Here is a 68,934-nt window from a genome sequence, read left to right as displayed (position 1 = left end):
TATCTCTTGGGACTTATCGATAAATAATTTTGGACTTATCGACAGACTTCTTGTTAGGTCCCAATTTGTTTGTAGAAGGGGGGTTGAATGCAAACAATACCGTTTAATCGAATAAAATGCGGAATAAAAATGTGAAACAAAATTCAAGTTAAATAAAACTTTTATTAAACTTGAAAGGTGTTACAACTACGGTATCAGTTACAAGGGATTAATCTCAAATCAATTATTACAAATCTAGAATAAATTTGACATGAACTTTTTCAATTTTTGCAATTAAAAGATCAAATGCTAAATGCGATTTGAGATTAAGTTCTAGGGATTTTAATCCGCTAGATTGATACACAAGAACAAGATAAATAATTCTAGTGGATTGGATTTAACTTTTCAATCTAGAATTTTGATCTTGAATAAAGCAGATGAAAAATAAAATGTTGAGCCTTTGTTTTCTGCTGAGTTCTTGACTTGTGTTTTTGTTGAATTATTGCATGATGTCTTCTGCTGTGTTTCTGTTTGTTTAAGTAAACAAAACCATCTAGTTTACTCAGCAAGACTTTCGGCAAGACAATCAAATGAACTGGTATGACAATCCATTTGAACTGGTAGGACTTTCGGTGAGACTATCCTTTTGAACTAGCAAGACAATCCCAATAGCTAGCAAGACAATCAGAATGAACTAGCAAGACTTTCGGTATGACTATCAATTGTCATACCGATTGTCATAGTAGTTCAAATTAAAATTGTCTTACTGAATTATTAATAGATTTTAATCTAATAATAATTCTGAAAATCCTTAAAATTAATTCTGAATTAATTAATCAATTAATTCAATTAATCAATAAATTAATCTTTGCAGATATAATTTATTTTCTTAATTAAATTATATGACTTAATTAATTAATAGAGAATTAATATTAATCTTGAGCAGCAACCATTCTTCTGAAAATCTTCTGAAAATTACTGTCAAGTATGAATCAATTCCACCACTTCAATGTTGACACTCGATGTACTGTCTGGTTCATGGGTGACTAACTTCCGTGACGTTTCTTCAAGTCTTGACCTTGATACTCTTGATTTTCTTCAGACTAAATCCTTGTAATTAATTGATACCCTGACGAGATCTCTGTCACTTGATTAAATCCACAATCCTGATTTATATCACTGAGGCTTGATCAATTTCTTGAGCTTCTTCCAGTGAATTAAGTCTTCGAGTCTGTAGATGAATAATGTTTCTTAACCCTTTGACAGATGTTACTATATGAGATCTCTCTGACGATAGATCCACTATTTACTTATTACATTCTTATTTGAGTTGAGTTAAATCCTCGAATATACAAATAGGCTATGCCATATGCCTTTCAATCTCCCCCTATTTGCTTGTTAGACAATAACAACAAATACCTAGAGGATAACTCAACTAACAAATAAGAAAAAGATATAAACAGTAATGCAAAGTAAATAGCAGAAAAGTTCTGGATTATATTTAACATTTTCCAGATTCCAAATGAATTTACAAGTGAATACAAGATAGATGTTCCTCTAGCCTGAACATATAACTACATTAGACTATCTTGATTCATAAAGCTCTAATCATATTACATTGAGTTTTGAGCTAATTTACTTCAGTTGTCTTCTCTTCTGACTTCACCTTCTTCTAACTCTTGAAGCAACTCTTTGTCAAAGACACGATCCTTTTCTGAAGTGAAGCTTGCTGGTCTGACTGGTTGAACTCCAACTGACTTCAGCTTATTCTTGATCTGATTGTACCTTTTAATATTCTTTTCACAATAAGCTTGAATCAAATCAGCAGCTTGAGTCTTCAACATAGATGAGTATCCAGCAGTTCTTAAATGATGTTCCATCCAGACCAGATGCTTAGCTGAGTAGTCTTTAAGAGATTGTACATCTAGCTGACAGATTTGAAGACAATCAGACTTAAAGAATCTCACTTGATGAGGATTGTTGACCACTTGAGGACTAGTCCTGCTGGCAAACTCTTTAAGCCTTTCTCGAAGAACTTCATTCAACTCTGAGCTTCTTTTTACCTTGTTGAGAAGAACCCAAGTCTCTGACAAAGAACGATTCTCAAACATATGAAGTGACACCTTGAAAGATCCTTCACTCTGACAATATACAAAAATGCTCATCTCATTTAGGGATCTATCAAAAGCAGCTGTGATCCTTGAGACTTCAGTCTTGATAGCATTCATGTACATATCATTGTTAGGATTTGAGATTTCCAGCTTGTCAAGAAGATGTAGAAACTGTCTATCATTGTTAGTGCTCAGCTGAGGCATATCAAGTACTCTCCTAGCTTCATCCCATTTCTCACCAATCTTCAGTCTGACATCTCTTCTCCTTTCTTGAGCCTTAATGTCATGAAGACGTTGCTTTTGTAGAGTTTCTGTTCTTTGTATGTCTTTCCTCATGTCAATAATCTGGGAGACCTTTTTGAGTTCAGCTTCTTTTCTTTTCATCTCTGACTGCTGCTGCTGAAACTCTTTCTCAAAGATAGGATCCACTGTAGCTTCTTCTTCCCAATCTCCAAAATCACTTTCCTCTTCAGCTTCAAATAAACCATCTTTATCTTCCAAGACTGGTTCAGTGGGAATGTCAAAAATGTCAAAGTCATCCTGTTCTCCACTGTAATAGACATCATCAGCCTTTCCTTTGTCCCCAGCAGAGGTATCTTTTTCTTTCCCCTTTCCACTACTCCCTTTCTTCTCCCCCTTAGTTGAGGGATCCTCTACTGATTTTCCCTTAGATCCTCCATGACCTCCATCACCTCCCGAGCCTGAGCCTCCACCAGACGGCCCTTCAAAGTAAGTTCTTTGTTCTTCATTGGGACAGTGAGAATTTTTGATCATGTAGTACAGGTGCTTCATCCCTTCATTCAGATGTTCCATACCTGTCTCTATCTTCAGAAATCTAGAGGAATCCAGTGAATGATTCATTTCAACCAAATCTTCAAGAGAAGTCATCCTTGTATGTAGAGAGCAGAAGTCAGAAATGTCATCAGCTGATAAAGTTGGAGTTTCCTGAATGGAATTGAGCTTTGGTGTGACAGTGTTTTTGAGATCTGAGATATCATTCCTTATGAGTGCCAGCTGATTGTTGACAGAGGTGGAAGAAGAAGACCGTTCAACCACTTGTGCTTTGAATGCTTGAGCTTCAGCTTGGCTTTTAGCAAGTTCTTCTTTTAGAGCAGCAATTTGAGCTAACAGGTTTACAGTATCAGTGTCTGTGTGTGCTCTCACCTGAATTTCACTCGTGTTTGGTTCACTCGCCTCACGTGCTTGTGTTTCTCTCAATATAATTGCTCGTGAGGAGTCTTCCTGTTGCTGTTCTTCTGTACCTGCAGTTAAAATCACCCTAGCCTCTTCAAGAGAGGTCAGTGGTGGTGCAATGGGAATTCGCGAGTCCCGATCCTCAGTCAAACCTATCATTTCATGTGAAATAGATGTCTGAATTGCTTCAGGGATAGATTGACCGAGTTGCCCTCCACTTTCTCCAGATAAATCTGCGAGTGGAGAATCCCGTGAGGGAGCCAGAGGTGTTTGATCTGGGAGGGGAGAAAATGACTCTATTAAGGGTGGCTGAGAGTCAGATTTTCCCTCAGAAGCATGTGACTGCTCTTCTGTCGTAACTATGACAGGCACTTTAACAGACTCTATGTGCGCTCCTCGCTCTGTCACCTGAGTATCATCTGTGGATATGTATGGTTCTATTGTGAGTAATGGAATTGTGCTTGACTCAGTACAAGATGCCATGGCCCTATGGCGAATTTCAATAGATTCATCCTGTTGAGAGAATGTCTCTAGTAACTGTTCATCGGCCATTTCAAAGTCCATGTCCTGTTGGGAGGACAAGGATGGGCTTTCAGATGCCTCAGTATAAGTTCTTCTTTTCTTTGGAGGAGGCAGAGCTGAGGGTTCACTCATATTTAACAATGCACTACTTCCTATTAATCTTCTGGGTAACATTTTAGACAGAGGGGGAGTGGTTGAGATATAATGTGACTCTGTGTTTGGCTCTATGACCTGGGATTGAAGCTGTGGTTCTACAACTTCATGGTCAGCCCTATCAACCACTGGGGGTCTTTCAACAGAAGTAGGAATGGAGTGAGAGTGAGGAATTACTACCTGTAATGGAAGAGCATCTGATGTTGGAGGAGCCTGGGTGGCTTGAACCACTGGAGGTTGAGGTTGCTGTTCATGACCGGGAAGATTGAAAATAGGTAAAGGAATATAAGTGGCCATGAAAGCAGATACAAGTACTGGAACTTGCATGAATTTAAAGGTTGTGTCTTGGCGGGTGTAAATCTTTTTGCTAACTGGAGGGGGTTCGGTTACTGCAGAGTTAGCAAAAAGGGCTTTGTGTTCAGGTGAAAGAAGATGATCTGCTATAAGCATGAGAAAACGAGCATAGTAACATGATACCCTACGATTTGTAGAATGATCACGTAAAGCAGTAGTGAGACGTCTCAAGAGAATGGGAAAAAGTAGTTTGCCAAAATTGATCCTTTGATTGAAAACAACCGCAAGACCAATATACTGCAGAGTGGAAGTGATGTTGTGAAAGTTGGATTTAGTGCAGTTGGCAAACACTTTAGAAAGTGAATCGAATAAAATATCCCATTCAGACACCAAATTGGATTTAGAAAGTTTGGTTAAATTGATCACCCCCTGATAGTGAATAGCATGGAAAAAGTTTGTGATATCATTTTCAGAGGGTAAATTACAGAAATTGTCCAATGGAAAATTTAACGCCTGATTGAAGACTGATTCATCAACTACATACTGTGTGTTTGTCACGGTGAATGAAAAAGATTTTGAATCATCGGCCACAGTAGAGGTTGTGCAAATTAGTCTAAGAAGATAGACATTTAAAATCACATTTGATTTAATAGCAGAGCTAACAATCGAATGGTCATTTAAAAATCTAATCCAAGGCTTAAATTTTTCAACATCACATTTTTCCGGATTAAAATAACCAACCTGATTATGCGCGACAATTTGGAAATTGAGAGTCATTTAAAATAATAATAAGACACACACTTTCAGAATTTTAAGAATAATATTAAGAAAATTCGAATTAATTAAATTAATTTAATAATTCGAATTAAATTAATTATAATCAAAAAATTTAGACAGGAATGTATCTCGTTAAAATTCCTAACTCACAAACACAGTTTTGAAAAACCAAAAGACACAAATCAGAAAATAAAAATAAAATAAAATAAAAAAAATACCCAAAATCAAAATAAACATAAACTGATTTTGATTGGTTTGATTTCTTTAAAAAAAATCCAACAGCACTTCTGTATGTATATACTTGTATGTATATATCACAGAGTGATGAATTGGTATGCTGAGTAAGAACTCGAGCAAGAAACAATGGTGACTTTGGAGTAGCAGTTCGAATAGAGAGGGAAAGAGAAGGAGACTGTTGAAATTTGGAAATAAAATGAACTGATGATAATAAAATAAAACAAACAGACACACAAACCATTAAGTAGTATAATTGGTATGACAATCAGATTGTCATACCGATTGTCATACCGATTGACACACCAGCTTAAAGACAGAAAAAAAAACAACTAAAACAAAACAAATAAAAATAAATAACTGGTATGACAATCTGATAGTCATACCGATTGTCATACCAGTACAAAATAAAACAATATAATTCTGATATTAATTTTATTACTGGCATGACAATCAATAGTCATACCGATTGTCTTGCCAGTTATAAAATTAATCTGATTTTAAAATAAGCAATCATTATTACTAAAATGACTTTCAGCAAGACAATTTCAATTGTCTTGCCGATTGTCATTCTAGAATAAGATAAAATAAGTATTAACAGATTTATATATACATGTGTACTGAAATGATTTTCAGCAAGACAATTTTAATTGTCTTGCCGATTGTCATTCCAGTAGAAAGACTATATATATATTATTAACAGAATATATTAACAAATAGGGAAAACTGAAGTAAAGTGTTACATTAATAGTAAAAATTCAGAAAATATTTACAAAAACAAAGACAATATTTCAGAATTAATTATTTTTATTTCAAAAATAGATTTCTGTTGAATTTTAACAAATAAAATTCATAGAAAAATATTTTTAGAGAAAATAAAATATTCTGAGATATTTGAAGTTAACAAGTCGAGTAAATAAAACAGATAAGATAAAAAAAAATTCCATAGAAATAAGCAAGAAATATGATAGAATGATAAAACAAATTTGCAAATGAATTTTTCATTTATGAAAAATTCATTTGTAAATTCATTCAAGAACAGATCTCAGATATTAATTAAATTAGTCACTAAAACTATTCAACATGCCCAATTTACCAACTAATCTGGTAAATGTGGATTCATCAAGTGGTTTATTGAAAATATCTGCTATTTGTTCTTCTGTTGGAACAAAGAATAGTTCAACAGTACCATTCATGACGTGCTCTCTAATAAAATGATACCTGATGTCAATGTGCTTTGTCCTCGAGTGCTGCACAGGGTTGTTGGTGATGGCTATTGCACTTGTATTGTCATATAAAATAGGAATTTTGTTCAATACAGAGCCATAGTCTCGAAGCTGGTTCCTAATCCACAAGATCTGAGCACAGCAGCTTCCAGCAGCAATATATTCAGCCTCGGCCGTTGAGTTGGAAACTGTTTGCTGTTTCTTGCTGTACCATGAGACTAGCCTGCTTCCTAGGAATTGACAACTCCCTGAGGTGCTTTTCCTATCAACAACACTTCCTGCGTAATCTGAATCTGTATATCCAACAAGGTTAAAACCAGATTCTTTAGGGTACCAAATACCTAGATTTGGTGTTCCCTTAAGATATCTTAAGATTCGTTTAACAGCAACGAGATGAATATCTCGCTTGGAACCTTGCACATAAACATGTAGCATACATAATATCTGGTCTACTTGCAGTAAGATAGAGTAACGAGCCAATCATACCTCTGTAGCTTGTGACATCTACCTTAATGGAGTTTTCACATGGTCCAAGCTTGACAGCTGTAGTTGATGGAGTCCTTGCTGATGCAGAATCCTCTAGATTGTACTTTTTGAGGAGTTCCTTGAGATACTTGGATTGACAAATAAATGTTCCATCTAACCTTTGATTTACTTGTAATCCAAGAAAGAACTTCAGCTCTCCCATCATGCTCATTTCAAACTTGATGTGCATTAACTTAGCAAATCTCTTACATAGATTATCATTAGTAGACCCAAATATTATATCATCCACATAGACTTGGACTAATATAGTATCATTCTTATGTTTTTTAGAAAAGAGAGTTTTGTCTATGACACCTCTAATAAAGCTATTTTCAATAAGAAATTCAGAGAGAGTGTCATACCATTTTCTTGGAGACTGTTTGAGCCCATAGATAGCCTTGAAAAGAAAGAAGACAAAATCCAAATGATCTGGATCTTCAAAACCAGGAGGTTGCTCTACATATACCTCTTCATCCAACTTTCCATTCAGAAAGGCGCTCTTGACATCCATTTGATAAACTTTAAAGTTTGAGAATGCTGTGAATGCCAGAAATATCCTGATGGCCTCAAGTCTAGCCACTGGAGCATAGGTTTCATCATAATCAATGCCTTCAGCTTGAGAATACCCTTTTGCTACCAGTCTTGCCTTGTTTCTTGTAACCACACCATCTTCATCTAGTTTATTCCTGAATACCCACCTAGTACCAACAGCTTTCTTGTGTGTAGGTCTAGGTACTAGTTTCCAGACTTGTTGACTTTCAAACTGATTGAGCTCATCCTGCATAGCAATTACCCAATCTGGATCAGTTAGTGCTTCTTCAATCTTCTTAGGTTCCATCTCAGAAAGAAATCCTGAGAACAGACACTCATTTTGAGTAGCACGTCTAGTTCTGACTCCAACATCTGGATCACCAATAATCAACTCAAAAGGGTGAGCTTTATTCCAGACAGTCTGTCTTGGAAGATTTGATCTTGATGATTCGCCTTGAAATTCATTGTGATGTTGTGTCCTACTAGATGATCCTTCAGCATCTCCCCCTGAGTTGTTGCCATGTTGACTTGAAGATTCTCCATCAGTAGCAGTGGTATCTACATTGTTGCCAAAGTTTCCATCACTATTACCTTGAGTATCATCAAGATTAACAGGTTCTTCACAAGCAACAACCTCAGGTTCTTGACCATATTCTGATTCTGAATCTGACATATCATCAAACTTCAGTTTCTCAGAAGGATCTTCAGATTGGATACTAGGGAGTTTAGTGTCATTAAATGTAACATTGACACTTTCAGTTACTTTGTGTTGATCAATGATATACACTCTGTATGATCTTCTTCCATATCCAACAAAAATACCCTCATATGCCTTTGCCTCGAATTTACCACGACGCTCATCTCCATCCTTGAGCACGAAGCATCTGGCACCAAATACATGAAAGTATTTGATAGAAGGTTTCTGTTCATTCAAAATCTCGTAAGGAGTTTTCATGAAGTCTTTGTTGATTAGAGTTCGATTCTGAGTATAACATGCAGTATTGACAGCTTCAGCCCAAAAGTACATTGGAAGACCTGATTCACTTAACATCGTTCTTGCAGCTTCAATCAATGTACGATTCTTCCTTTCTACCACTCCATTTTGCTGAGGGGTTCTAGGAGCTGAAAATTGTCTGGTAATCCCTTTGTCTGTACTGAATTCATTGAGAAGTGCATTCTTGAATTCTGTCCCATTATCTGACCTTATTGCTCTTACAGGGACGTTAGAATCTAACTCAATCATCTTGATATGATCAATCACAACTTGTGGTGTTTCATCCTTAGAGTGAAGAAATAAAACCCACGTATACTTGGAATAGTCATCAACTATCACAAGACAGTAACACTTCTTTGACATCGAAAGGACATTAACTGGTCCAAATAAATCCATGTGCAATAATTGTAGAACACCAGTTATGGAAGATGTGTCAGTGCCTTTGTGACTTGCTTTCTTTGACTTTCCTTTCTGGCAAGCCTCACATAGTCCTTCTGGAGAGAATTCCAGCTGAGGCAGACCTCTTACCAATTCTCTTTTTACAAGAGAATTCATTGTTTTGAAATTGAGATGAGAAAGTCTCTTGTGCCATAGCCAACTCTCATCTGACGATGCCTTTGCATAGAAGCAATTGACTTCAGGATTGCTTCCAGAGTTCATGTCAGCTACGAACAGATTTCCTTTCCGGATTCCCATTAAGGAGGGTTTTTCACTTTTCTTGTGCAGAATCTGACACTTCAGCTTGTCGAATAAAACATTGTAGCCGTTGTCACAGAACTGACTAATGCTAAGCAGATTGTGTTCAAGTCCTTGCACAACATATACATTTTTAATGATAACATTTCCAGCTAGCAAACAGCCATATCCCTCCGTTAAACCTTTGCTGTTATCTCCAAAGGTAACCACTGGGCCAGCTTTCTCAACCACATTTGATAGCAGGGCTCTATCTCTGGTCATATGTCTTGACGATCCGCTGTCAAGAATCCACACTACCGGTTGTACCTGCTTAATGCCCTGCAATACAAATGGATTAGACCTTCTTCGGAACCCAAGCTTGGCTGGGTCCGGCATACTTGTAAAATTGGCCTTTATCAGGCAAAACAACATTCTTAATTTTAATATTCTCAACGTTCTCAATGACTGAACATTTGACCTTGTGAACAGCCTTGACAAATTTCTGTTTAGGCTTAGGCACAAATGTCTCCTTTCTAGCTTTAGGAGGACTAGCAGTCTTAGACCTATCATGCTTTCTATTATTCACATGCTGACGAGGAGTAGTCTTATCATTAGAAACATGCTTACCATTAAAATAAGCAAACATCATATTAAAAGCACAAGACATACAATCAGGAACACCACATGCTTTATGAGAAGGATTAACAATAGGCAACTTATGCATGGTAGACTTGGCATTTGTGTTATCCAACTTATGTGTGTCTGAGTTAGTCTCAGTTGCTTTCACAACCTTGACTGGAACTTTTGACACACTTGACTTGGAGACAGCTTTCTCATTAGTATTATCTTCAGCACGGATTTCTTCTTGAATAATAAAAGAGGTCTCATCAAATGGTTCAGCAATTGATTCTTTATAGAGGGGTTCATCAACACCCTTAAGCACATGTGGTACTTCCCTGCCTTTAGCACATACATGAGGAGGGGAGTTTATGCCTAATTTTCCAATAGCAGCATTGTAATCATAACCTATACCAGATGTTTGATTAACAGCTTGCTTATTGTAAAACTCTTTGGACTTCGAACAAGAATTAAAGTAAGCTTTAACCTTAGCCTCAAGACCGGTGATCTTGTCTTTGAGAATAGTTTTGAGTTGTCTATAACAGTCAACTCTATTCTCTAGAAAAGATACTTGTTCTTTTAATTTATCTTGATTAATGTGCACAAGTCTTAATTCATTGACCTCTTTCTCAAGGTCTTTGATTTGTTGATTTAACAATTCATTATCACGACGAGCACAATCTAAGGAACCTCCTAGATGATAAACTAATTCAGCATCAGTAAATTTTACCTCTTTTCTTGACGATGAGGTGTTTGCATCACTAGCCATGAGAGCAAGATTCCCAACTTCTTCATCTTTACTGTCAGTATCATCCCAGCTTCTTCCCTTTGCCAGGTAAGCCCTTTCAGATTTACTCTTTTGATTAGAATCGTAAGAGTTCTTCCTTGCTTGTTTTGGCTTCCTGCATTCTGTGGCAAAGTGTCCCAACTCATTACAGTTGAAGCATCGAATGGTGTTTCGATCAACCATCCCTGTTTTATACCCACCACTGCTGGTGTTAGAGGATGAAGATCCACCTTTCTGGAATCTGTTGTAGTTGGACTTGTACTTGAACTTGGGATTCCTTTTGAATCTGACATTTGAGAATCTCTTGACAATCAGGGCCATTGACTCATCCTCCAATTGCTCCAGTTCTTCCAAGGAATAATAATCATCTCCTGATTGATTTGTAGTAGGAGAATCAAATTCTGCTACTATCACATTATCTTCAACCTTGGAAGACTGTACCATTCTTTCTGACTGTTGAGATTGTTGTTGATAATGTGGTTGTTGTTGTTGTTCATCAGCTACTAGAGCAGTAGACGTGCTGACCACTCTTCCTTTCCCGTAAACTTCCTTCTGCTGAATCTGCTCCAACTCATAAGTCTGTAACACACCATAGAGCCTTTCCAAAGAAATCTCACTCAGATCTCTTGCTTCTCTTATGGCAGTGATTCTATGTTCGAGATGAGTTGGCAGTGTTAAAAGGAACTTTTTGTTGACCTCCCTGATGGAGTAGTATTTACCATTAATGTTCAGGTTGTTGATCAATGCATTGTACCTCTCAAACACTTCAGTGATTCCTTCCCCTGGATTGGATTTAAAGTATTCATACTCAGAGGTTAGGATTTCTAGTTTGTTCTCCCTAACTTCCTCTGTGCCTTCATTAATAATCTCAATAGTTTCCCAGATATGTTTGGAATCTTTACAATTCATCACATGTCTATTCATCAAGGGATTAAGGGAATCTACTAAAATTAGTTGAAGGCTAGCATCCAGGGAGGCTTCTTCTATTTCAGCAGGAGAGAAATCCTCAGGATCTTTCACATAAGTTCTCGCTTTGGTGATCACCACATCATTTTCTATTACCTCTGGTTCAATAACCATAGGAATTTTTGGACCCTTCTTTAACACTTGCAAATATTTGGGATTAGCCACTTGTAAAAACAGTAGCATCTTCTTCTTCCACATAACATAATTTTCTTTATCGAAAAGTGGAATTTTAACGGTTCCAACTTTTTGTGAAGTCATTATGAATTTTTTGAATGAATAAAAATTCAAAGAGTTGAAAAATCACAAAAGTCTAGGATCTTGATTGGTTCGTTAATCAGAAGGCTCTGATACCAATTGTTAGGTCCCAATTTGTTTGTAGAAGGGGGGTTGAATGCAAACAATACCGTTTAATCGAATAAAATGCGGAATAAAAATGTGAAACAAAATTCAAGTTAAATAAAACTTTTATTAAACTTGAAAGGTGTTACAACTACGGTATCGGTTACAAGGGATTAATCTCAAATCAATTATTACAAATCTAGAATAAATTCGACATGAACTTTTTCAATTTTTGCAATTAAAAGATCAAATGTTAAATGCGATTTGAGATTAAGTTCTAGGGATTTTAATCCGCTAGATTGATACACAAGAACAAGATAAATAATTCTAGTGGATTGGATTTAACTTTTCAATCTAGAATTTTGATCTTGAATAAAGCAGATGAAAAATAAAATGTTGAGCCTTTGTTTTCTGCTGAGTTCTTGACTTGTGTTTTTGTTGAATTATTGCATGATGTCTTCTGCTGTGTTTCTGTTTGTTTAAGTAAACAAAACCATCTAGTTTACTCAGCAAGACTTTCGGCAAGACAATCAAATGAACTGGTATGACAATCCATTTGAACTGGTAGGACTTTCGGTGAGACTATCCTTTTGAACTAGCAAGACAATCCCAATAGCTAGCAAGACAATCAGAATGAACTAGCAAGACTTTCGGTATGACTATCAATTGTCATACCGATTGTCATAGTAGTTCAAATTAAAATTGTCTTACTGAATTATTAATAGATTTTAATCTAATAATAATTCTGAAAATCCTTAAAATTAATTCTGAATTAATTAATCAATTAATTCAATTAATCAATAAATTAATCTTTGCAGATATAATTTATTTTCTTAATTAAATTATATGACTTAATTAATTAATAGAGAATTAATATTAATCTTGAGCAGCAACCATTCTTCTGAAAATCTTCTGAAAATTACTGTCAAGTATGAATCAATTCCACCACTTCAATGTTGACACTCGATGTACTGTCTGGTTCATGAGTGACTAACTTCCGTAACGTTTCTTCAGGTCTTGACCTTGATACTCTTGATTTTCTTCAGACTAAATCCTTGTAATTAATTGATACCCTGACGAGATCTCTGTCACTTGATTAAATCCACAATCCTGATTTATATCACTGAGGCTTGATCAATTTCTTGAGCTTCTTCCAGTGAATTAAGTCTTCAAGTCTGTAGATGAATAATATTTCTTAACCCTTTGACAGATGTTATTATATGAGATCTCTCTGACGATAGATCCACTATTTACTTATTACATTCTTATTTGAGTTGAGTTAAATCCTCGAATATACAAATAGGCTATGCCATATGCCTTTCACTTCTCGATATCCCTTGATTTGTGATTTTTCGATATCTGACTTAGAGCATTTTTCTTAGAACAGATTTATTCAAATCCAAGCTGCTATACTTCTCTATGAGGCATGATCGAGATTTGATTTTCTTCCATAGTTTATTCTTTAGCTTGAAGGTTGTTCACAGAAAAATCCCCCAGTCTAATCTACTAAACATTTTTACACTCACGGAATACAATTACAGGTTATAAATATAGATTATCATACAACTTAACCTTAGGGTTGTCAATATGACTTAGTCTTGTTATGTACATGCATGTCTTGCACAACAATCTCCCCCAATTTGTGAGAAGATCACTTGTCACAAATTCATGACTGATAATAAGATTAATTCCAAGCTAAAATCAATTACAATGAGACTGATAAATTTATAAAGTACATTTTTTATACAAATTACTATACATCAGTATAAGGTTAGAAAGCTTAAGTAAATTTCTCATAACCAGATTCTTTTCTAATAAGGTCCTTTAGTTTGACTAACACTTCAAGTTCTTCAATAATTGCAGTCCCTCTTAGAGCTTCCACCAGTTTGAGTCATTCAGCCAATAAGTAATAGTTTATCAAATGAATCATGTACCTTGCAAATTTGTTGGTTTATATGTTCAGAAAGTGTCCATCTTTAGATACTCTGCCCAACCCCCTTACCTTTAGCTCATTTGATCTATTCTCAAATATCTCAATTTCTTCAGCACGTTTCTTTTCTCTTTCCTCCCTTTCAGCCTTTTCCCTAGCATTCCTGATATCTTTATCTCTCAACCTTCCAGCCAACACAGCTTTTCACATTCTTGTACTTGAATCCCTTGCATTCATCAGACTAATCACTCTCTCTAATTCTGCAGTTGAAAATGTCTCAATTACTTCTCTATTCAGCAAAATGAAGTTGTCATCCTTGTAGTAGATTCCGACTTATCCTAGAGAGACAACACAAACTTTGAATATCTGCTCAACTAACTATTGGTAATAATCATTATCTGATATGCTCTTAGAAACTGGTGGAAAGTCATTCTGATTGAAACAATTCCAGATAGCACTAGCATCAGCTTGAATTTCTTTTTTTTCTTCGAATTGTCTTGAAGAGAGTTCTAGTTAGAGGTCTGAATAAAATATATTATTTTATCGAATTTATTACTTTATCGATATAATAATATTTTATTACTCTATCGATAAGTAATATTTTATTACTTTATTGATTTTTTTTAAGTATTATAAGAATTTGGTGAAATAAATGAGGGTATCGAAATTTTAAATGAAGTTATCTAATATTTTGTTTTTGATTCCGAATCTTTACAAAAAAAAATCCAGAAAATAGTAAAATCGTAATTTTTTTTAGAAAAGTTACCATTTTTGGTAATTTCTCTAAATAATATAAGCAATCAATAAACTTGCTGAATAAATCAAATATAATTTAATATTTTTAATAGTGTACAATTTTTTATAGATCAAAACTTATAATTTCACTGTTCACTAAATTATTTAGTATTAAATTGAAACACTTTACCTTAACCAAGTTAGTGCACAACTATTTTAATAAATTATGCATCGTACTTTAGATATTTTACTATATATTAATTAATTATTATAATGAAGCATTAAAAAAATTCAACTCTATAAACTTGTACAAAAAAATAAAAAATAATATTTGTATATAAAGGTTCCAAGCACTAGAATACACCAAGTAATTTTAAACAATTTTATTCAAAATCGTACGAAAAATATTATATAGTCAAATCAAAGATTATATGCTTACAAGTAAATGATTTTAAATTTACATATTTACAAGTAATAATAATTTTAACAATAATTTTTATTTTTTATTTATAATCAATAAAAATATTATATCAATACTTTTTTAAAATATAATATAAAATTATGGAAAGAATGCCTAAAATACACTACTTTTAGCGTTCAATCACCCAAAATACAATTGATTGGAGTTTTCGTCCAAAATGCCCACGAAATACGCATTGCAGGAATATGTATTCATCATTTGAAATTTTAACAAAGAATTTGCATGCATAAAATGCGTATTGCGAATACTGAAAAAGATTAAAAGTAATTAAAATTAAAAAAAATTAATTTGTATCTTTCATATGAGTTTTGTGGGTATTTTGGACGGACACTCCCGCCAATCACTAATTTGGGCATTTGATCCCTAAATGATAGTTATTTTGATATTTTGCCCAAACTTATGTCAATAATTTTAATATAACATTTTTAGCATTAGATTTTGAAGTAAAAGTATTATAATTCGATATCAGAATTATTACAAATATATAAAATGTAACCACTAATTGACTAAGTACAAAGTTTTAATTACAAACCCTCGGGCGAAACGGGGGCAAATAATTAAAGTACTCTTGTAAAATACAAACTATATTATAACAATAGTTGTATTAAATAAAAGGGGTGGAGAGGTGATAAAGAAGAATGCAAGCAAAGAAGAGATTGTTGCTGGTGTGTTTTTCATTTACAAGTGCATGGCTTTTATAGGCAATGCAAGGAACAAGAAATTAATTGCATTTATACAATTTCAAATGCTAGTTCATAGCCCTACTATTACAAGCTCACAATATTGATCATGTGTGACAATCATATTATAATATTCCCCTTTGATTGTCATTATGGATCATAGATCACCTCATTAAAACCTTGTCAAAGAAAAACCTAGTGGGATAAAAACTTTGACGAAGGAAAAAAAGTACAATCTCCCCTGGGAAAAACTAATCATTCTATGAAGTTTTGTTGTAACAAATCTTTAAGTCGTCATATTCCAATGTTATGTCGCAATTTCCCAAATGTTGAATTCGGTAATGATTTTGTGAATAAATCTGCAAGATTGTCGCATGATCGAATTTGTTGTATATCAATTTCACCATTCTTTTGAAGCTCATGAGTGTAGAAGAATTTTGGTGAAGTGTGCTTCGTCCTGTCTCCTTTGATATATCATTCCTTGAGTTGATCAATGCATGCAGTGTTGTCCTCAAACATGACCGTAAGACTTCTTGTGATGTCCGGTAATCCACATGATTCTTGAATATTCTTGATGATAGACCGCAACCAAACACATTCTCTACTGGCTTCATGAATTGCAATGAGTTACGAGTGATTTGTTGAGGTTGCCACTTAGTTTGTATCGTGGATTTCCAGGAAATGGATGCACCACAATTTGTAAATACATATCTAGTTTGTGATTTTCCAAAATAAGGATCTGACAAATATCCAGCATCTGCATATCCGATCAGCTGATCTGTTGAGTTTTTCGGGAAGAATAACCATCAATTATTCCACGAAGATAGCGAAATATATGTTTGATCCCATTCCAATGTCTGTCCATCGAAGCAGAGCTAAATCTAGCCAATAAATTCACAACAAATGCATTATCTGGTCTTGTATTATTTGCAAGATACATAAGTGCACCAATTGCTCCAAGATATGGGATTTCAGGACCAAGAACCTCTTCACCATCTTCTCGTGGTCGAAATGGATCTTTATCAGGTTCTAAAGATCTAACCACCATTGGAGTAGTCAATGGATGAGATTTATCCATGTAAAGTCTGTTTAAAACCTTTTTTGTATATGTGGATTGGTGGAGGAAAATTCTTGTTGACAAGTGCTCGACTTGCATCCCAAGACAATATTTTGTCCTTCCAAGATCTTTCATTTAAAACTCTGTCTTTAGGTATATGACAACATCATTAACCTCCGTAGTTGTTCCTACAAGATTTAAATCATCCACATATACAACAATAATCACAAAACCAGATTGTGATTTTTTGATAAAAACACATGAAGAAATTTGGTTACTTATATACCCATTCTTTTGTAAATAACGACTTAGTCTGTTATACCATATACGACCAGATTTTTTCAGTTCATACAATGATCTTTGAAGTTTAATGGAGTATATATAATGAGGTTTCTTGAACTCATCCATTATTAACTCTTCTGGGATTTTCATAAAAATTTCACTATCAAATGAACCATACAGGTATGCAGTAACGACGTCCATAAAACGTGTTTCCAATTTTTCTTTAGATGTCATACCTAATATAAAACGGAAAGTAATTTCATCCATCAATGGCGATTATGTCTCTTGATAATCAATGTCAGGCCTTTGAGAAAACCCATGTGCTACAAGTCGGGCTTTATATCTCATACTTTCATTCTTTTCATTTCATTTTATTATGAATACCCATTTATTTCCAACAGGGTTCACACCAATTGGTGTTTGGACAACATGTCCAAATACTTCTCTTTTATGCAATAAATTTAATTCTGTTTGGATTGCGTCTTTCCATTTTGGCCAGTCTTTTCTTCGACGACATTCATCCACACTTTGTGGTTCAGGATTAGAATTTATGTCTACATCCAATGTTGCAGAATACATAAATATATCATCTATTATGGCTTTACTTTGATCCCATAATTTCATATCATGCACATAATTTATTGAAATTTTATGATTGTTTAATCTCGTATCTTCAAGGACTGGAATCTCTTCAGGAGATAATACCACTTCAGGGGTATTTGCTTCTTCTGGAGCATGTGCCACTTCAGGGGCAATTTTCTTTATTTTTCTTTTTCGTGGTTCAACATCTTTTGCACCGACCGGTCTACCACGCTTCAGGCATGGATTTGATTCTGTTACCAATTCTTTTGTATCTGATTTTTGAATTGGTATATCTATTCTAATTGGAGTATTTACTGCAGTTATATGAGATTTAGTTATATTTCTAGAATCATTAAATACGTCAGGCATTTGGTTTGCGATATTTTGCATATGGATAATTCTTTTAACTTCAAGTTCGCATTGACCGGTACGTGGATCTAGAAAATATAATCCTGATGCATTCCATGTTAGGTCAAGATTAACTTTATTTGAATGTTTATCTCCCCCTAAGGGAGGAAACATAGACTCGTCAAAAGGACAATCTGTATATATTGCCGTAAATAAATTTTCGGTTAGAGGTTCTAGATATCTAATTATAGACGTGGAATCAAAATCGACGTAGATACTTACTCTTCTTTGAGCTCCCATCTTCGATCTTTTTGGTGGAGCAATCGGTACATATATAGCACTTCCGAAAATTTTGAAGTGGGAAATATTAGGAACTTGACCAAGTACTAGTTGTAGAGGAGAATGTTGGTTGTAGGAAGTTGGTCTAATCTTAATAATATTGGAAGCATGAAGTATTACGTGACCCCAAATAGATGTAGGTAATTTTGCTTTCAACAACAACGGTCTTGCAATAAGTTAGGGTATTTTGATAAAGGACTCGGCTAACCCATTTTGTTTATGTACATGAGGAACTGAGTGTTCAACTGAGATTCCTACAGACATGCAATAGTCAATAAAGGTTGCAGATGTGAATTCACCGGCATTATCTAAACGAATTGACTTAATGCAATGATCTGGGAATTGAGCTCGTAATTTAATTATTTGGGAAAGTAATTTTGCAAAAGCATCATTACGAGTTGAGAGAAGAAAAGCATGAGACTATCTAGTTGAGACATCGATTAATACCATGAAGTACCTAAATGGGTCAGATGATGGGTGTATAGGTCCGCATATGTCGCCTTGGATCCATTCTAGAAAAGTTGGACTTTCAAGCCGAACTTTAACAGGAGATAGTCGAGTACTCAATTTTTCTAAAGATAATGCTGAACATGGAAGGTCATTGTTGGAAAGAACTTTAAAATCTTTAAGAGGATGACCATTAGAATTCTCTATAAAATGACGCATCAAAGAGACGTCAGGATGACCTAATCTTTCATGCCAAAGTGTAAAAGATTTTGGATCTATGAGTTTGGAAGCAATGACATTATGTGATTCAATAATTCTAATTTTCATCTTATATAATCCTAAGGAAAGTGAGTGAAACTTTCTAAGATTTTCTTGTTGCTAAGATTAACGAAAGTCATAAGAAGATATTCTCTATCATCCTTAGAGGTAGTTTCGATGTGAAAATTGTTGAGTCGGATATCTTTAAAACTAAGAAGATTTCTAGTAGACTTACTATAATAAAATGTATTTGGAATGTGTATGGGGGTACCATTAGGTAGGACGAAACTAACTTTCCAAAACCTTCGATTATATTAGATATGCCGGAAATCATTCCGACTCGGGCTTCGGTTTTGGTTATTTGGGTAAAATTATTTCCGTTCTATAGAATCGTATGAGTTGTACCACAATCAGCAATGCATATATCATCAGAATCTATTATGTATATAATTTATTTGATAAGAACATAACACACTACATAGTTCAAACAAAATAAAGCACACAATACACACTAATATAGTAATTATATGAAACTAATCTTCAGACTCCCATATGGGAGTTTCGTTAGGTTCATTCAGACCATTAATACTTATTCATTCAGTTGTGATTCTTGAAAAATCATCTATGTTATTGTTGGCGAAATTTGTTTCTACCATTTTCTCTTTTGATTTTTGAGAAGATTGGTCTAGCTTAACAAGATGATTTGGGGCATGACAATTACGTGTTCAGTGCCCATCCATGTCGCACCTATAGCAAACATTTTCAGTTTTTCCTCCTCATAGTGCCTTTCTTTACTCAGTGATTCATATTGCCACTTCTGGTGACCAGAGTTGTTATATGGACGAAAATGCCCGTGGCTCCGACCTCGTCCACGATACCGACCTTGGCCCCGTCCACCTCTATACCCTTTTCCACGTACATTCTGCTGGAATGACATGTTATTTACTTTAGGTAATTGGGCAGATCCTGTTGGACGAGATTGATGATTCTTAATCACCAATTCATAATTCTGTTCAGCAACGAGGAGAGTTGATAGAAGATCCCCGAACTTAATAAATTTGCGCTCCCTGTACATCTCTGCTAAAATGATATTGTTTGGGTGAAAAGTTGATAGTGTTTTATCGATTTTTCTTTTTTTCCGTACCTTTCTCACCGCACATAATAAGCCTAGAACTTATTTTGAACAAAGCAGAGCTATATGCTCGGACACTTTTAAAATCCTGAAGTCTTAGATTAGCCCAATCATTTTCAGCTGCAGGTAGATAAACTAGTTTTTGATGATCGAACCTATCCTTTATATTTTCCCATAAAATAAAGGGATCCTCGACTTCTAAGTACTCAGATTTTTAATCTTCATGCATGTGGTGTCGGAGAAAAATTATAGAGGTACAGTTTTCTTCAGTCGTGGATTTATTTTCTACCTTGTTGTATCTCTTAATTTCTTTGAACCCAAGTGCAACTTTACGTCTTATACCCATGATGAATAATTATCGCCAGAATTGTCCAAGGCAACGAACGACAAACTTGTAATATTTGTCATACTAAATCTGAATTAACACAAAAATTATCAATGTAAATATTACATAAAATCCTAGTTAATCGGGTGCGTTAATAAGTATACAATAATCAATGTATATATCATTATTATCATTGATATTATAAACAGATCTATATGTAAAATGACAAATGGATTTTCACCCGCCATACCGACGTCTGCGTTGTAGGTTATCTCCGACTAATAATAAATTAAAGTGGAGAATCCTGCATAAGTTAGTTAGGGGCAAAAAGTTATTATCAGATAAGTATGCAATTTATAAATTAAGGTTTCCACTATACTTCGGTATTACCCAAAATTAAATGGTACCGTAAAATCTATACTATACTATAATAATCAGAATGGGGTATAATTTGGTTCAGCAGTTATTCCCTAATTTTAGTTATTAAAAAAGTAAATAAATAGTGTTATATATATATGTTAAACTACTAAATTGTTAAACTACTAGACTTAGAGTACTTATACTACTAAACTACGATCACAAATTATCCAGTTATTAAAAAATAAATAAATAGTGGTATATATATCCGCTAAACTACTAAATTCTTAAACTATTGTATATAATCTACTTATCCTACTAAACTATGACCACATGTTATCCTATTATTTTTATTATTAATTTATAATTATTATATATTTATATAAATATTTAAAAGTTATAATATGAAGGGATAAATAAAATTTTTAAATAATAACGAGAACATGTGCATCACACGGGATTTAATCTATTAATTTTAATAGGCGGTGCTCCGGCGATATATATATTTAAATTATTTTAGAGGGTGTAACCACGTCTACTCCGGTCATATATATTTAAATTATATGTAGAGGGTGTAACCACGTCTACTCATATATATGTATACTAGTATGTGTGCCCGCTGCGCGGGTGTTAATTATAATATTTTAATAAAACTATGTATATTTTATTACAAATATTAAATTTCTTATATTTTTTTTATTTTTGCTTTAACCTTAATTGTTTTTCCGCATTTAATGATTACATTAACTCTAAAATTACAGTTTTAAAAAATTAATTATTAATTTAAGTTTTGAGCATTGAAAGAATTATATCTATTTAATTTTGTAACGGTAGTGTAGTTCCAAATATAGACATCATTCTTTGTACCCGTGCCATCTTACAGTTTTTGTTCATGTAATGCTTTTGAGAAAAAGGCATAGTCTTATAAGTCAAACATAGTCTTAAATAAAGAGAAAAAGTTAGGAGGTTGTACCCCTTATTACTTAATATATCTTGTGAAATTCCTAATTGAGTAAACTTCTCTATAATGGCCTCTTCTATGTATGTACCCACATTTCTGAAGTATCTAGGGAGCGATGATTGTTTATCCAATGAATTAGTAAGCTTCTTGTTTCTTATTTTTCCAACTGTTTCTTGAGTGTATTTGTGAATAATGTATGAAAAAAAATTCTTAAATTATGAAATAGGTTGTTCCTATCCATTTTGTGATGATGCATGGAGAAGATATGCCAGAAGATTGGATGTACAAACTGTATGTGACTTTCGATCGAACTAATCGCAAACTTGGTAGCATCAAAGATTTGTTCATCGATCATGGTTTAAGTGGTGGTGAAGTGCTTATGTTTGAGTATGTAGGGATGACAAATTTTAAGGTTTTTATTATTGGTCGTGACGGTGTCGAAATTGAATATCCAAACATTGTGCATGCATCCCAAACTTGTAGTCTATTAATCGGTTACAATTTATTTTTCTTTTAAATTTTAATTTCCCTTGTTTGTGTTCTTAGGCAGTTTATAAATTTCTAATTTGTTTAATTTAGTGAGCAGTTACAATGGAGGTTGGAAGTTTTGAAGTATGTTTCGTATTCCGAAGAAATTATTGACGAAATGGTTAGTATTTAGTAATCCATTGTTATTAGGTTTTTTTATGTGGTGAAATAATCTTACCTCTGTTTTATTGTAGAAACCTCTTGTCCCCTTTATTGAAAGGTTCGGTCACCGAATGTCCAGTTTTGTGACATATGTTCTTAACAACGAACTTGAATATTGTAGTTATTGTGATAGTAGGACATGTTCTCTGAATGGTTTCGGAAATGTATGCGATGCTTTAGGATTACGAAATTTTTGGTCCTTTGACATGTTGGTTTTCATATATGATGTTGGAAAGAACTTTCAGATTTATTTTTATGATGGACGACATGTGGAGATATTGCTTGATTATGATGTTCTTGCTTCAAGTGAGTTTGTACATTTATATAATTAATTTTTTTTACCATAAATGTACATTGGTGTAATTTAACATGTGAACTTTGTTTATGCAGGACAACTCTCATTTTCGCTTTATTATCCCTCCAGATTTATAATAGAAATTCAGAATTCCCACATGTTGGAGCATTTGTACGAAGTGGTCTGTTTCCCTACTTTTCACTAATTCCCAGAAATTGTAATGTCTATTAATATGTTTAAGTTGTTTAATATTGCAGGACATTTCTCTCGATTACCTGAATATTATAATATTTTAGAGGAAGAAACAGACGATAAAAGTCTTTAATGGCGATCGTTGCTGGGAGTTGGAGATTCGAAAACGTAGGGAAAGAAATCGAACTGCGATTCTTGGTGGGTGGCTTCAGTTCCGTAATGACTTGCAGCTTAACGTTGGTGATCGTTGTTGCTTCACGTGGATTGATGAAATGTATCAGCAATTCTGGGTTGAAATTATGAGGGCAATTATCTTGATTAATTGAAGGAGTATGTTTTCCTTTATGAATTTGGTTTACTTTTTTAAGAATCTGAAGCATTATATTTTCTAAGAATTTCTTGGTTAAAAGAAATGTATTAATGTCACTGTTAGATAAAACATATGGCTAAGTCCTTGCAATGTTTTTTAGTTTTGCCTTTATTGTACGTAAATTAATTGGGTGAATTGTCTAAGTAATTAGTTTAGGGAAGATATTAAAATCGAATACAATAATGACCAACCAAGTTAGCAGCTAAATTACATAGAAAATATATAATATTTTTTCTATTCCTGATGTTGGAGAAATCCCTTTCGTGGCTCTAATTCTTCAGTTGAGAAATATTGTCCAGATGAAAAGAATTTCCTGAAGGCTGTACAACATAATAGTATTAGTATATTTCTTATCTTTTCATATAATATCTTAAATAGAAAATTGGAATCGAAGTTAGCACATCCCCAATAGATTCTTCAGTAAACCTTATCATTGTATCCTGCTCATCATTTGCTGAATCGAGCTGAAAACCTTGAAACATATCTGTGGCAAGATACATAAGATCCGTCTTCTCAATATTTTCTTCCTCGATTAGTAGTTTGATTGTGTACTCACTCTTTTCCAATGTCTTGAGGATAAGTGGAAATTTTCCTTTGAACTATAAATGTAAGAACTTTCAGTTGGTTTTACATTGGAATATAAATATTTATATTATAGGAATTGAAATACCTCAGTTTCCAGTTCATACACTCTCCTACCAAAAAATCTACGAATTGGTTTGTCCATAAGAACAATGCCTATTTCCCCAGTGTTGTCGATTGCAGTTACGCATATCCCAAACCTAGGAAAAGATTAAGTTATATATAACTTAAATATTTTGTGCATATATTCATTTATACTTACTTTTTATCCGGTTCTGGTACAATTCTATTGCATTTAGGATAATAGAAATTATCGTTTTCAAATTTGATCTGCTTGTAACACAAAGTGCAAACCGAATAAAACCATGTTGGTATTTCCTGCACCTCCTTGATCCTGACCTGACATACTACATTTTCCTGAGACAAAAACATAGGGGCATAATTATAATATGAGTTGGTCAAATGTTATTCAAATTTGAAAATAATGACCGTAGTAATACGTTTAAGTAGTCCGCATTCAAAGTTTTAATTTCTTCCACAGTGAATATCTGTAACGGTCTTCTTGTCTTTGTTTGTTCCAGCTCTTCTGTAAAATTAGGAATTCTGCAATTATAAAAGTAATTGTTAGAAGTTAGTCAAAGTTGAGAATAATGTTGATATTTTGTAGGTGATTAGTAAAGAACGTTGTATATATAATTTTCTTAATGCTGCAACACTGTGGTGATTGTAGTTGATGTAGAAAGCTGTTGGAGAGAAGTTGGATATATCATAGTCATCTATTAAAATTGACGAATACATGAGATACGTTTGAATAAAATGATAGTTCTAAATTGAACTTGTAAAGTTGTGAATACCTTTCCATTGTCCGACCTTTCCACTTGCAACAATTAGGATTAATGGATATTCAAATTTCACTGTATCAATTTCGTTCTGAAAGTCTTGTGCCATACTATCCCAGAAAGTTACATTAATCTTTCTTTTGTTGTTCATTATAATGTTAGTAAATGATATCACAAATTTACCCTTCCACAGAAAAGCAAGAAACCGTAACTTTTCGTACTTTCCATCACTTATCTTCAACTTCACTTGCAATTTATCCTTCCCTTGGTTTGTATGTATTATTTTCAGATCTTCTCTTTTGATAACCACACCGACCATATCTTTATGTTAATGAGAGACAATATTAGGCGGATTGGATTTAGTAATTATATTGAACATGAAAGTTTGAAGCTACCTACGAGATAAACATTCTGTTTTTCCAGCTGACCCGCTTCTTCAAATGCATAGAAATCGAAACTGTTGTTTGGAATAAAGTACTCTGTTTCCGAAATTTCTCTAGATTTTGTTTGGTTTATGAACTGGATTTATCGGTCCAGTTTAACTGATCTCCACCTGTCCTAGACAGTGAAATCCTTAACTTGAAAAAGTGAGATAATATACATTTTCCCTAGTTGTAGCATTCTCTGAATTTTGTCATTAAGGAAGGTAAGAACAAAAGCTTTCATTCTGCAATTCTGTAACCAAGAATTTTTTAGTACATGTACATAAAAGATTTGCATGCATAATGATGATATAATATTAACATGATTTATGAAAAAATATGTATTCAATACCTTCCCATCCAACAGTAACATATTGTAGTTCGTGAATGGTTCTCCAGAAGCTGTTTTACCCCTCCACTCTCTAATTACCCTCACATTGATCTTTCAATATGTCCTTCCCTTGCATAAATTTCTCAAATAGTCAGTTTTGTTTGTAGACATTTTAGTTAGATCTGCAAAAGTTGAAAGTGTGAACTGATCAATGAGCTTCCAGGTTATTTGAAAGTTATAACCTATTATATTTGTAATTTTAACTTCACCAACCTTGAACTTTAATTTAATGTTTGGAAGTAGTTGTTCCATTTTTATATTACATGTAATAAAAGAAGTAGATAGCAGTTAAGAAATTGTACAATGCACGGTCATATCACATGTTCTACATTGTATTGTATCACCAATAAAAGTTACAATAAAAATGACAAACGTCTTTGAAATGAAATAACAAAATATTTGGTACATATTCATAACATGGAAATGTTTTTTGCTGGAAGGAGTTCACCATGAATATCGAACATTCCGTCCAAGTCCTTCAAGTCTGCGAGGAATGGAGTAATTGTGTTAAAAATCCTTACTTTCTCCAGGCAAAATAATGCATATCACATGGGAAATAATGTAAAATATCTATGAAAAATGTGTATATGAAACACTTACTTTTTTCATTTTAATAATTTTATATTTCATTTTTGGGTTGTTCAGCTGCAAATCACATGGGACAGTTTAGCTATTCTTACGTGCTCTTGTTTTGGTTGAGGAATTCCCTGTCGGGGGAATGCTCTTGGAAGTGCTATTGTCCTATTAGATTCAAAAATTATATAATAAGAACAAAATAATGGTATAAAGAAATATTTACTAAGTAAATTACCGTGATCATGTTGGTTGGTTTGATGTCAATTGATGTCTTCAAACTGGGTGAATTTGTTGCAGATATTTCTTGCGGTCCGGAGATGGTTAATGCGTTGTAAACATGAGAGCCTTCTTTTACATTTTCTTTCGTAAGACATATAATAATTTTATATGTCTTCTTTTGAAATTCAGTCAGAATGGAAGGAAATTTATCACCATCTCCAACCTATAAAATTTTATTGGTAAGCACTGATAATTCTTTATTTCAGTAAACAAATTAATTTAACATTTATATATTTTTTTACCAGGTCATCGTCCGCTGCCAAATCATAAATTGTTTTTCCACATAACTGGATAACTAAATCATTTTCTATTTTCAGCGGAATAGTATCTGTATGATCTGAGCACAATGTGTATAATCTAAACTTGTTAAAATTTGGAAACAATATCAGTCACATGAATAATACAGTAAGAATCCTAATATAAATTATTGATAATATTGACCTCATGTCAGGGTATGGATACAACTTGTTGCATTTCGGGCACTGGTTCCTTTGGTCAGCAAAATCAATTTCAACGTCACAGCTGGAACACCACTTATAGTACCAATTCAGATTTTGTTCAACCTTTTTTTAAAGTTAGAGTGCATTCAACCTCTTTCTGGTATATTAAAATTGTTTTAGTATATTGTATTGGCAGGTTTAAATATATATTGATAAAAATATATAACAAAATGTTATACCTCCAAATATTCCTCCTTCAAACTCAATAGCTCCTTTATAGTGAATTTTGGAATTTCGTTGACATCCTCGTTCTCCAAATCCAAAACATAGAATGAAGGATCTTTCTCTCTACGAAGAAGAGTTGTAAGAAAACATAATGTGAATTCCTGATAAACATTATGTAAGATTATTTGAAAAGCGTAATGGTTACCTCAGCCGCAACTTTAACATACTTGGGTGTTTGTTATTTATGTAGAACCGTGTGGCTGGATAATTGGTTAGGCACACCTCATCTATATAATTCAAACCGATTAGCAATAGTTACTATATATTTATGAATTGTAAAATTAATCTAAAATGTTGCCTACCATTCCATTCATTAATTTTGCACTTGCCATAGTTACTATGGTTGGTTTTTCGAGTTCCTCTTTAAGTGAATTAAGAAATGAATCTCCAAACTCGTTGAAGAAGGTAACATTTACAAAGCACCTAATATTATACATTCGAATTCATGAATAGTGAGAGATATTATAGTTTAGTATACTAATTTGTAATAATGATCAAATAATACCTTCCATCAGTTAGGGTAAATTTGACATTATACTTCCCCACTTCATCCTTCTTGTATGTAATCTTGGTAGGACTATCCTCTAGTACTCCTACAACGTCTGATACACAATATTAAAGTTATTTAGTTAAAAAACATTAATGATAAGTGTTTATGTCAAATATTGAGTTGCGGAGGGACATACCAATGAGGAACCTATTGTCTTTTTTGAACTTATCCACGCCAGATAAAAGAAACAAATCAAAGCTTTGTGGTTCAATTTGAACTCCATTTTCTGAATCTTTTTCAAGGGTCGTTTCTTGATTGAAAAAATATGCTTTTCATTCTTAATTGCTCGATTAGTTTCATCCCCATTGTAAAACTTTACCGAGAAATTTTTGATGATATAAATGCATCCTTCTTGCAGATCATCTTCAAATTTGGGACAGATCTGCGGTGCAATAAAGGCGTGTATCCTACAATTCTATATTACGATGAATAAGGCATGTTATATGCTTAGAATTTAATAGATACATTGATTACTGAATACTTTAGTTCATGGACAGAGGTCTTACCGTATCGTCAAAAAAGATGATATTATATCCCCAAAATTCCTTAGTCTTCATTGTTACTCCTTTCCAGATAGACTGAGCTCATACTCGAATAGTCCAATCAGTTGTAGAATCATTCAATTCGTCAAACGTATGAGATTTAGAGAAATACATTGCAATGAATACCTGCAAAAAATTGGGTAAGAGTTGGTGTATTGATGAAGTGTATAATAAATGAAGCAAAGGTTAATTAAAATTAGGTGGGTACACTACCTTCTTCTACTGAGGATAGTTGAGTGCAAATAACTTGAAGTTGGGCGGCGTTGTGTAACCCTAAATTAATGTTTTGGGATAGAAAAGGAGATAAGGTTAAAATTTTAATTTCCAATTTTTTGTTTTTTATTTTCTTGAAAGTACATTGGATTCTTATATTTGTGACATTGGAGGGTTGTAAGTGTGGTACTTAATTAAGAAGAATCCAATGGCTTTGTTAAAAAAAATAAAGCAATGTTATACCAAAATTTAAAAATCCAAAATGTGTTGTAATGAAATAATTTCAGTAACCTATGAATGAAATAATAAAATTGGGAAGCATTACTTTATTACAATCCAACTGTCGATTAGAATATGTTTTCCCTCATTTGAAGAATGTCTATTAATTACAACCCATTACTTTATTTGAATAATATTTGTTGCATTTGTTTTTCGGAATTTCGGTATATTTTTTATTAAGATGAATGTGAAAGGGTTAATCAAAGGAAAATTAATTAATTGAATCTGTTAATGCAATTGTGTAAAATTGCAATCTTAAATATCCCTTACAATAATGATGTTAGAAGCTCATTTGATGATGAAATAAAATGAATTTTCAAGTGAAACATTTTTGGCAAGAAGGTTTCGTGCATTTCATTTTTGAAATGTATTTAGAAATTTGATTTAGATGAATGTGCAACAGTTAGTCAAACTATAATTTATGGCTTCTTAAAATCCAAAAGGAATTTCTGTAATGGTAAATCCACTCTGTTTACCAATATTAGTCGGAAGAATACAATTGTGTAAAATATCGCTTAAAAATCTTTCCTGCATTTTGATTTTTTAGTTAAGCAATTTATTGTTTTAGTTAATTTGAATAAATTTTGGGTAGTTATGAGTACACATTGAAGCAGTTTAGTAACTAAACTGTTGATGGTAATTTCAGTGGGAATAAAATAAGTTACGTTTCCAAATTTAACGAACATATTTTATAAAATGTGGGAGATACTAAATAAGTTTACTACATGAAGAACATTAAAATTGTTACATTGATGAAAGCAATATGAACGTTGCATATGGGAGTTCACAGCTCGAAACTTGAAAAACTGAAATGAGGACATCGACAAATTTTAATTCTCAACAATTAGTGCAGAATGCCATATGCCCAATACCTGTTAGGAGGGAAAATATGACATTGATGTATTACAATTTTTTATAGACAGTGTAATGTGTTGTAATGATTACATGTCTCGAAGAATGTCAACTGTTTCATGGTTCTTATTGACATAAAACTGTGTAAAAACGCAATCGGACAGCGAAACTTGTCGGTGGTAATTGTCCATTATCATCCTACATCATGTGAAAATGATAACGGTTAGTTGAAGAAAGTGGTATGCTGCATTGTCAAGGGAAACATTACATGTTGTAGCCAAATCATCCCATAAAATAATGGTTACTTCACTCCTACATTTGAAAAAGAAATTGTCATTGAGAATATATATTTCAGTATCATATTACAGATGCAAGAGTGGAGTGTGAAAATACAAGGTGTTTGAGATCTGCAGCTCCAAAATCTTATGTTCTTCGTTTCGATGGTTAATAATTGTACGCAATTGATGTCGCTGATGAACAATCCCAACTACATCTACATGAATTTGTAATCATTAGTTTTTAAAATAATTGAAATACATCATATAAAAAAATATACCAATGCAGTGGTCGTCTTGAAAATTATCTCCATCGATTGAGGACAAATCAGTAAAATGGAAAAAATCTTCAAGTTCAAGACTTTAGAGAGGCGGGACATTGTTTGCTATTGTCATGCTTGTGAATATTATTTGTGAATCACCTTCCACACATTTGTATTTGTTAGTGAAACTTGCGACTTTGAAATTTTGAATCTCATAAGTTTGGTCAACTACTAAGACTTCATCTAGAATGATGGATATAGAAGAAGATATTGAAACGTGCATTCGATTCTTCTGCATCGTCTAACAAAAGTAATTTATATTTACTATAATTTAATTATGACTTACATTGCTATAGATGAGTGAATTATTTAAACTTACATTCTCATTTATGATAATTAGATTGAGGCTTCTTTGTTGCTGATTTGTCGAAATCATGCTTTTCCATTTCCTTGTTACCAATACTTTAATTTTCCAATCATTTTTTTCATTAACCGTGAGCTCATCAAGTGTTTGATTAAGCCTGTTATTCATTATTGATAAGTACTTTGTATGAGAGGTTGAAACAGATGTAGATAGAAAAGTTTTGTAGAAGAAGACGGATGATACAATCTATTATATAACATGAAAAAATTTAAAAATCCTTGAAGATAAGGGAATATGTTCCTTTCTCAATTTTCAAGGTAAATAGTAGTTTTCTTGGAACTATTCAGAGATCACGGGTTTCTTTTCTAGTTTGTGCAGTAGCTTGGTCACTGGTCATGTGACTTATTTTGAGTTTCAATATGTGGCCAAATAAATTATACAATATTATTGTTCGTATCCACAATGACTTTCAACAAGGGGCAATAAGATATATACATGAAACTTTGGTCTGAAGTGGTGTTAATTATGGAAATAAGGTTGTTGGTATAGGTTATAAGTTGTTCTCAACCTATCTTTATTTTCAGTATATAATTATTTAATGGTTACAATGTATGCATTTCCTGCATACAGTAAATAACAAAATTATTTGAGAAGAAGTCACTTACGGGAAAAAAACCCCCAATCCAATCACAATAAAATTCGGTATAGTAATGAATAATTTGTCCATAAACATTTTTTGCATACAGGATAGGAAGTTCACCAATTTATGACTTGGGTAAATTGTAAAAAATTTCCTTGTACATGACATTTTGAATAATGTTGGTATTCCTACCCATGTCAGATTCAATGAAGATTTTTAGACCATTAGGAGAAGTAACTCGACTAACCGCAACATACAATTGCCCATGAGTAAAAACAGGTTTAGGTAAAAACAAACCAACAATTTGTAAAGACTGCCCTTGAGATTTGTTAATGGTCATGCAGTAACAAATTTGAAGTGGCATTTGTTTTCTCAAAAGGTTGAATGGTAACTTTGTATCATTTGGAGACAGTTGCATTCTCGGAATGAAATGGCGAGTCCCAACAAAACTACCTGATATGACTTCACACTCAACACATTGTAAAAGATATTTCATTACCACCATTCTTGTTCCGTTGCATAATCCTAGTGTTTGGTTTAGATTTCGCATCAACATCACAACAACTCCAACTTTTAACTTCAAATATTCATGGCTTGAAAAACCAGGAACGTTGAGGGAGTTCAAATATTCAGGGGAAAACAATTATTAAGCTCAGTGTCACTTCTTGGGAAATCTTCAGCACTATCGGTGCTTAAGTATGAAATTGTTTATCCTGGAATTTTCTCAACAATAACATCATTAATATGACAAACTGTGTTATTGGTGGGAGTAAGAATAGCTCGCTCGCTCAAGTACCTTGGGTTCTGAAAATTGTGATGCAAATCAGGAAAAATGCTCTCTATCATATCATCCACATAATTTACATTTCCAAGGTTACAGAATTCTTCTGAAATCTCAATATCTTCTTCTACATCGCCATGATGTGCTCTATCAATCTTGCCATCGCCGATATTGAGTACCCATTTTGTAAACTTTGCCATTTTCTGAGTTTTAACATCATTTATTCCTTTAGTGAGACGCATATTTTCTTTCAGTTCCCTCAAATTAACTATATCCCAAAGTTTAGATCTTGTAATACATGATGATACCACTTGGCTTCTTGAAGCACCGGGAATCATTGGGAGAATTTATCGGAAATCACCACCTAGGACGATAATGATTCCACCAAAAGGCATATGAAACCGATTAGGATCAACTACTTTCATAATATTTCTTAGAGTAAGATCAAGACATTCAAAATAAGAGCGGTGCTGCATAGGAGCTTCATCCCATATGATTATATTGTTTGTTGAATTAGTTGAGCAATATCTGCTTTGTGAGAAATTGCACATGTAGAATGCTCATCCAAAATAATTGGTATTTTGAAACGGGAATGTGAAGTCCGTCCTCCAGGCATAAGAGTGGCTGCAATACCTGATGAAGCAACCGGGAGTACAATTTTACTTTCAAATCTTAACTTCGTAATCAAATTTTTTCATAAGTAAGTCTTACCACAACCTCCACTTCCATATACAAAGAATAAACCGCTGTCATTTTTAGTCAGTGCCTCCATGATACAATTATATACTTCCAATTGTTGTGCATTACATTGAGAAAGTAATAACTGATGTTCACGTGTCATTTCTTCAATATCATAGCTTGTTTCCTCTGTTATCAAACAGTTTGAGCTGGTGTCCAAATAAGTCTTTGGTGGTTGAGGCATGTCATTGAAATGTTTAAGTGATTTTCCAATGCTCTTCAGGAGCTTATCAATTTCTACAAAAGTAGTCTATAATTACAACAATACTAATAATGAATAAGTTAATAAAATTGGGGCAGGGGATTGGACATTAACCTGCAAGAGCATAATATTACAATTGTTTATCATTGAGAAGTAATTGTGGCTTCCTAAGTTATTGGCGTCTTTTCATGAGAATGTCATCGACCATATCTTTGTAATGATCGTTCCATAATTTACATAGATCAGTGACTCTGCAGTTAACCATGATGTGAACAAATAGTTGTCGAATTTATGGAGCAAATCCAGAAGATGCACACTGTTGGAGAACTTGATGTCATTCGTTGTCATCATCTAAAAGACCATATTCTTTACATGCTTCATGAAAAGTACAAAATAATTTCCCATTGACGGTTCTCAAGCATTGGAATGAAGAAGGACTGTGAACTTTTGTTAGCAATAAACGTAGGTACCACAATTCCCCGGTGCTGTGATGAGTATAATATAATCTTCCAATCTGCTTCCCTCTTTTACGTATATTCCAAATGGTATCAGATTCGTTCCAAACATAATGCTCTTTTATCGTTGAACAACTGCCACATGTAGCTTGGAGTAGATTTTTCCTTTGGTAGTTGAATTTCACCCTTACCACGACATAAGGAAAATTCTGGAATACCTTTACTGCAATATTTGTTAACACGTTCTTCCTTCCGCATCCAAGCTTCACATTTAGAACACTTGACACTTGAAGGACCTAAAGACGCATACTCTAATGTCACTGCAAAATAAGGTTACCAACATAAATTTATAATATTATATTATAGAATATGCCGATCACGATTAATTTATTACATGACAGGAATTTAAACAGACAAATATAAAGGAAATAATATTTATCTCAAAAAGGTTATATATATACCTCTATTTCTTGTTGTATTGTTTGCATCATATTCCCACTGAACATTATCATCATTCTCTAAGCATTATGATATAAAATTGAGAATCATAAAAAGGTAGCAATTATATGGACTACAGAATAATCCTAGAAACTGAATTATACCGTCATCAGAATAACAATCGGCATCTGGAATTTCAGTGTCCCGTATAGTAGAGTAATCTACAACAAAAAATATTTTCATCAAAGATTATCCATTTTCAAACTGGGAATGGCATTTTTAGTCAGTTCATACATATACTGTCAAAATTAAATTCACAGGTTGTCGGGTCATCAACCATTTCAAAATTTAATCTTTTACTCGTACGGCCCAACTGTTTTTCCATATCGTGTGGTTTATGCGTACGACCTTATTATGTTAAGCACAGAAAGAAAATATTAGAAAAAATTGGAAAACAATATTTTTAAACACAGGCCAAGGTAATTGGATTTAGAGTTGTATTATGCCGGAAATAAAAAATTTACCTTTATTGGAACTATTGGCAGTTGAAGATTTAAGAGTCTCTGTAAAATGTGTCTTCATATTGGCAGTGGTAATGGTGTTTTTTTTGATATTTTCATTGCTCTTCAAAGGAGATCGTATGTCGGTGGAGGAATTAACTACAAAAAATACGTGTTAACAACACAATAATTAAAATCTATCAACTGTACAGTACATAGTACTTACAAACACTGGTCAAATTGGATAAAATGACTTCTTCCGGTATGAGGTCCTTTTGTTGTTGGTGTGATAGACATTCTTCTTTTTGCTCCATTATTATGTAATAGTGGTTTATTGAAATGAGAAGCTACAGAACTTTCAGTAAACTCCTCTAAGAAAGTATCCACATTAGAAGGAGCTGCATCAAAGTTCATTGTTTATAACTGATGAATTAACTACAAAAAATGATTGTTACCAATGCCATAATTAAATTGTAAGTACTGTACAATACATAGTACTTACAAACACTGGTCAAATTTGATAAAAGGATTTCTCCCACTATGAGGTCCTTTTGGTGTTGGTGAGATAGACATTCTTGTTTTTGCTCCATTACTATGTAATGGGGGTCTGTTGAAATGAGAAGCTGCAGAAGTACCAGTAACCTCCTCTAAGAAAGACTCCACATTAGAAGGAGCTGCATCATAGAGAAAATTAAACAATTAAACTTCCATGACTTTCTGAATGGTGAATCAATGGTCAATGTTAACATGTCTCACTATGAGTATATAGTATCGCGGCGGATATGTAGAGGGGAAAGAGCCTTTGCTTCTTTCAAAAATAAACATGCGGAAGATTGAATTAAAAAATGTAAATGAGCATCTAATTGAAATGAATGGTTGGTTTTAAAAAGGCAACAATAAGGTACCTGGCGGAATATTTTCAATATTATCTTCGACTGAGTCTGCATTGCTCTTGCTCTTCGATGTGTTGAACTTCTCCAACATCAGTTTTTTATCATAATTAACTATGAAAAAAGAATGAAATAATTTGTATGACTTATAACTCACAAATGTACAATTAATCAAAAATCATTGGTAAATTAACTAACAAATGTCAAACAACACAAGTACCCGTTCTTCACTTTTGTTTCTCCTCTTTAGAGGTTGATTATCTTTACCAAGGTAAGATGTAACATTAGTAAAACATATATATCCAAACTCACAAATGTTAGTAGTAACATGAACTGTCGACGAAGAAACTCACAAATATTATGACACCTTGGCGGAGATCTTACTTTTTTATTTACCAATATTTTTTTTTTCTGATGTTGGATTTGAAACTTCAGAGTTCATTGTTTATAACTGAGAAATAATAAAGTAGTAACATGAAATCTTAGATATATAGTCTGAATACGCTATAAAAAAAATAAACAATCTTGTTAAACATGTAAGATTGAAAAATAACACAAAACAGAGAACTTGGTAGATAGTAGAATACTCACAATTTCAAATTAGATAATCATAGATTTGCCCTACATTAAGATTGAACAATAGTACAAAGCGTCAACTGGAAGCCTTACACAGATGTAAAATAAGGGTGTATAATAAACATGTAAGAAAGAATAACAAAGCAAAAAAAGGAGAATGAAAGGGGAATTTACACCTTCAATTTTGAGTTGCGCTCCTTAATTGAAAATTTTGAAATTTAAAGTTGTTTTGGTCAAGTAAAGTTTGGATAAGAAGGTCAGAAAGCTAGGTGGTCTGATTTCCGACATGTGGATGTTAAAGTAAGAGAAACAATGGTTGTGTTTGTTTAGTAGTATAAGTCTGCACATCAATTGGCAATCAAACATAAATACGGTGATATACGAATGGGTACAATGGTCTTTTACATTGTCAAAGCACAACAACTTTTATAATATAGATAGATTTAAATTAAAATTATACCTTCTTAGTTTCGGCATGGATTAACGTATTATAAAATACCAACTATATTATAACAATAATTGTATTAAATAAAAGGGGTGCAGAGGTGATAAAGAAGAATGCAAATAAAGAAAAGATTGTTATTGATGTGTTTTTCATTTACAAATGCATGACTTTTATAGGCAACGCAAGGAACAAAATATTAATTGCATGTATAGAATTTCAAAAGTTATTTTATAACCCTACTATTACGAACTATCATGCCGGTTTCTTGTAAAGTTGTTTTTTACCATGAATTTCTTGTAAGAGGGCGTTTGAAAACTTACATTTCATTTCAAACGAGAAATTTTAAATGACAGAATTGGAGTTGTCATTTCAAATTCTCATGTTTATACTAATATTTGAATGTTCTGGATTTCAAATGAAATCCAAATTCTCAAACAATTTATTTGATCAAATTCAGAATTTCAAATGAAATCCAATTTCCAACCGGGACATAAAATTAATTAGCAAAAAAATGATTTAGGCGATCACGTGCCAATCATGTGACACCCTGCACCTGTTACCTTATATCTCCCTCACATATCCCAAACCATCATCATCTTCAAACTCTCTCTGCACTACCTCATCTTGCAAGTATCAACATAAAATTTTCTTGAAAATCAAGAACACGTATATAAATAGATATATTCAAAAACCCATTAATCTTAATGCTTACTAATATGAGTTAGTGAGCTCAATTTTTTATTTTTACAAGAAATGGAGGGACTTTCATTACCAACAACTACTTCTATAAAAACCTCTGATTTTATACTGAAAGTTCCATTTTTTTCACACCCAAGAAGATTATCAACTGTTTCTTTACCTTGTAAATCAAAAAGATTTGTTCTTTATGCATCAAATGATGAGCCAAGACTTAATGAGTGGGACCAAATGGAACTCAAGTTTGGGAAGATGCTTGGTGAAGACCCTAAACTTACTCTTGCTAAGGTAATTTAGATATATGTATGTATCTTTATGTTAACTATAATTCAAGTTGTAAATTTTATATTGATAATGTGGTTCAAGTTTGTGAATTGTGATATGCTGTTGTTTTTTACTACTCAATTTGTAGTTTGATTAAGCTTTGATTATGCCTATATGATTAGATTATGGTTCATAGTTTTCTTGTAGAAGTTGGTCGTTAATAGAAGACTTTGTAAAATGTGAAAATCTGAGATGTGAAATTCTGATATAATGAAGCCTGTGAATTTTCAGATAATGGGTAAAAAGTATAACCCTGATATGTCTGACTTGGAAATTGAAAAAATGTATTACAAGAAGGGTGGTAAAGGAATGAGTTATGATATAAGTGAGGAGCTTTCATTTGATGTGCCTAAGAAAAGGCAGTCACCGACTTCATTGGATGGACTGAATTTGGCTCGACCAGTCCCTAAGAAACTGGATGGACTGAATTTGGCCCGACCGGTCCCTAAGAAACTGGATGGACTGAATTTGGTTCGACCCGTCCCTAAGAAAGGAGTGAAATTTGAAGTTGATAATAAACCAATGGTTTCTAATTTTAAAAGACCAAGCATACCAGCAGTTAAAGTGGTTAATAGTACTAAAGTTCGCGTTCCTGATGTTATCTTGCGGAAACCATCTGTGTACAGTGAGGATGATGCTGGGAATAGCAAAGCGTCTACATCGTATAGTCAATATAACATGTCAATAAATATAGGCAAAGGGAAAAAGAAAGTAAAGGACAAGTTTAGTGATATCGCCTTGATAAGGAAACCTGAGCTCATTAGTTTCGATCAAGAGAACAAACAAGAATCTTCCGATAATGCTGATGCAGAAGTTAGAAAGGTTGTGGAGCAGAACAGTATAAAAAATCTACTAGATTCCACGAAACAAAACAATTTTGCACTTGTAGAAAAACCTCAGATGTTGGATAACGAAAGTGAGAAAGGTGCCCCTGAGGATACTGAGTCGACCGCTGGGGAACAATTATCTTCCCAAATGGAACACACATCAAAAGTAAGCCCTGAGCTAAACAATCTTGCACTTATAGAACAACCTCAAATTGTAGAAAAACCTCAAACTTTGGATAATGATAGTGAACACGGTACTCCTGAAGAGGAAGATACTGGATCAAGCTACCCAAAAGTTTTATCTGCGGAAATGGTACAAAAAGCAACAATAACTCCCGACCAAGACAATTTCACACTTGTAGAAAAACCTCAGATGTTGGATAATGATAGTCAACAAGGAACGTCAGAGGATGATACTGGACCAAGCTCTGCGAAAGATCTGTCTTCCGAATTGGTGCCCACATCAAGATTAAGTCCTGAGCAATCTTTAGAAGGTGGCGATGCCTCACCCTCAGGTAGTGATGGACAGCAAAGTGAAACTTTAACAGGTAATGCCAGTATCATCTATGTATCTGTAAATTATACTGAAATACGTATGAATTAATAATGCTCTCCCCCCCAAAGAATTAAGGCCATTTCAGCAAAATGATTTAGGGTCTGATGTGAAACTTGCTGTCACTGAAGCATCGAAGACAAAATCAGACAGTTATAATTCCAGTACGTCTGCAGAAGCTGTTCTCCATAAACCAGCAAGGTGATTGAGAGCACAATCACATGACAACTATTTACTTTGGGCTTTGTATATGTTTCAAACTTTCAAATATATTTTTAGTTTCATCAGTCATAATTTTACAGATTAAACCAATCTGTGAAACGGACTTCAGACGTGACTAGAGGCGAGAAAATTCGTGCAAACACTGAAAGTTATGATGGCAGTATAGGGCTTGAGAAGCTCCGTACACCACCACCTCTGGAGGTATAATAATAAATTTTTAATTTTTTATAAACTTCAGTTCAGTTTTAAGAAAGATCATTTGATGGATGATGAGTTTTAAACACACACGCAGGAACGTGAAAATATCGACTGGAAAAGAGCGGAAGATCTAGTTAAGACTGGTGGCAGAGTGGAAGTGGAAGTGATAAGCTCTAGCACTAGAGGTTTTGTTGTATGTAAACTTGTGCTGTAGTTCACCATACTTTATTAAACATGCATTTTCTGTTATTTAATGCAAATTGACTTATATTTGTATCCTTGTAACTTTTGGGTATTGTTTATAGGTATCGTTTGGCTCAATAATTGGATTCCTACCATACCGCAATCTTGCAGCCAAACACAAGTTCTTGGCCGTTGAGTCTTGGTTAAGAAGGAGAGGTTTGGACCCATCTATGTACAAGCAAAATCTAAGTATCATCGGAAGCTCTGAAGTTGCAACAAAGGCTCCTACTATTTCGAGCTCAGATGTCAGCCTTGAGCATAATGTTGATGAAGAAATATCATCCAGTAATACACTTGAAGATCTACTCATGATTTATGACCAAGAGAAGCTTAAATTCTTGTCATCCTTTGTCGGCCAGGTCTGAATAATTTGATTTATTTTGAATCTTGATTGTAAAGTTAACAAATTACCTATGATTATTACTTTTGCAGAAATTCAAAGTAAATGTACTACTAGCAGAAAGAAAATCTAGAAGGCTAATATTGTCTGTGAAGCCAAAGGAGAAGGAAGAATTAGTTGAGAAAAAAAGAAAGCTGATGGTGAGACCTTTTATGATTACACTCATAGTAGCTATTTTTCCTTTATCACTATGACACTCACGATTGTGCTCTATTAACAAAATCTGCTTTGATTTATAATCTGTTTATCTTCAAGAAACCTTAAAAAAATCTGTGTTTTAAACGTGTTCTTAGTTGCTAGTTTGCTACTGGTGTTTAAGCTGACACTGTTTTCAGTGCAGGCTAAATTGAGCATTGGAGACGTGGTGAAATGTTGCATAAAAAAGATCACATACTTTGGTATATTTGTTGAGGTATAATAAAGTCTGGTGCTCAATTCATCAGTTGATGATTTTAAATTACCATCCACTGCTTGTAAGATAATAGAACTACTTACACTTTCTGTAAATTTATATGCTGGTCGCCGCTCATAAAAATTAAGATGGATGGAATGGAGTACATATTACCGCAGGCATACTCTAATCTTATTGCAGCTATATATATCAGACGTACATCAAAACATTTGATCATTATAATAGTATCCTGTCTAATTAACTTACTGCTTTGAATACAGGTTGAAGGAGTCCCCGCTCTGATTCACCAAACAGAAGTGTCCTGGGATGCAACTCTGGACCCTGCATCATATTTTAAAGTTGGCCAGGTATATACATTAATATTGATTCCTAATTTAAAGGTATGCATGGTTCTGAAAATACCAGAACAATCTGAATGCAAATGATTGAATCAGTCAATTGTCTACTAAAGGCAGTAGCTCATCGGGAAAAAAGGAATTTGTAGAGATTTGCATAAATAACTTGCTCGTAGATTTTAAATTTTTAAAATTTCTCTCGTTGTTATAGACTTAGAAAATAACTATGATGGCTTTTCTTGTTTCAGTGCTAATTATTTTTTATAATTAAATTAGTCCAGGCTCAGCTATTGATTTTTTTTTTTTTTTTTGCTTTCAGATTGTTGAGGCAAAAATTCATCAAATAGACTTTGCAGTTGAACGCATTTTTCTGTCCTTGAAGGATATAGCGGTAACAGTAATCTTCTTGGACTGTAATATATGAAATAATGGCTGCATTTCATTAATGAACATTACATAACTAGTTACTACATCATACTATGTAGTAACATAGAGTAATATAGGATATTAAAACATATGCCTGGGCATACATATTTTGGGAGACTTGGTTATCTGATATACACACTGTTTCGTGTGACAGCCAGATCCAATGATCGAGTCCATGGAAGTTGTAGTTGGTAACAATGATTCCTTCGGCGGGGAATTGGCAGCAGCCGAAGCAGATGATGAGGTTTTCAGTTTCACCTTTATCACATTTTTCCTATTTTGACATGTGGATTGAACTGATAGCACTTGAAGGATTAGTTCTTTCTTCTGTCTCAAATCTACCGGGTTGCAATTATCTTAGGCATTTTGTGAGGATTTGGAAATGTCCTTTCCCGATTTTTTTTAACAGGAAGAAAAATTAGTCCTTACTGTATTTATTAAACAATTGTTGAGTTCATCATTATTCAAAATGAAGCCCTTATGGTTTCCTTTTCCAGTATTATATAGAAGTAAAACGTGAACGCCTTATAAGTTGAAACCTATCCTAACTTGATATATTACTTTACAACTAACACTTACTTCTGATTAAAAAAATTTGGACAGTGGGCAGATGTAGAATCACTAATAAAAGAACTAGAGCAATTTGAAGGAATTAAGGCTGTATCAAGAGGTCGCTATTTCTTGAGCCCTGGTTTGGCCCCAGCATTTCAGGTAAAAAAATATTCATGCAAAGCGCAACAGATTTTAATTCTTTTCAGCTGCTTACAATGCCACTGCCATCCCTCACAAAGCACTCTCATCGATTTTGCAATTTATTCCTTCATCAACATCTAGTTGGGGTCAGGGAAAGGTTACATTCTACCTTTTTCTATGCATATGACCATAACAGGAAGTTTATGTTGTTGGCCTTTTGCACTATTTGGTCAAGAGAGTGAATGGCACGTAACTTAATCATGTCGGCCATTAATGCTTAGAAGACATTATTTGTTCTTGGATTTGAATTCTATCAATTGTGCTTATGCAAATTTATTTCTCTCAACTAACTCCAGTCTGCTTTCATGGGTTCAACTTAATAGTCAATAATCAATAAACAATTATATGCAATAACAGTTATAGACTCAATATTTTGAAAAGTGTTTCTTTTAAGGAAAACCAGACCAAACCTCACAAATTACCTAGCCAATCTGCGAGGGAAGGATGTATACAGATCTTACCTCCACTCTTAAGTCCTAAGTGTCTTTGTTTCAAGCCTCGTAAATATGCCACTGCTCGGCTAAAAATTTCTTAATTAAAATTGATTATTTTGTTGATCTACTTGCTGAAAACAAAAAATAATAAATGAGACAAAATTAAAATTCAAACAAAATTTGAAGGAAATTTTTTTAAGAAACTACATGCAGTTTGTATACTCTGTTTTCACAGAGCAGGGCTCGTTCAATGTTTTATGTTTTGCACCCTTGGGATGATGTGCTTTCCATATTGAAAAATATTAGCTTCTGATTTAAATCTTATGACAGGTTTATATGGCTTCCATGTTTGAAAATCAATACAAATTGCTTGCTAGAGCAGGAAACAGAGTACAAGAGGTAAACAATGTAGTTTAATGGCTTTAATCATTAGTCCCTGAAGTGTTGACGTGCAACTTTATTAATTTTCCAATCTAAACTTTTAAACCATCTAATAAACATTACAATACCATCTAATAAGTATTACTATTATAATTTTCTGTGAACTTTCGAAATTTTAGTTACTGTGGTTGTCCTCTGGGTACTGACTACCTGCTGAGACCCTGTCTGTTGTTTGTTGGTAGAAAAAGAAACATGTACTTGTGCCACGCTTAATTCTTCAAACAATTTTATTAAAAACATGGAACAAAGTTTGTATCAGGTTAAGCTTCACAAAACCAACTAGAATTGCAGATTGATGCTGTTGACCAATATACTGTGGCAAACTTAAATTTGTATCAGTTCTTAAACTGGCTTTCTTAGCAACCTTTATAAAAAGCGTGTTTGCCATTAGTTTTATTTTCTGTTTGATGAACTTTTCACCGTTACACTGGACTAGTTAATGACTGGCGATGCGGGCTGCGGGCATTGACTTTTGGCAGGTGATCGTTGAAACATCATTAGGAAAAGAAGATATTAAATCAGCAATTTCAGCATGTACCAACAAAGTCAAGTGATTGTTACCTGGTTAGTAGGGTTTCCCATTTTGTGGATGGATTCAAGTTTATCTTTGTACAACCTGTAAAAAACGGAACTTTTAACATATTTTTAGTTTATATAATTAGCTCCTCCTTGTGATATATATGCAGTTTAGATAAATGTTAATTTGTTAGATGCCAGTTTTCGATGTATCATAATCAATTTCTTTCTGTCTCAGTAACAACAGCCACCCTGAAGATCAAAATATTATAAACACAAAATTGTCTGAATCAGTCAATTTAGTGTACTTAAATTTATATTATGTATATTAAATTCAACACTCACAAGGATATCAAGTTTTTTGTAGTTGGAGCTTTAAGCTTCTCAGCAGCTTCAGTGCCGTTTTTCTCACTCTTCGCAGTTACTATAACTGCAATTTCATTAGATGCTAGTTTCCGAGATGTCTAAAATCCAAGACCCTTGTTTGCTCCAGTAACAACTTCAACTCTGGTGATTGCCACAACATACACAATCATATTTCTATATTCGTATAATACATTCTTGCTCGAGAATTTGTTTAGTATTCATGTTTGTAACTTCACAAAACAAAACTAGAAAATAGAGTGCAAGAGGTCTTTGCAGTTTCTGATAAGCTTGAGAAGATGATGATTAAAAAAACTAGAGAGTCGCATTCTCAGTTTATAGGAAAAAACGGTGTGTGTGTGTGAGAGAGAGACTTTCGAATGCTCTCTCGACTCAGGATCAGAAATTGTGGGGGGCAAAAAATTATACATAAATTGTAAAATAGTTTTTTTTTTTAAATAATATTTCAAAATCGAGATTTGTCTATTTCAAATCACCAAAATTATATCTAACAAAATGTGTATTCCGTGTCTCTATCTAACATGACAAGTGAACTAAAAGAAATTAAACTAATTAAAGGAGATCATTAGAGCATCTTCAAGGACAATAGTTAAAGATGCTAGCTAAAACATGGTTAGGTAAAATTTTGTTGAACCTGTAAGCAATTATGCTACATTGATATTAACTATAATCATTAACTATATTCAAAATCTCATTTTTTTTATTAATTTTAAATATATATTAGCTAGTCAAGTCTGAAGTCCGTTTCACAGATTGGTTTAATCTGTAAAATCATGACTGATGAAACTAAAAATACATTTGAAAGTTTGAAACATATACAAAGCCCAAAGTAAATAGCTGTCATGTGATTGTGCTCTCAATCACCTTGCTGGTTTATGGAGAACAGCTTCTGCAGACGTACTGGAATTATAACCGTCTGATTTTGTCTTAGATGCTTCAGTGACAGCAAGTTTCACATCAGACCCTAAATTATTTTGCTGAAATGGCCTTAATTCTTTGGGGGGGAAGAACATTATTAATTCATACGTATTTCAGTATAATTTACAGATACATAGATGATACTGGCATTACCTGTTAAAGTTTCACTTTGATGTCCATCACTACCTGGGGGCGAGGCATCGCCACCTTCTAAAGATTGCTCAGGACTTAATCTTGATGTGGGCACCAATTCGGAAGATAGATCTTTCGCAGAGCTTGGTCCAGTATCATCCTCTGAAGTTCCTTGTTGACTATCATTATCCAACATCTGAGGTTTTTCTACAAGTGTGAAATTGTCTTGGTCGGGAGTTATTGTTGATTTTTGTACCATTTCCGCAGATAAAACTTTTGGGTAGCTTGATCCAGTATCTTCCTCCTCAGGAGTACCGTGTTCACGGTCATTATCCAAAGTTTGAGGTTTTTCTACAATTTGAGGTTTTTCTATAAGTGCATGATTGTTAGCTCAGGGCTGACTTTTGATGTGTGTCAGCTTATACACTAGTAGCAAACTAGCAACTAAGAACACGTTTAAAACATAAATTTTTTTGAGGGTTTCTTGAAGATAAACAGATTATAAATCAAAGCAGATTTTGTTAATAGAGCACAATCGTGAGTGTCATAGTGATAAAGGAAAAATAGCTACTATGAGTGTAATCATAATCTGATGCCAATTCTCTGCACCACGCCTGGCCAATTTGTTTGAATTCATAAAAGGAACACAAAAGTTGCAGCAGTAATCTGTTGAAATGAGCTGATGGAGTTGCACAAAATGATACAAATGAGCAGAACATTGACTGTTCAGAGTTTGTACATATCTCCTATACAGCAATAGGAACCACTAGAGAAGACTTTATATGGTAACTCTTCAAGTTACCAATTTGTATCACCTCCTATATGGCTTCAAGTGATATTGCTCAAATTCTGAACCAAAAGTTATTGATTCTTCCTCAAGTTTTTTCTTCAGTCTTCTCCATGTTCTCAACATATCGGATTGTATTAATCCTTTGTAAAGCGTCTCAAACGTGACCTTCTGTGGGAGAATGCCCTTCTCTATCATCTCTACAAAATATTGGCACGCTTCTTTCCACTTTTCTTTCTCACACAATGCATGAATTAACAGCGTATAGGAATCCAAATCCGGTCCTTCCCCACTCACTTTCATATCATCCCAAATCTCTTTTACTATCTCCATCCTATTCAACTTCACGAACATTCCGATTAAGATATTATAAGTATGCATACCAGGCAAACTTAAAGAAATCCCCTTCATTTTCCTATACAAAGCTAAAGCACTATCCGCATCTTTCCTCCCCCTATACTCCTTAAAAAAACAATTATAAGTCACAGCCGACGGAGTCACTCCATTACGCCCCATCTCCTCAATCAACTCCTCCGCATCCTCAACCCTCCCACACGAACAAAGACATTTCACAACACTAGTATAACTCGCCACACTAGGACAAATCCCCTCACTCTTCATCATCTTCAACATATCCAACGACAAATCCGGCTTATGAGCCCTACTATACACATGAAGCAAAATCGAATAACTAGTCACATCCGGCTCAACCCCCCTCTCACGCATTTCATCAAACACTCTCCTCGCATCTTGCACCGTCCTCTCAAACCTCTCCTCAGGATGCAAACTCCTCCTCCTACACATCCCATTCAAAACCACATTATACGTCACAACATTGGGCTCAATCCCAACCTCGATCATCTCACTAAAAAACCTCTCCGCCATCTTCCGATTATTAAGCTTCCACCAACCATCAATCAAAACAGTATACACTCTCTCATTAACCTCAAACTCAAACTTCTTCTTATTAAAAACCTCCGTCGCCACTTTCACATGCCCGTATTTACAAAGCGTATCGAGCAAAAAAACAAAATCAAAACAACCTACACTGTCCTCAACAAAACACCCAATATCCTCAAAAGCCCTAATAGCCTGTCTAGTAAACCCTCCAGCAATCAACCTCCTGATCAAAACCCGAAACGTGTTAATCTCGGGCTTTACCCCCAATTGATCCATTTCCACGACCAATTGCCACACGACATCAAATTGCCTAACTTTACCCAAACTATCAATTACAATATTATAAGCCATAGCATCCACAAAGCAATGAGGCTGAGTTTTCGCCCAGGAGAAGAAAGCGAAAGCGATTTTGGAGAAGTTACGAAGGCGGAGAAGGGTCTGATGAAGGAGAATAGAATTGAGAGAAATGCCGTGGAGTTGGAGAGATGATTCCATGGAGTGAAATGGGTTGTGGTGTTGCAGGAGAATTTGGGAGATCAAATCGGCGTCGTTTGAGGGTTGGAGAGATGGGATGAGTTGGGGTTTTACTGGGGCTGAGCAGAACAAACGAGTGAAGAGTGGTGTCAAGTGAGTCGTGCGGCGAGTTAGAGATGAAAGAGAACAAGACATGGCTGTTTTTGTAATCTCAATTCAACTTCTTTTTCTTCGCAGTGTTCTAAGTAGTAATTGGGTAACTGCTGCGGAGCTTGGTTGCTAAAATCGGAAATGGGTAGTATCAGGTAAAGACCAAGAATGCTCTCCTCCCGAGTTAAAATTAGGAGACAAAACAAAATAGTGGAAATTTTCTTTCATAGTTGTGCTTTCGAATTTTTTCAAGAAATAAGAGAAAAGATTGTGAAAGAAAATTTTCAAAATTTTCCATCCAAAAATTTCCTCCTAAAAATGGGATAATCTGGGGAGAAACTCTCACATGCTTTTCAATATATTTCTCTCCAAATCAATATTTTCAAAATTTTCTCTACTTTACCAGAAATAACTTGGGATCATATTAAAGACATTTTTTTACTTCTTTTCTTTTCCTTTCTATTCTTTTATTTTCCTTTCTATTTTCTACCGTTCTTTTCTTTCACAAAAAAAACTTAGGAGCACAGCATAAGAGCAACTCGAAGTGTTGCCAAAAGGCTCATCAGTTTAACACAAATATTAAATGGGCTCTTAAGTCAATTTATTTGGGCCTGCTCCAACAGCCTCCTCAAAAATTTTCTATTTCTTTTTGTTTATTCTATTTTTTAACAACGGTCACCTGCAATCCGTATTTGAACCTGCAATTTTATAACTCCAGAGATAAAATTCTTTTTTTTGAAGAAGAACAATAGATTTAATTCAATAATAAAAAGGCATACATCATCTACACAAATGATCGAGTCGAACAAATATAAAATAGATCAAAGCGCCGGTCTTCATGCAAGTGTTCGTGCAGAGACCATCAAGCGATATGTTGAAGAAGATATATTTACATGTACCTGTTTCATCACAATCTCAACGTGTTTGAGCTATCGACCATAAATGTAACCCAATATAAACCTTCATCACTAAATCAGATCCATCACTCACAATAAATGAGAGAAACAAACACACTCTCACCAAGGAGAGAAAATAAACTGAAAATCTAAATAAAAAATTCAGATCTGAAAAAATGAAACTTTAAAAGAGATAATCATTTCACCCTCAAATCCAATATGTTCCGCTTGAATTCAAGATGAAAGAAAACCCAAATTCCGACAATTAGATCTAAAAACAAACTAAATAGATAAAAATTCTTCCCTTAAAAGAAAGATTATTGAAAGAAACAAAAGAAATAAAAAAAATCAACAGATTTGGGGCTTTCCACCGGATATACCGACGGAAGCCCCGTTAAAAGGAGGCTGATTTTTTAGTGGAGGCTAGGGTTTTGAGTTTAGGTAGTTCCGTGGATAACAATTCTATTTTCAAACATTTTTTCTTTTAAATAACACTGAACTATCCTGAAGACATCTCTCTATCTTTCACTGATTCTAATGGATCCTCAAGAAGTGGTTGAATATTTAATTCAAAAAGAAGAAGAAGAAGATGAAAAAATTGACATTTTTGCAGCTATATGGGCACAACTTAATCGGACGAGAAATAACATTGTTTTCGATCATTGTGTCATCAATCGTAACAGGACAGTAGGTCATCAACTCATATATCGTGACTGCTTTAGTGATGATCCTACCTATCCGGATTATATTTTTAGAATAAGATTTCGTATGAGACGATCATTATTCATCTGAATACAAGCAACAATAGAGTCACACAATTCTTACTTTGTTCAAAAGTGTAATGCAGCTGGAGTTCCTGGACTATCGTCACTCCAGAAAATAACTGTTGCGTTGAGAATGATTGTGTAATGAGTACCTGCAGATTCATTAGCCGATTACATTCGAATCGGTGAAAGCACTGCAATAGAAAGTCTAAAAAAATTTGGCATATCAATTAATGAAATATTCGGAGAGCAGTACTTGAGGTCTCCTAATAAGATTGATTTCAAAGGATTATCCGAGGATGTAGAGCAAAGGGGGTTTCCCGGTATGCTAGGAAGTATAGATTGTCTGCACTGGAGGTGGAAAAACTGCCTAACTTCTTAGCATGGAGCATTTTCAGGTCGTTACCACGAACCAACAATCATACTTGAAGTCATAGCTCAAATTAAGATGAAAATAATAAGTGTTATTCCCAGTGGACTAACAATGAGATTTACAGAAGGGGGGTTGAATGTAAATCTCAAAACTTTTTCAAGTTTTGAGCAGTTTCTAAGGCTAAGTGTTTGAGTGATCAAATGTGTGTGAATTGCTTGAAACTGATGCAGACAGATATATATTCAAACACAAATGTAATGAGCACAAAGAACTTATAAACTTTTCTGGTGGATTTGTTGTTCCACCAGAGATGTGTTATTTCAGAAAATCTGTGATTCAAAGAATTAAATCACAGCTGCTTCCTAGTACAAACTAGATGATTTTCTCTTTTGATATTTCTAAACAGCTCAGGAAAATTCATATCTAATTACTAGCTGCTACTTGGTTTATATATCACCAAGTTTACAAGTGAAGACAAACTGTAAAATACAATTGAAAAGATTCTTCACATGTTTCTTCTTCATTTCTTTATCCAATGCAATCTAGGATAATCTGTAAATCTTTGAATACTTCCTTGTTTGCATCAGAATGGAAATGCTGCATTTTCTCGATTCCTCCTAGAGGCTTCCACATTCCAGTATGTCTCTATCAACCCATGTGCCTCTGTCAGCTTGTGAATTGTCAATATCAACTGCTAATGAACTAAGCATCCGTTGAAGCTTTCATCCGTTGATGCCTTATCCATTGAGGCTTTATCCGTTGAAGCTTTATCCGTTGATGCATTATCAGTTGAAGTCTTTATCCGTTGAAGCACTTATCCGTTGATGGATATTATCCGTTGAAGCAATAGAGACATCCATTGAAGCTTTATTTCTTATCCGTTGAAGGTCTTCAATATCCGTTGACACTTCTTCACTTATACAAAATTACAAGGCATGAAATATTTACAATTAGCCCTCCTATTTGTACATCCATTAGTAGTCAACATGACTGATTATTTCCTAACAACATCTAAGAATTACAGCTTGAAACCAGAGAGTGAAATGTGCTACAATACTAAACTTATTGCTAAGTATAGCTACTCCTTCAACGGATAGCCAAGATGGTCTTATCCGTTGAGGCTACAAACACTAGATTTCTACTTAAGTATTTTGCTTAACTCATCATCAAACTAATACACATATTCCTAACAATCTCCCCCTATTTATGTCTACTAGAACTGTAGGCATAAATTTGGGTTTAGGTTGATGATAACAAAACACTTAATAAATATCTAAACTGTAATAAAGCAGAAATTCAAAAGTGCTACAAAAATGTATATGCTGAGATGGAATTGAAGAATTACATTATTTCCAAGGGTGCTCCTTTAGCCTGAGCAAATTACTTTCTTTTCCTTTGATCTCTGGTTTTCTTTCCTAGCCTCCTGTCATTCTCCTCTATTTGAAGTTGAAGTTGTCTGTAGAATTCAGCTTCATCTTCTTCATTGATATCTAACTTAGATTGCATATCCTTGAGAGTTTCATTACTGGCAATCTTTAGCTGAACTTCAATTCTGAAAAATCTTCTGACTCCTTTGTTGTCTCTGAACTCCATCAACCAATGAGGTGATTTGTGAATTGTAATTCCTCTTTCTTGAATGAGTAAAGTTCTAGGCAAAGCATTGGGCTCCCTCCAAGTTTTCCTTATGTTGGCAATCTTGTTGAGAATCTCAGTCTTGGCAGTCCTGGTAAAGCCAGAATCCTTTTGTATGGCTGAGTAGACTCTAATCAAGGTAGAGTAGCCTTCATTCAGAATTCTGTGAAGAGGCCATGTTCTTTCCCCAGCTCCTTTGTATTTGAACACTAGTCTTTCTGGTAGCTGTCTGTAGGCAGCTATTCCCCTTACTTCCTCCAGCTCATCCAGATAGAGTTCAATGTCTGAAAATTCTTTTATGTCACAGATGTGAACATAATCATCTTTAAAGGTTTGAGGTTTAGGCTTAGGCTTCTGTGTGAATTTGATTGAGGCTTTAGAGGGTGTTGATTTGATTCTTCTTTTTTGCTTCTTTGATGGTGGAGAAGAGGTTAGGAAGGTGGGCAATTTGATGGTGTCCCAATCAATTGGTTCATCCTTGGGAATAATTGTTTCACCATGAATGTTCATGAAGGGGTCAGGTACAATTGGTTCAGGAATAGAGGGTAGTGGTTTGGATATTGATTGGGTTTCTTCAGTCTTATCTACCTTCTTTCTCTTTGCATTGACCTTCTTTCTTTTCCCTTTCTGCCATTCTTCCTTACTTCTTTCCTCCATCTCAGTACCAATCATGTCCCCCATAGCTTCATCTTCACCTTTGTCTTCAATTTCTTTCTATTCTTCAGCCTGACTTGACTTTAACTGTTTTTCAAGCTTTGCTTGTGCTCTTTTGTCAGCCTTTAGCTGTTTGGCTTCTTCCTTCAACCTTTTGGTTTCTTTCCTCTTGGCTATTGAGAATTTGGGATGTCCTTGCATCACACATATGCTCTTTCCCTCTCTAAAGATAATAGCCATGTTTCTCCTTACAGCCTCATCCATAGTCTCTTTGAGATATGCAATACTTCTACCTAAAAGCTTGTCCTCATCAGCTTTTGGAAGAGGAAAATCCACCTCTTTTAGAGGATTCTTTGTAGAGTCCTTATTGGATCTGTTGTTGGGCTTGAGAACCATAGGTTGCAGATCTTTGGAAGAAGTTTCTCCATCCTTATGCCTCCCTATTGGCTTGAGTTCCATAATAATTGATTCCACTTTTGTGCTATGCTTCACAGATTGTGATTGAGAAGTTGTAGAACCAAATATTAGTTGCATCTTTTCATCAATCTTCTTCCTTTGCTCTTTGACTTGCAATTCAGCTGCTGCTATCTGGATTAGATCAATTCCATCTAGCTTTCCTTTGACTTGAATAGTTGGAGAAGTTGTGATGACAAGAACTAGCACTTGAGAAATCTGAACTGTTGTAGATGGCTCTCCTTCCCCTTCCCTTTTATTCTCCCCCTTTTTGTTATCATCAAGGGTAGGGGTCAAGCCTTGTGCTTGTGCCAGCTGCATGAGTAGATTTGTTTGAGTTTGTTGATTCTGAAGAATGGTGACCAGAGAGTCTTCAATGATTTGAACCCTATCTTCCAATCTGGCCAGCCTCTTGTCAGCATCAGATGCTTTCCTCAGTCTCCCCAACAAATCTTGCATAGTACCATAGGGTATAACTGAATCCAATTTCTAAGCATTGTAGGATTTCAGATCAGCAATATCCAGCTTGAGCTCATCCACACTTAGATTTTGCTGGTAATGCTGCAATTACAAGAGATGCAGAGATTCCAGATGAGCTTGAAGAATTGCCTTGGTACCAGCATCCTGAGTCTCCTGAAGGGCCTGCTGAATTGTCATGACTTGTCTGACCAAAGTGACACCAAACTTTCCTAGTGTTGATAGTTTTGCCCATGCCCATGCAAGAAGATCAGGAACAGAACTTGGGCCTTCTACTCCCCCAAAGTTCATGCTCTCATTCAAAGAATTAGAGTCATCATCATTAGAATTTACTCCAAATTCTTCAGATGGCTCACCAGCTTGAGAAGGCAGCCTGTTGACAGCAGCTTTGTCTCTGAGAAGAGATTCTGAAGTGTGTACAATATGTAGTGTTTGTTCTGCCTCTACATTGCCCTGTGCAGCCAATAATTGATAGGCTGAAACAGGGTGAGTAAAAGTGTCAGCATCCAAGGAAATGTTATCAATGACAGCTTTGTAATGTTGCTGAAATTGTCTTTCCTTATCTGCATCATCCACTTTCATTAACTCACTAGCAATGGCTGGATCCACCCTTATAGCTTCTGTACCTGCCTTTCTCTCAATTTCTCTATGTTCTTGCATCAGGGGCTCCCCCTGACTCACACACACCCTCACACCCTCACCTTCACCTTCTAAGGTGGCACTCCTCTCACTCACTTTTGCCATGCTGGAAGAAATAACATGCATTTGGTGACTCTCAACTTCTCCTTTTGCCTGGGAGCAACCCAGCCTCTCACTCAAAAGATCACTCCCTTCCCTCAAACCTAAAAGTGATTGTACAGTTGCCATGTCCTCTACAGTTGGAATTATTTCTGTTAAGTGTATAGAGAACATCAACGGATAGGGAGTATCCGTTGAGGTAGAAACTGATGGTATCAACGGATAACTGCTGTTAAGCTTATCCGTTGAAGAATAACCACTTGTCAACGGATGTGAGATATCCGTTGAAGAAGGAAAAGATGTAGATATAGAAAGTGACATAATTGTTGAATCTGTGTGGATTGATTTTAAGTGAGGTAACACAGATTCTTCAACGACATCTGAAAGAATTGGCTGATGATCCAACAAATCATCTAAAAGATGATGATCATCAGGTTTTGAGTGGGGCTCCTCCCCGAGTTTTAATGAGGGAGAATCAGGAATTGATGTGAATATCATATCCACATCCAGAGAGGGTGTTGGAGAGTTTGATGAATGGTGTGTTTCTATATTGAGAGAATGGGGCTGTGATTCCACATTTGCTGGAATCACATCAAGCTGAATTTGAGAAGGCACAGATACTGGTGGATGTATCTGTGCTGTGTGTGTCCCTTGTGTGGAAACTAGGGTTTTGGCCTTCTTCTTCCTTGAAAAGACTTTAAATGGTGAATGTGTGGCTTCAGTGTCCCTCCCTCTTTTGTTCTGTGTCCCTGGTTGGGGACTATTTTCAATAGTTACATCCTTTTGGGATGATGCAACTAGGGATGTGCTGGACTCCTTTTGAACCACCACAGTCTTTTGAGAGACTGTGGCTTGGATGGTTTGGGTACCACTCACCTCTCCCACCTTATCCTGGGGGGCTTTTTGATGTTCACCCCTCCCCTCACCACTCACACCCTGTTCACTCCCTTCAGGGTTTATGATAGTTGTTACAACTGTTGTCTTTTGAGAAACAACAGAGGTAGGTTTCTTTGACTTGACTTTGGAAACTTTAGATTTGGTGGCTTTGGTAGGAGCCTGTTTGGAAAAAGACACAAGTTCCATAGCCACACTAGAAGGCAAAGAAACATTGGGGTTGGAAATAGTAGGAGTTATAGAAATATTTACCTCACTTACCTGTGGTGCATTCATGATTGGCAAGTATACCAATGGCACCTGGTTGTTGAGGTTCATTCTCAAAAGGTCTGCAAGGACCCTTTTCTCTTGTGCCCAACATTTGAGTTTATTATTCTCATTGGATATAACCAAACCTTCAGCAACATGGTTAGCCAATAACATAAAGAATCTAGCATAGTAGATGTTATGTGGTCTATTAGCTTTGTTACCTAATCTGGAACCTAATTCTAGCATAACACAGTTGCTAAAATTAAAGTACCTATCAGAAACTAGCATATAGAGCATATTAACAAGAGATGAAGTGATAGCATCAAAATTGCTAATCTTCCCAGAGAAAACCTTAATAAAGGCATCTCCAAGAAAACTCCATTCTTTCCTAAGGCCTTTCCTTCTAATACTACCTAAACTAGCAGAATCAAAAGCATAGCCTAAAGAATCTAGCATAGCAGAGACATCTTTATCAGTGTGTGGTGTCATGGCATTATTCTCAGGCAACTTAAAGCAAGATTGTATATCTTCACAATTAATGCAATAGTCCTTACCTTTGAGAGAGAAGACAATAGTCATATCTGTGGAGTTGAACTCTGCAGTTGTCCAAATCTCCTCAATCACCTCACAGTAGATGGTTGGGGCTTCCAGCATTGCATAGCTTAGTTTGCAGTTTTTGATGAAGTCCATCATCTTGTGATCATCAGAATGGGCTTCATTCTTTTCAACCAAGGCTATGAAATTATTCTTTTCATAAACAAATCATGTTTGAGACATAATTTTGACTACTGGTGCCATTGTTGTGAGTAGAGGTTGCAGAGAAAAACTTGAGAATTTAGAGAGAAAGAGAATAAGAATTGCAAGAAAGCGTAAAGTGAGAATAAGAGTTCAATTGGGCTTTTATACTTTCTTGAATTAAAACGTAAATAAAATGATTGAATGATAATTTTAAGTAAGTTACAGCCGTTCAAGAATAAATAAAACTGTAGAAATTCTGAAAACTACCTTAAATACAATTACATACAACACTGTATATCTGTATCAACAGTTGAGTAAAAGAATCAACGGCCGAGACTCACTTATAGTAACTGACGTGACACTTCAACGGATAAGGGAAATAGTTATCTGTTGATGAACAACACCATTTTATCTGTTGAAGGATAAAATTACCAGAAATGTATTTGTCTTTCAACGGATAATGAACATCCGTTGATAGAACAATTTTGACTTTTAACGGATAGAGAATATCCGTTGATAGGATAAGTCTTAATTAAATCCAACTTTGTTCTTGCAGCAATTTCATTTCAGGCTTCAAGACAGATTATATAGATGACATAGATTATGAATAATTAAGCATACCTAACTCACTTACTAATCTTGTGAATGTTGATTTATCAAGTGGCTTGGTAAATATGTCTGCAATCTGCTTTTCACTTGGAACAAAATGAAGTTCCACTGTACCTTTCATCACATGTTCCCTAATGAAGTGGTACTTGATATCAATGTGCTTGGTTTTTGAGTGCTGCATTGGATTTTCAGTAATGGCAATGGCACTTGTGTTGTCACAGAATATTGGAATTTTGTCAACAGTCAGACCATAGTCAAATAGTTGATTCCTCATCCATAGTATCTGTGCACAACAACTACCAGCAACAATGTACTCAGCTTCAGCTGCTGATGTGGAAACAGAATTCTGCTTCTTGCTGAACCATGATACAAGCTTGTTCCCTAGAAATTGACAGGTGTCTGTTGTGCTTTTCCTGTCTATTTTGCAACCTGCATAATCTGCATCTGAGTAGCCAATTAGATCAAAACCAGACTCTCTAGGGTACCAAATTCCTAGATTTGGAGTCCCCTTGAGATATCTGAAAATTCTTTTAATAGTCACTAAGTGAGATTCTTTAGGGTCAGCTTGAAATCTAGCACAGAGACATGTAGAAAACATTATATCAGGTCTACTAGCAGTTAAATATAAAAGTGAGCCAACCATGCCTCTATAACTTGTAATATCCACAGACTTTTCAGCCTTGTTTAATTCAAGCTTAGTGGCAGTGGCCATGGGAGTTTTTGCAGGTGAACAATCCATTAAGTCAAACTTCTTTAAAAGATCATAAATATATTTAGTTTGACTAATGAGAATTCCACCACTAACTTGTTTAACTTGTAAACCAAGAAAGTAAGTTAGCTCTCCCATCATGCTCATTTCATATTTACTTTGCATTAATTTAGCAAACTTTTTACAAAGTTTATCATCTGTAGATCCAAATATAATATCATCTACATAAATTTGTACAAGTATCTTAGAGCCATTAACATTTCTAAAGAATAGAGTTTTGTCAACGTTACCTCTTGTGAAGTGATTATCTAGAAGGAACTTTGACAAAGTCTCATACCAGGCTCTAGGTGCTTGCTTTAGTCCATAGAGTGCTTTCAACAGATAATACACATGGTCTAGAAAATTTGGATCTTCAAAACCTGGAGGTTGGCTTACATAAACTTCTTCCTCCAATTCCCCATTTAGAAATGCATTCTTGACATCCATCTGATAGACTTTAAAATTGGCATTAGCTGCATAGGCTAGAAAGATTCTGATGGCTTCAAGTCTGGCAACTGGAGCAAATGTTTCATCAAAATCTATTCCCTCTTGTTGAGAATAGCCTTTAGCAACCAATCTGGCTTTATTCCTTATGACAATACCATTTTCATCCATCTTATTTCTGAATACCCATTTTGTGTCAATAGAACTCTTGTTCTTTGGCTTGGGTACCAGCTTCCATACTTTGTTCCTCTCAAATTGGTTTAGCTCCTCTTGCATTGCTAAAATCCAATCTGGATCCAATAGAGCTTCTTCCACTCACTTAGGTTCCTCCTGTGATAGAAAGCTACTATACAGACATTCATCTTGAGTAGCCCTTCTAGTTTGTACTTTTGATGTAGCATCACCAATGATCAGTTCAAAAGGGTGATTCTTGGTCCATTTCCTTTGAGGTGGTAGATTAGCCCTAGATGAGGTTGCCTCAGTATTGTCTTCATGTGAGATAAAATGTTGATTTGTTGAAACTCCCCCTGAGTTGCTGATCCTTTGAAAGGAATTGGGAGCTCTATCAACTGATGAAGTGAATTGATTATCCGTTGACAGACTGTGATCAACGGATGCTTCATTATGAACTTCAACGGATGATGCACTTTGTCTTTCAACGGATGCTGCATTGCTTCTTTCAACGGAAGCTGAATTATGACTTTCAACGGATGCAGCATTTTGTGCATTATCCAAAGGCAGATTCTGAATTCTTCTTGAGATGCCTTCTTTATCATTCTCATCTTCACTATCATCACAGTATATCTCAATGTTGTCAAATTTGAGTCCTTCATGATGTCCCTCATCTGTTAGTCCATCAATCTTTTTACCATCAAACACAACATGTACAGATTCCATGACAATGTTGGTTCTTAGATTCTAGACCCTATATGATTTTCCAGCAGAATAACCAACAAATATTCCTTCATCAGCCTTTGCATCAAACTTCCCTTTGTGATCAGATTGATTCCTTAAGATGTAGCATTTGCAACCAAAGACATGTAGAAAGTTTAAAGTTGGTTTTCTTCTCTTGAATAATTGATAGGGAGTCATGCATTTTGCCTGATTGATTAGAGAAATATTCTGAGTGTAACATGCACAGTTAACAGCCTCAGCCCAAAAATAAGTTGGGAGTTTTGACTCTTCAAGCATTGTCCTTGCAGCTTCAATTAGTGATCTGTTCTTCCTTTCCACCACACCATTTTGTTGTGGAGTTCTTGGAGCTGAGAACTCATGCATGATCCCACTTTCTTCACAGAACAACTTCATGGTTGAATTCTTGAACTCAGTTCCATTGTCACTCCTAATATTCCTTACTTTGAAATCAGGATGATTGTTGACTTGCTTGATATGATTGATGATGATTTCACTAGCTTCATCCTTTGATCTAAGAAAATAAACCCATGAAAACTTTGAGAAATCATCTACAATCACTAGGCAGTATCTTTTCCTTGAAATTGACAATACATTGACTGGTCCAAAAAGATCCATGTGTAAAAGTTGTAGTGGTTCATCAATTGCAGATTCAAGCTTCTTACTGAATGATACTTGCTTTTGCTTTCCTTTCTGACAAGCATCACACAGTCCATCCCTTGTGAATTTCACTAGAGGCATTCCTCTAACTAAGTCCTTTTTGACTATATCATTCATTGTCTTGAAATTCAAATGGGACAGCTTCTTGTGCCATAGCCAACTTTCAACTGTACTTGCTTTGCTGAGAAGACAAGTAATGGATTCTGCATCTGTAGAGTTGAAATCAGCTAAGTACACATTCCCTTTTCTAACTCCAGTTAGAACCATATTGTCCTTTTTACTTGTGACATACAGGCTTCAGAATTGAAGGAAACAGTATTCCCTCTGTCACATAGTTGACTGATGCTCAATAAATTGTGTTTGAGACCATCAACCAATGCAACTTCATCAATGATGACATTTTCTTTTGAAATCAAGCCATATCCCATAGTGAATCCTTTGCTGTCATCTCCAAAGGTTATGCTAGGGCCAGCTCTCTCCTTAAACTCTGTGAGCAGGGTGAAATCTCCTGTCATGTGTCTTGAACAACCATTGTCCAAGTACCATAGATTCCTTCTTTGTCCCTGGTTGCTTGATGAACTAGTTTCATTTTCATCAGAATTAGCCATCAGGGCTAGGTTGACATATTCCACATCATCATCTTCATTTACCCCATCTGCTGCCCAATCATCTAGAGTGGGAAAAGCTCTTTCCTTTTGTTTGAGCAAATCAAAATACTTCTTTTTATAATCAACTTGCTCAAATTTCTTTTTCTCAGAATTTGGCTTCCTACACTCACTTGCAAAGTGTCCACTAATGCCACAGTTGTAACATTTGAACTTTGATTTGTCCACCATATTTTTGTTTGGCTTAGTGAACTTTGTGTTTTTCCTGAACTTCATTTTTGCAAACCTCCTGGACAGAAAGGCCAAATGTTCTTCAATATCATCAGATTCATCCTGACTGGAATTGTCTTCATCCTCAGCAACTTGCTCTTTACCCTTGCTTGATTCTGATTTGCTTGTGCCAATTTTGAGACTTGGCATTGTCTTCTCCTCATTCCTGGCTTCCATCTTCTCACTGTCAGCTACAAGAGCAACTGTTCCTCCTTTTCTCTTTCCCTTTTCCAACAGCTCATCCTGCTCCATTTCAAGTTCATAAGTCTTCAGAATTTCATATAGTATTTCAAGTGTGAAGTTCTTATAATCTTGAGAATTTCTCAAAGAGACAGTCATGGGCTTCCATTCGTTTGGCAGAGACCTGAGAAATTTTAAGTTGGAATCCTTGACTTGGTACACTCTACCATACAGATTCAATCCATTCAACAATTTCTGAAACCTGTTGAAGGTATCATTTAATGATTCACCTTCTTCAAAGTGAAAATATTCATACTGTTGAATAAGAAGCTGCATCTTGTTCTCTCTGACCTGCTCAGTACCTTCACAAATGATTTGTACACTATCCCAAACTTCCTTTGCAGTTTGGCTATTGATGACATTGTCAAACATATCTTGATCTAAGCCATTAAACAAAATGTTCATAGCTCTCTTATCCTTGCGGATTTCTTCCATGTCTTCAATAGTCCATTCTGCTTTTGGCTTGGGAATGGACTGTCCAACAACAACTGTTGCAGTAGCAGCTGTGGCTACTTTGTGAGGGATGTGAGGACCATTTTCAATACAGTTGATGTAGTTTTCATCTTGAGAAAGAAGATGTAAATGCATCTTCACTTTCCAGTGATGATAATTATCTTTTTCCAGGACTGGGATCTTTACACCAATATCCTTCCTACTCATGATGGTAGCAGGAGGATTCTTCTGTGCACCCATGATGTTAGCAGAATAGATCTTTAAACTCTTTGTATGTTAAGAGCTTGCTCTTATACCAATTGTTATTCCCAGTGGACTAACAATGAGATTTACAGAAGGGGGGTTGAATGTAAATCTCAAAACTTTTTCAAGTTTTGAGCAGTTTCTAAGGCTAAGTGTTTGAGTGATCAAATATGTGTGAATTGCTTGAAGCTGATGCAGACAGATATATATTCAAACACAAATGTAATGAGCACAAAGAACTTATAAACTTTTCTGGTGGATTTGTTGTTCCACCAGAGATGTGTTATTTCAGAAAATCTGTGATTCAAAGAATTAAATCACAGCTGCTTCCTAGTACAAACTAGATGATTTTCTCTTTTGATATTTCTAAACAGCTCAGGAAAATTCATATGTAATTATTAGCTGCTACTTGGTTTATATATCACCAAGTTTACAAGTGAAGACAAACTGTAAAATACAATTGAAAAGATTCTTCACATGTTTCTTCTTCATTTCTTTATCCAATGCAATCTAGGATAATCTGTAAATCTTTGAATACTTCCTTGTTTGCATCAGAATGGAAATGCTGCATTTTCTCGATTCCTCCTAGAGGCTTCCACATTCCAGTATGTCTCTGTCAACCCATGTGCCTCTGTCAGCTTGTGAATTGTCACTATCAACTGCTAATGAACTAAGCATCCGTTGAAGCTTTCATCCGTTGATGCCTTATCCGTTGAGGCTTTATCCGTTGAAGCTTTATCCGTTGATGCATTATCAGTTGAAGTCTTTATCCGTTGAAGCACTTATCCGTTGATGGATATTATCCGTTGAAGCAATAGAGACATCCATTGAAGCTTTGTTTCTTATCCGTTGAAGGTCTTCAATATCCGTTGACAATTCTTCACTTATACAAAATTACAAGGCATGAAATATTTACAATTAGCCCTCCTATTTGTACATCCATTAGTAGTCAACATGACTGATTATTTCCTAACAACATCTAAGAATTACAGCTTGAAACCAGAGAGTGAAATGTGCTACAATACTAAACTTATTGCTAAGTACAACTACTACTTCAACGGATAGCCAAGATGGTCTTATCCGTTGAGCTACAAACACTAGATTTCTACTTAAGTGTTTTGCTTAACTCATCATCAAACTAATACACATATTCCTAACAATAAGAACTGAGATATTAAATGTAGAGAAAGATGTAATGAGATTAAAAGGTTTGAATGACAAGATAGCAATTATAAAGGAAATGTAAACTAGATCTAGAAATTGAAAATAGTGGATATTACCAAATTTAAAATTAACTAAAATAAAAAACTAAGGTGTTGAACTAAAATATAAGGAGAAATATGGTATTTATAGCTAAAAAGTAGGATTTAAGTTAGAGTTTGGTAAATCTTGGTTGAGAAGTGTATTGTGCTAATTTTGACCCGAGTTCCACCAACTTTTTCTTTTAGCTTTTTTCGACAAGTTGCTTGGTAATATTATATTTCTTCCATTTTTGTCTTTTTCTCCTATTTTTTTTCATATTTCTCATTTTTCCAACTATCTACAAAATGATGAGAATGCAATAAATTAATTTATTTAAAATACGAAATCAAGCAACAAATAAATATAAAATTATGCAAAAATCTATGATTATCACCCGACCCGATTAATTGTTTGTGCATCTCTATCTGATCTAGATAGATATAGATATCTATCTGATCTAGATAAATATAGATAGATAGATAATTCTACCATAAGATCTTTTTTTATTAAGGGTTTGTATTATCGAAGTCTAAAATGTTTTCGTAAGAAATGAAATATTAAGGTTTTTATTATTATAGTTGTTCATTTCTCGTAAGGAAGATAACAATTATTTTACTCCTAGTTTATGATGGGATACTATATTTTTTTTCAAATTTTTAAAATTTATATTTGTTCACATCATATATATTCCGATTCTTATCATTCCGATTACTTATGGGCCTATTGAATATGGAGATAAAAAGAACATTTAACGAAGCTGTACATTTTTTTGGGTCCAGAGTCAACTTTCAATTTTCTCCCTTAACAAAAATGAACAGAAATGAAAACTAAAAATACATAAATAAATAAACAAATAAATAGGATAAAAACTCTCTAAAATGATCCAAACACACCACATTACCATTTTATCCCTTTCCTCATCATCATCCTTAAACCCTAAACCCCAACTCTCTCTCTCTCTCTCTCTCTCCTCTCTCTCATACACTGATACACACACAAATACATACGGAAATGAATATCATTTTTCTTCTAGAACATTCCAAGCCCATCCCACGCCTCCTCCAAACCCTAACCTCCGTCCGGCACATGGGCGGTGGGCCCCGCACATTTCCCGGCGGTCTAAACAAGTGGCAATGGAAGCGCCTCCACGAGAAGAAAGCCAGAGACAAAGAAAGTAAGCTACTTGATCAAGAAAAACAGCTTTACCAGGCGAGAATTCGTTCCGATATTCGCGCCAAAATCGACGATTCATCCAGACAAATCGAGAGCAATTTCAACCCCATTACGCCTAAAGATCATATAAAAGCACTTGCTGATCGGTTTATGAAAGAGGGTGCTGAAGATTTGTGGAATGAGGATGATGGGCCGGTTAAAGTTCCCACCTTTAAGCCGAATGATGCTCCGGTTAGTCGGAATGAGAGGTTTCGTGATCCGAGGAATTTGGCGGGAAATTTTGAGGTTGGGGGTTTTGGGGGAATGGGTAATTTGTCGAAACCTAGGTTTTATTCGGTTGGGGCGAGTGTTAGGAAGAGGCCAGGGAAGTATAAGTTTAGGGGGAATGATAGTTCGAGTAGTGACGATGATGATGGTTCGGAGTTTGAGGGGGAGGGGAATGTAGGGAGGAATGTGAAGTGGCCTAGGTTTGGTAAGAATGGGATTGTGGAGGATGAAGAAGGTGGAGAGGAGGAAATGGGAGGGAAGAGAATGACGGGGAGTAGTGCGGCGTTGGGGAATTATGATAGAAAGACTAAGAAGAGGATACCTTTGAAGTTCTTGGAGAATGAGGATGATTTATCGCAGCATGTTGAGATGATTAAGAAAGAATTTAGTCAAAGGAATATGGTAGAGGACGAGGAGAAGAATAAGGAGGAAGAATCTATTATGAGTGAGAAAAGGTACGGGAATTTTAAATTTAGTATCGTGGAATTTAATTTTGAAGTGATGAATCAAAAGTTGAGGTATGGTACATTGGTTGATATGGTTGGAGATTCTTTTGTTGCAGGTTTGATGAATGTGTTGTTTCTCAATTAACCGTGAAGGCTCTTACTTTAGCTGGCTATGTTCAAATGACTAAGGTGCAAGAGGCTACAATAACTGCTTGCCTCGAAGGTATGTTTTTTTTGTCAGGTGCTTTGAAGGTATGCTGACTACTGAGTAAAAATGTAAATTTTCAAAACTAACCATTTTTTGACCTGTATATTAAATGTGTTGCGATTATGCTAACTGCCATTGATGTTCAATATTTTTGTTGTCAAGTTTGGTTAAGAGAGTTTGACTGGGTAATTTTAGTAGGTTTATAATATTTTGAAGCTAAGATCCTTCTCGCTGTAACTATTTGTGTTGCTGCTGACTCTGTAGTCGATTTGTATAAAATTCAGAAGCAGAGATAACAAACTGTTAGTACTGAGTAAGATATACAGAATTAGATGTGGTATTTAGCCTGTTTTCTATGCTAGTAATATTAAGCGAGATTAAGTTCTGGGAAGAACTCCATTTAGAACATCCTTTATTAAATAACATCAAAAGGGCAAGATCTTTTTAAACTCTCTTGTTCGTGTTGTTTTGTCCTCCCACATTGCATGAGGTTATTATTATCTTTTTTTTAATAAAAAATATCGAATTGTATTGGGTACCAATTGTAACACTTATGAGTTGCATGTATGACGCATTAAATAATACTTTTGTAGTCGCAAAACAAATGTTTTAAAGGAAAAAGCAGTTAAAATTGTGTTCATGTAGCACACCTATCTAATTTGTTTGCCATTAGGGCCAATTATGGTTGTTGAAAGCGCTACAGAGTACAAGGGCCTGTTTTTCATCGAATAGAAGCACACTAAATAGAAAAACCGAAGATATTCATGTTAATAACATTTTCCTGTTTGAGAAGCTTGGTGTGTTTAAGTTTTAATGTACTCTAGAATAATAACAGAAGTCATCAGTTGGTGTCATGCAAGGAGTATGGATGAACTAAATATATGCACTGGTAATTCTTTTGCTTGACAGGAAAGGATGTTTTAGTCAAAGCTAAGACGGGCACCGGCAAGAGTGCTGCCTTTTTGGTATTAACAGTCTGTTAATGTTTTTGTATTGTAATTTGTGATTTATCCAAATTTTCCTTTCAATAGTATTGTTAAACAAAAACAGCTTCCTGCAATTGAAACAGTCTTAAAGGCTTCACTTCTGAAGTCACGCCTACGGGTACCACCTGTCTATGTTCTTATCTTGTGCCCCACGAGGGAGCTTGCAAGCCAGATATCTGCAGAAGCTAATGTATTGCTCAAGTACCATGATGGCATTGGCGTCCAAACTCTAGTAGGAGGAACACGATTTAAAGTTGATCAGAAACGTCTAGAATCAGAGCCATGTCAGGTATGGAAGGTGGTCTTTGTAGTTATAATTATCTGAACAGATAAAGATGTTTTATCTCAGTATCGTATGGTTTGTGGTCCTTCCACAATTTGAAGACAAAGTATTATATATAGAGAAGTAACTGATCTTACAGCATTAAAAGTAATTCGACTTCAACCAATTTTTCACATAACATAGTGGTAAAAATAAATTTGTCCTTTCCAGATTATAGTTGCTACTCCTGGTAGATTGCTAGATCACATTGAAAACAAGTCTGGTCTATCAACGCGTTTGATGGGACTGCATCTCCTTGTAGTTGATGAGGCTGACCATTTACTAGACCTTGGATTTCGGAAGGACATGGAGAAAATTGTTGATTGTTTGCCTCGGCAGAGGCAATCCTTGCTGTTTTCTGCTACAATTCCAAAAGAGGTTATTATATGCCCTTGTTTACTCCATTGAAAATCAGTTTTTCTGTTACAACCAAATATTAATATTATTTTGGTTTTATAAATATTTTTAGATTACTAGTCTAACTTGGTTTTGCAAATGCACAGGTTCGGCGAGTATCACAACTTGTACTAAAAAGGGAGCATGCTTATATTGATACAGTGGGACTGGGGTTAGAAACTCATGCTAAGGTACATATATATTATATAATAATTATAAATTGCTAAAGCCTATGTGTTTATTTAAGATGAAGTTTGACTCAGAAGTGGACAATTTTTCATAGAAATTAAAATGTACAAGTTAAATAATTGGTGTAACAAATCTACACTATACTAAAATAGAGAACAGCTAATGTCATCCTTACTGATGTGTCATGCTATTATTCTACATTGATGTCATGTTTTTGCTTATGTGTCAATTTCTCATTTAATTTCACTTTTATAATATATTAAAATCTTATATTTCATATACTCTACTTCTCTCTCTTAATTAATTCTCATACTCCTCTCACTCATTTATTTCCACTTATTCTCTTTTCTCCCCATTTTTCATCCACTCTAATTCTAATTACTCACTTATTTTTTATTTTTTCGACTGATTCACAATATTGTAAAATTTTAAGTAAAATTTGAAAAAGACCTTTATATGACCTTTATTCAACATACAAAAGAAATTGTTTTTACCATATTATAAAAATATTAATATCAAACATTTTCTTTAATATTTACTTAAAATATTTTTTCGCTAAACTAACACATTCTTCTTTTTTTTTGCTAAGCTGTAAACTAACACATTCATTTCAAATAAACTAGATATTAACCGGGTATCGGCCCGGGGACTAATCTAGTTTTGGAAGTAAATCAGATTACATGAGTACTAATATATCCATGTAACTCATGTAATATGTTTTAGATTTTAAATCCGTTTTCATGGAAAGTCTTCCTTGCTCCTACCGCTCCAAGTTAAAACATAAATTGTTGTTGCAGGTTAATCAGTCTTATCTTGTTGCACTACATGAACAGCATTTTCAAATGGTTCTCCATCTTCTAAAGGAGCATATCTCTCAAGTGGTTGATTACAAGGTCTGACATTCTAGATAGGGGAATTGATTATTAAATTCTTCTAATCTTTTTCTTGCTTACACTTTTTTAACGTTTTAGGTTATTGTTTTTTGTACAACTGCGATGATGGCTTCTCTAATGTTTACCCTTCTCCGTGAGTTAAGACTGAATGTCAGAGAGATGCATTCTAGAAAACCTCAACTTTATCGCACACGAATCTCTGATGAATTTAAGGAATCGAAACGGCTGATTCTTATTACATCTGATGTTTCAGCTCGTGGGATGAACTATCCTGATGTTACTTTGGTCATCCAGGTATTTGGTGGTTTTAAACAATTATGTAGTGACTTTTTTGAGCTTGAACTATACCTAGTATATCTCTTGTTTTGGTGGTAATACTAATTATGGTAATTATAGGCCATGTGTTTTTGCATTAAGTAATATTAGTTTGAAAATAGCGAATCCTTACACTCCCTTCATACTACTGGCTTGCTTAGGCACAATTTTCAATTTTAATATGCATTTCAGGTAGACTGTAAGGTACATTGGACATGGTATGCTATTACTGATTTTAAATAGATGTACTGCAGAAACACCAATTTTAGATCTTCAACCGACATAATACAGACTACATACTTCACTTTGTTCAAACCGCGACTAGTCAATCTAAAAGTGCTCTGTGATCTTTCTTTTTCATTCCTCTCACAGTATTAGGTGTGGACCATGTGCTTACTGCCTGATTCAGATACTTAGATGCTTGGCACATCATTCATGTAGCACACCCCCTATATTTTTACGCTTTTCGGTTCGGATTCTAAACAAGTAATATTGCTGTTATTAGGTGGGTATCCCTTCTGATAGGGCAAACTACATACATCGTCTGGGAAGAACAGGACGAGAAGGCAAAGCAGGAGAAGGCATTTTGGTGGTTGCACCATGGGAAGAACATTTCTTGGATGAGATAAAAGATCTTCCTCTTGCAAAATTATCATTACCACAGTTGGACCCTGATTTGAAATCAAAGGTTTGGATCAGACATAATTACGTAGTAATTCTAACAGTTAAATATTGACATATAATGAGAGCTACCCTCTATGGAAAGTGGAACCTCATTTTGAATTAGAGGAATAATTAGTTACCAGTGACTTATAGTTCAAGCTGTACCCCATTAGGTATTATTTTACTGGAAGTTGGGGTGTTGAGCCTCATTGGAGGAACCGTGTGCATGGTTATCCAAATTTTTGAAAAATGAATATTTACAATTAGAATATAGTAATAATTTAGTTGCCAAGAAAAAAGGGTGAAAGTTTTAAGCAATTAATATTCCAAAATGTAAAATTTGTGTCACATTTGTAAAAGCCTGATTGAATTGTGCTTCACACCATAAGATCCGAGAGGGGAAGAGATAAGAGTTTGTATATAGGATCCATGAATTTATTTGGCTTTCCTTCTGCAAAAAACTTCAGATGGTTAATCTTTCTTTGGGTAGATGCTACAGATACTGTACAACTCTGATGCTTTGTCGCAGTCGCATAAGCGTTTATGTTTGTGAAGCTTTCAGAATTTACTTTTGTATCTATTAATTAGATGGAAAAATTTAGTTGCTGTATAAGTTGCAATTCGGTTAATGCTGCAGGTGGAGGACTCGATGGCAAAGATTGATGTAAGCATCAAGGAAGCAGCTTATCATGCTTGGCTGGGTTATTACAACTCGAACAGGGAAATAGGCAGGAATAAGACCACACTTGTTGAACTGGCAAGCCAATTTTGTGATTCTATAGGATTAGAAAGACCTCCTGCACTATTCAGGAAAACTGCTCTGAAGATGGGTTTGAAAGACATAGACGGCATTCGAATAAGAAAGTAACACATCAGAATCTAACGTCTCGTATTTCTTGTACATGCTTCATGTTAGAGGAAATTGGCAGCAGCCATCAATTAGAGCAACATATTTAAATTTACATACAAGTTCTGGTACATTTTTCATGTCTTCACATTAATTCACTGTTTTCACATAAATATGTCCCTGGTAAATTTGTATTCTACGTATACTATTTTTGGTTTAGCTGTCACGTTGACTAGCTCTTAATAGATGAATGTGAAAAAAAATTCTAAGACAAGAGGAACATGTAAATTAAATAAATAAGCTTTTATTTTTCTGAATGTGTGCTCTTGCTATAGATGTTAAATTCAATTTTAAGAACTTAAGACTTAATTATAACTTAAATTTGAAATATGATACTGTGTGTGCATATAAACTCTTTAATGAAAGTTACATAACTTCAACTCCAATGTATCAAATGTATTCATAATCCCTAGTTGGACCAAAATTTACTAACCATGAAACATCACATTTTGGTATTGAGGGCAGAAAATGTCACATAAATGGTATCTGATTTTTCTCACCATGTCTTCTAAATATCCGATCTTTTTTTAGTTTTTCAAGATTACCCTCGCAATATACCCGATATTTCATAATTTAAAAGTGTTTATAGGAGTAAGAATCTAGATATACACATTCAGTATATAAAATTTGATATGATCGACTACTTTCAAGAATTTATGCGTTCAAAGTTTTGATTAAGCCGAACATAAACATTAGCGTGTACTCTAAAATTGAGAAGAATAAAGAGGCAGAGAACAGTTGGATTATGACCCAGACCTAACGGAGGTTGTATTTACTTGTAAATGAAGCTGCTCAAAGATTTGGGGACATATAATATATATCGATTTTTAATGCAAGTTTACAAGAGTTTGACTTGTAAACAAGATATACACTACAAGACACCTTGTTGCTTGGCCCATATATAATTAAGCACACCTGCTCTTTTGTTTAGATGCACTCATCATATATTTCATGCATATAATTATCTTTTGAAAATGAGATTATACAAAGTATGTTTATATAATAATATTTTTAAAAAAAATAGAATCATAGTTATATTGATAGATTGTGTTTTATTAACACGAATTACAATTATTTGTGAAAGTGACCCAAAAATAATTGGTACACAGGGCCACAAAAAGATGTGGTTTGTTGTCTTGATTCTTGG

At 34.6% G+C, this 68,934-nt stretch overlaps 7 protein-coding genes and 2 long non-coding RNA genes across 12 annotated transcripts in view; 2 read left to right on the top strand and 7 right to left on the bottom strand.

The window, feature by feature from the left end:
* Window positions 1-26,927: 26,927 nt before the first annotated feature.
* LOC141664348 (uncharacterized) lies at window positions 26,928-27,625 on the bottom strand. The gene is made up of 4 exons (XR_012551991.1): window positions 27,503-27,625; window positions 27,346-27,427; window positions 27,155-27,263; window positions 26,928-27,072 (listed from the first exon to the last, which is right to left on the bottom strand). It is a non-coding gene; the product is annotated as an uncharacterized LOC141664348 (long non-coding RNA).
* Window positions 27,626-31,302: 3,677 nt separating this feature from the next.
* LOC141664775 (uncharacterized) lies at window positions 31,303-31,683 on the bottom strand. Its single transcript, XM_074470732.1, has one exon. It carries the CDS (start codon window positions 31,681-31,683, stop codon window positions 31,303-31,305), a length of 381 nt encoding a protein of 126 aa, XP_074326833.1.
* A 203-nt stretch (window positions 31,684-31,886) lies between these two features.
* LOC141664774 (uncharacterized) lies at window positions 31,887-32,881 on the bottom strand. The gene is made up of 2 exons (XM_074470731.1): window positions 32,671-32,881; window positions 31,887-32,227 (listed from the first exon to the last, which is right to left on the bottom strand). Exons 1-2 carry the CDS (start codon window positions 32,879-32,881, stop codon window positions 31,887-31,889), a joined length of 552 nt encoding a protein of 183 aa, XP_074326832.1.
* A 152-nt stretch (window positions 32,882-33,033) lies between these two features.
* Window positions 33,034-34,949, bottom strand: LOC141663680 (uncharacterized). Its single transcript, XR_012551599.1, has 4 exons — window positions 34,795-34,949; window positions 34,519-34,690; window positions 34,317-34,451; window positions 33,034-33,674 (listed from the first exon to the last, which is right to left on the bottom strand). It is a non-coding gene; the product is annotated as an uncharacterized LOC141663680 (long non-coding RNA).
* A 1,851-nt stretch (window positions 34,950-36,800) lies between these two features.
* On the top strand, window positions 36,801-43,185 carry LOC141667815 (uncharacterized). Of its 4 annotated transcripts, none has more exons than XM_074474442.1 (14): window positions 36,801-37,187; window positions 37,455-38,598; window positions 38,735-38,804; window positions 38,906-39,026; window positions 39,118-39,216; window positions 39,329-39,625; window positions 39,699-39,806; window positions 40,007-40,078; window positions 40,339-40,425; window positions 40,733-40,804; window positions 40,994-41,083; window positions 41,443-41,550; window positions 42,357-42,425; window positions 42,947-43,185. In XM_074474442.1, exons 1-14 carry the CDS (start codon window positions 36,957-36,959, stop codon window positions 43,019-43,021), a joined length of 2,643 nt encoding a protein of 880 aa, XP_074330543.1. In that variant the 5' UTR covers window positions 36,801-36,956; the 3' UTR covers window positions 43,022-43,185. The 4 variants fall into 4 exon arrangements, with proteins under 4 accessions (XP_074330543.1, XP_074330541.1, XP_074330540.1 ...); XM_074474440.1 differs by having other exon boundaries at window positions 38,705-38,804; XM_074474439.1 differs by having other exon boundaries at window positions 38,675-38,804.
* Window positions 43,186-43,326: 141 nt separating this feature from the next.
* On the bottom strand, window positions 43,327-44,862 carry LOC141667817 (uncharacterized). Its single transcript, XM_074474445.1, has 3 exons — window positions 44,439-44,862; window positions 44,232-44,331; window positions 43,327-43,490 (listed from the first exon to the last, which is right to left on the bottom strand). Exons 1-3 carry the CDS (start codon window positions 44,674-44,676, stop codon window positions 43,448-43,450), a joined length of 381 nt encoding a protein of 126 aa, XP_074330546.1. The 5' UTR covers window positions 44,677-44,862; the 3' UTR covers window positions 43,327-43,447.
* A 134-nt stretch (window positions 44,863-44,996) lies between these two features.
* Window positions 44,997-47,020, bottom strand: LOC141667816 (pentatricopeptide repeat-containing protein At2g13420, mitochondrial-like). Its single transcript, XM_074474444.1, has one exon. The coding sequence runs from the start codon at window positions 46,771-46,773 to the stop codon at window positions 45,229-45,231; it is 1,545 nt and encodes a 514-aa protein (XP_074330545.1). The 5' UTR covers window positions 46,774-47,020; the 3' UTR covers window positions 44,997-45,228.
* A 14,905-nt stretch (window positions 47,021-61,925) lies between these two features.
* Window positions 61,926-68,033, top strand: LOC141668635 (putative DEAD-box ATP-dependent RNA helicase 48). Its single transcript, XM_074475592.1, has 10 exons — window positions 61,926-62,917; window positions 63,025-63,131; window positions 64,026-64,081; window positions 64,167-64,391; window positions 64,596-64,802; window positions 64,928-65,011; window positions 65,807-65,902; window positions 65,981-66,196; window positions 66,723-66,905; window positions 67,518-68,033. The coding sequence occupies exons 1-10, from the start codon at window positions 62,034-62,036 to the stop codon at window positions 67,746-67,748; spliced, it is 2,289 nt and encodes a 762-aa protein (XP_074331693.1). The 5' UTR covers window positions 61,926-62,033; the 3' UTR covers window positions 67,749-68,033.
* Window positions 68,034-68,891: 858 nt separating this feature from the next.
* The window catches only part of LOC141667903 (stress-response A/B barrel domain-containing protein UP3), a 6,735-nt gene continuing 6,692 nt past the window's right edge, over window positions 68,892-68,934 (bottom strand). Inside the window, exon 12 of the mRNA XM_074474546.1 lies at window positions 68,892-68,934. This exon is cut by the window's right edge and continues 207 nt beyond it. The gene's annotated coding sequence lies outside the window, so the exon portion shown is untranslated.

The sequence above is a fragment of the Apium graveolens genome, chromosome 6 (genome assembly GCF_009905375.1).
Source record: "Apium graveolens cultivar Ventura chromosome 6, ASM990537v1, whole genome shotgun sequence".
Classification (NCBI taxonomy): Eukaryota; Viridiplantae; Streptophyta; class Magnoliopsida; order Apiales; family Apiaceae; genus Apium; species Apium graveolens.
The sequence above is the reverse complement of the archived record's forward strand: the minus strand, read 5'-3'. Positions and strand labels throughout refer to the sequence as shown.

Coding starts and splice junctions, on each gene's coding strand:
- LOC141667816 (XM_074474444.1), bottom strand. CDS start 46,773: ATGTCTTGTTCTCTTTCATCTCTAACTCGCCGCACGACTCACTTGACA.
- LOC141668635 (XM_074475592.1), top strand. CDS start 62,034: ATGAATATCATTTTTCTTCTAGAACATTCCAAGCCCATCCCACGCCTC. Junction 65,903..65,980: donor CTCAAGTGGTTGATTACAAG/GTCTGACATTCT, acceptor TTAACGTTTTAG/GTTATTGTTTTTTGTACAAC. Junction 66,197..66,722: donor ATGTTACTTTGGTCATCCAG/GTATTTGGTGGT, acceptor TGCTGTTATTAG/GTGGGTATCCCTTCTGATAG.
- LOC141667817 (XM_074474445.1), bottom strand. CDS start 44,676: ATGGTACAAAAATCAACAATAACTCCCGACCAAGACAATTTCACACTT. Junction 44,332..44,438: donor TCAAAGTGAAACTTTAACAG/GTAATGCCAGTA, acceptor AAAATAATTTAG/GGTCTGATGTGAAACTTGCT. Junction 43,491..44,231: donor GTTCTCCATAAACCAGCAAG/GTGATTGAGAGC, acceptor GGCAATCACCAG/AGTTGAAGTTGTTACTGGAG.
- LOC141664774 (XM_074470731.1), bottom strand. CDS start 32,881: ATGCCTCAACCACCAAAGACTTATTTGGACACCAGCTCAAACTGTTTG. Junction 32,228..32,670: donor ATATGGAAGTGGAGGTTGTG/GTAAGACTTACT, acceptor TTTGGGATATAG/TTAATTTGAGGGAACTGAAA.
- LOC141667815 (XM_074474439.1), top strand. CDS start 36,957: ATGGAGGGACTTTCATTACCAACAACTACTTCTATAAAAACCTCTGAT. Junction 39,807..40,006: donor AGAAAAAAAGAAAGCTGATG/GTGAGACCTTTT, acceptor TTTTCAGTGCAG/GCTAAATTGAGCATTGGAGA. Junction 40,805..40,993: donor TGTCCTTGAAGGATATAGCG/GTAACAGTAATC, acceptor TTCGTGTGACAG/CCAGATCCAATGATCGAGTC.
- LOC141664775 (XM_074470732.1), bottom strand. CDS start 31,683: ATGGTGGTAATGAAATATCTTTTACAATGTGTTGAGTGTGAAGTCATA.